Source organism: Lepidochelys olivacea, assembly GCF_965140295.1.
Source record: "Lepidochelys olivacea isolate rLepOli2 genome assembly, contig: Scaffold_42, whole genome shotgun sequence".
Lineage (NCBI taxonomy): Eukaryota > Metazoa > Chordata > Testudines > Cheloniidae > Lepidochelys > Lepidochelys olivacea.
The window spans coordinates 131,116-199,762 of NW_028181934.1; the positions used below are offsets into that span (position 1 = coordinate 131,116).

The following is a 68,647-nucleotide window of genomic DNA, read 5'->3' on the forward strand; positions in this document are numbered from 1 at the left end:
CCTGCCGCCCTCCCCAGCCTGCGGTGGGTCCAGGCAGCCCCACGACGGGGGAAGGAACAAGGCAGCTCCCCTGCTGTGCTCCTGAGCGCAAGGACAAGGAATGCCAGGGCAGCTGCAGCATCACTCCCCGGGACAGACCCAGGAACGTCACAGAGCGACTGGACCGGGAGGGAGGACGGACCCGCTGCCCTGGCGTGTCTGCAAGGCTCTGACTGGGCGCCCGTGGGAGTTTGAGTTAAAAGCTGCTTCTGCTGATAAGCAGAAATTATAAGGTTTTGCTGTTGCTAGAGAAATTGCTTTAGCCCGTGAGGGGTTATGACTGGTGAGACGTCTAGTCATGCTTTGAGTAAAACAATTGGCGAAGAAGGTATTGTAAGAAGAACTCTCATTTTAACTCTATCCGGAGGGTGAGAAAACAAGCTCATTGGAACGTAACTCGGGGATTCGGCTCAAGGCCAGAACGGCTCGGATTTTTATCCCTTGCATGACCAGACTGTGGAGAAGCCAGAGCCCCAGATGACACAACACTGACTGGCCATTAGGAGAGGTCTGTCTGCTTTATTGGGAGTGGTGAGCATTAGATGCTCGGTGAGTGTACTCTGCTGATCAGCTGCTGATTGCTAACAAATACATGTACATGTTTAAGAATATTCACAGTGTGATAAAGGCTCTTTCACTGGAAAAAGGTCCTGTTAACCCGTAGAGGGTCACTGCACCCCGAGGGGGAGGAGAGAGCTGTAAATTGTGAGGGCAAAAGAGAAGGTCTTAAGTGGGGTTCCCCAGGGATCTGTTCTGGCTCCAGCGTTTAACATCGTTATTAATGACCTGGATGTAGGTACAGAGACCAGACTGATCAATGATGCAGATGACACAAAGCTGCGGGATGGGGGGAAGGAGGTTGCCAGCACTTTGGAAGATACAGCTAAAATTCAGAGGGACTTGGATAAACTGGAGAACTGGGCAACAGATGACAAAATGAAATTCAACAAAGACCAATGTGAGGTGCGCCACGTAGGGAAGGAAAACCAGATGCACAAATACAGAATGAGGCAAACTGGCTCGACAACAGAGGTGCTGAGAAGGATCTGGGAGTGGTGGTGGGTGGGAGTTTGTTAGTGGAAAGGCTTGAATCGTAAAAGATGAAGAGTTCAGGTGTACTAAGTGTTTCTTTCAAACTCTGATACTGATGGTAAATAAACCACAAACGGCTGAAAAAGTTTTGAATCTGTTTCTCTCTCTCTATGCAGATACGCCTACAATACCTGTATTTGACAAAACTCACACAAAACTTAAACCTGTTGCCTGAAAGTATTTTTAACGCTAATAGTTGCATCGATTTGACATTTTTCTAAACACTTTCTCAACGTTTCAGATAAATTACATCTTTCTTGGAGACAGGTATCAGGGGGAGCCATGTTAGTCTGTATCCACAAAAACAACGAGGAGTCCGGTGGCACCTTAAAGACTAACCGATTTATTTGGGCATAAGCTTTCGTGGGCCCACCAGACTCCTCGTTATCTTTCTTGGAGGTTATTTTTAGGCTATACCGTGGCTTGATTTTATTTTTCATTTAAGGCACTAAGAATATAAACAATATAGGCCCTGGGCACATTTCACAGCACTGCAGGTGGTCGTTGAACAGGGCACTTGTGGTGTGAAAAATGCTTCTCTTGAGTCTGGACCGTGGCTATATCTTGACCAAGAAATTTGGACCTTGACAAAAAATAATTATCTACCCCGGCATTAAGGGCTGCTCTGAAGAGGACGGTGATCAAGTGTTCTCCAGGTGCACTGATAGTAGGAGACGGGGGGATTTAGGTTAGACATTAGGAAAACTCTCTAGCTCTAAGGACAGTTCACTGTGGGACAGGTTGTCACAGACTCACAGGCCAGTGCCCTCTTTGCTCCGTATGGCCCCTGGGGGGAACCGGCCTTTCAGAGTATTGACCCTACATGAGGTCACACTCTTTGCTCAGGGTTTAAGCTGTCGGCTTCTCCTCTGCCTCCCAGTACCGCCCGTCTGAGCCTCCAGCATGCCTGCCTCTCTCGAGCCTGCAGCGACTCTCAGCCAGCGCAGCACAGAAGGGTTTACTGTACGTCTGGAGCAGATTACAAAACCTTTTCAGGGACGTCCATCTGGGTCTGTCCCCATACAGGTGGGCTCAGGCCACTCTTTGTTCCCAGACCAGAAGTGAATCCTCCTTTCTGTGGCCCACCCCATATCACCTCCAAGGCCCCACTTCCATCTGTCTTCTTTCCCGGGCAAACAGGTCTCCAGGTGACTCTCTCTTCTGCTCTTTGTTCTCTCCGCTGCCCATAACTGGCTGGCTCCAAGTTGGGATGGGCCTTCAGGTTATCAGTCGCTAAGTTACGAAGTGTCCAGGCCATGGTCTGGGGTCCAGGCTGCTAGACTGGGTCACACCTGGTCCTCTACAACAACAGACACCCCCCTCCCACCTGGCTTAGACATGCAGCACACGGGGGAAACTGAGGCCCACAGTATACATACGCAATGTTAGGAAAATACCCCACTTTGTCACACAGGTTGCCTAGAGAGGATGTGGAATCCCCGTTGTTGGAAGTTTTTAAGGGCAGTTTGGACAAACACCTGTCAGGGATGGTCTAGGTTAACTTGGTGCTCCCTGAGATCGGGCTGGACTTGATGACCTCTTGAGGGCCCTTCTAGCCCAGCATTTCTATGGCTCTATGAATGGTGAAAAGGTCATTAGAGGCACTTACAAACTAAACGCAGACACTTATTCCTGTCCAACAGACGTCCTCAGCTGATGATGGCAACAGCGCGACCAGCTGCGAGTAGACCCGGCCATTTACCGTGTTATAACCATGAAATTCGGCAGGAAAAAAAGCCGTCCCCACCACAGACGCACGAGCAGTTACTGCTGACAGACCTAGCGCCCCGTCCAGGATCTGCAGACAGCACCACGCAGCCAGAGCACGGCGCCCACACTGAATGGGGCAAACACTGAACTCTGACTAACAGAATTTTTATCCATTAAAATGTTGGAAATTATTTTGTGCAAATAAAACATTATTACAGAAAACTATCACATCTGAAAAGCAAAATGTGGTTCAGTGAACAGAGAGACGAGGCCGGAAATCCCACACGGGACGCTCCAAGCGCCAGAGGAAAGCTAGGGAGGGGTTGACTGGTTCTTGCAGGGAGACAGAGCAGAGCTCATCCGTCTTCCTCTCGGGGGTCCCCTCAGGCCGTGGCACGGACTCCACCAGGCTCAGTTAAGCTGCAGAAGTTAAACACAGGCAACGTCTGTCAAAGGGAACCTGCCATCATGTTTTGCAACGACAGTGCATGCTGCGGTCGCGGCGGTCGCCCGAGTGGCTGCAGGGTTCAGTGGACAAAATCTCTAACCCCGCTGACAAAGCTTGTAGCTCCAGGGTCAGAGACCCGGGTTCCTGGAGCCCCAAGTGCTGGGCTCTGTCCCTACTGCTTCCTCCCTGCAGTTCACTGGAGACTGTTCTCTGAAGCAGCTGGAGTTATCACTGCAAAAGCTGAGCTCAGCCCACGCTGTATCAGCAGCCACAGAGAAATCCCTCTCACTAGAGTCTTTCACACCTAAAGTCATGGCAGAGAAAACAAGGGGGATTTGGCTGCAAACCTGTTCCTGCACCCCCAGTGTGAATAAAAGGGAAATAAGTGATCCAGAACTCCCCTGTTCTGCTCCTTGGGGCTGGTTTGCTCGAGGGGACGGGCCAGGGAGACTCAGGGTCCAATGACTTGGACTGGGTCTCTCTCTCCAGAGGCCTCAGTGAGAGCAGTGAACCTCTAGGCTAGAGCCCCCCTCACTTACCCTTGGCAGATAGGTCAGAGCCATTAGATCCTTGGTCGTTTGCTGTGCAGAGGAGGAGGAGAAGAGAGAGTATATTAGCGTCTCTCACAGGGCAGGGTTTCAGCGTAGTTAGCAGATACGGGGACTCCTACCCAAAGGGAACAGTCATCACCTCACTCTTCCTGAGCAGTGAGCTGGTTCGTGCACAGACCAGTCTACAGGGCAGCTGCCCATTGTTTACCTGTGAAAAACGTCACCACTGCAGGGGGACAGCACTGCTTTGTGCTCTTCATGCCTCGTCAGAACGGGAGCCCAGACTACTCAACATTCAACGGCTGGCAAAGCAGGAGATGCTGGGCTAAGGATACTCCTGCCAAACAACCTCAACTCCGCCTCCTTTGGTCTGTGCCCAGAGGGGTCCCTCACGCAGACCACAGACGTCACCCTCCCCCCGCCAATGAACAGCAATTCCCGCCTTAATCAATGGCGCTGCTCCGAACAGTGTGGACGGTATGAAGAGGAATGCGGATTTGGGGTTGTGCTGGGCACACAGACAAGGGCAAGTTCGGTTTGGCACGGTGCTGGTCTATTCCCTGTTCCTATTCCCAGACCCACTGGGGCAGAGTTCGAGTTGTGTGGGAAGCATCATTCTACCTCTGCATGTCCTGGTTTGCCAACCTTTGACGTCTGGGAATTAAACACTCTCTAGGAAAGGGGCGTGGCCCCTCAGAGTCTGAGACCTCGGCTGCCACGCAGGAAGCAGAAGGGCGGGACGGGAACTGGACATATAAGAGGCGAGCCCTGCAGCTCAGTTGAGCAGGAGTTGCCGAGGAAGTCACACGCTTCCAGCCCACTGCTGGAGCCCTTGGAAGACTCCTGGTATCTTGGGTGCGTCCCTGGGACAGCAGAACTGCCAGACGCCCGATGCTGAGGAGCTGCTGGGATTGCCCCTGGCAGTGTGCACCGCGGGGAGACGGAGGACGACCCGGGGTTCAGCTACACCTGGGGGAGGGCAGGGAAGGGGAGGAAGTAGCCCAGGGGCGGCTGACTCCTGTCCAGCTACGTTGCTGACTGGCACTAGGTCAGTGCGTTGCGGCTGGATCTCCATTGAGATAGTGACAGACCGCTTTGCCGTTGTTAGAGCCCTGGGCTGGGACACGGTGCAGTCAGGTGGGCTCACGTTCCCCTGTCACCCTAACCCCAGGGTTGGCAGCCTCCCCACCTTAAGCCAGGAGGCCTGAGCAAGTCGATAGCCCCTGCCTGAGCCGTAGGCTGTTCCCTGCTCTACCCTGCCAGAGGGTTGGCGCCTTAGACGGCCAACTGCCCCCTTTCTTCGACTGTTGTTCCAGGAGTGTCAGCAAAGGGACGTGGCCTCCCTCAGAGACGGACACGGAGCGAGAGCCACACCCGCCTACTCGCTTACACACACCCATTCTGACAGGACACAGGGAGCCCACGGCAGGGCTGAGCACCTGCAACCTTAACTCCCCATTAACAAAGTTCTTGCATGTGAATTTCCATGGTTCTGGAGTAACGAGGAGGGAGGGAGGCACGCACGACTGAGGGCCAGCTGTAGGAGGAAGGGTGGTGCTTTGAGGAGGTTTTGTTGGCACTTCTCAAACCCCCTCGGTTACCCACTGAGGCACCCCTGAGAGGGTAAAGAGAAAGCTGGACGGCTACACCTTATCAGGGCCCGGCAGATCTGCGCACTTTATACCAGCTCTTAGTGCCAGGCATTAGATGGCCTCCAAGACAGTCAGTAATTTATGTAAATATTTCCCATAATGTTAGTCTTCGTCCTATTCCTAAAACTAATTACAGGAGACCACTGAGGAGGGGATTTGAACACGTGGTCATCGAGGCGACAGAGTGGTGCTGATTTAAGTCAATGGAAACATTCCCATTGGCTTCAACAGGCTTTGGATCAGGTCCAGATTTCACAAGCACCGAAAACCAACTTTCAGGTAAGTCAAAAGAAGTGTAACATTAAAAGCAGGTCAGACACCTTCAGGGTCACACTCAGCCACACACCGCACAGCTCTAGGGGGATAATAATTCAGCCCCAAACCACTGTATACATTCCTGACTATCACCTCATCTACACGAGCAAAATTGGGACCCATGCCCGCAAGCCATGCAATTCCACCAGTGATAGCAAAGGTAGAGCAATTGAGGAGATGGGGTTCGGGTGGCTTTAATCACCGTATCATCTGGAGTTGCTCTGAGCAACGTTAGACAACGTGTCAACAGCACTCTACACTACTGAAGAAGACACCTGTTGGGAAAATAAGAGAGCAGGGCACAGATTATCCAACAAATTCTGGGAATGTATTGGAGACAATTTTTATTCCAGAAGGTGGAGAAAACTACTAGGGGAGAGGCTGTTCTAGATTTGACTTTGACAAATAGGAAGGAACTGGTTGAGAAGTTGAAAGTGGAAGGCAGCTTGGGTGAAAGTGATCATGAAATCATAGAGTTCATGGTTCCAAGGAACGGTAGGAGGGAGAACAACACAATACAGACAATGGATTTCAAGAAGGCAGACTTTAGCAAACTCAGGAAGTTGGTAGGTAAGGTCCCATGGCAACAGGGCTCTCCCTAGGGGGGTGTGGGTCCTGGGATAACCCCTCCTCCACCCCAGGCCACATCCAACCCCGTCCCTTCCTGCCCTCACCCCCATTCCCCCCCTTCCCCTGCCCCTGCCCTGCCTCTTCCTGTCCCTGCTCTGCCCCGCCCCCATTCTGCCCCTTCCCCCAAGTGCCCACCGCCTCCTCTCCCGAGTGATGCCGAGAGCGTGGTGAGGTCGCACTGCCGCTGGCCCCCATGCTGCCCAGGCCCTGCAATCCCTGAAGGGCGGGGCCCCCAAAGCGCGGGGCCAGGGCACCCACCCTGAACTGTCCAATGGACAGAACGGCTCTGTATGGGAAGCAAGTCTAAAGGGGAAGACAGTTCAAGAGAGTTGGAAATTATTCACCGAGACATCAAGGGCACAAGTGTAAACTATCCCACTGCACAGGAAAGACAGGATGGATGGCAAGAGACCACACTGGCTTAACCAGGAGATCTTCAATGATCTGAAACTCAAGACTCCTACAAAAAGTGGAAACTAGGTCAAATTACAAAGGATAACTATAAACAAATAACACAAGCAGGTAGGGACAAAATTAGAAAGGCCAAGGCACAAAATGAGATTAAATTATCTAGAGACACGAAGGGTAACAAAAGTCATTCTATAAATACATTAAAAGCAAGGACAGGGCAGGCCCGTTACTCAAGGAGAAGGGAAAAACAATAACAGAAAATGTGGAAATGGCAGAACTGCTAAATGATTTTTCTGTTTCGGTTTTCATCAGAAAGTTTCAGAAGTGATTGCCAATGAAAAAGAGGTAGAATCTGGGGCTAAAATAGGGAAAGAACAAGTGAAACGTGATTTAGACAAGTTAGATGTCTTCAAGTTGCCAGGACCGGATGAAATACATCCTAGAATACTCAAGGAGCTGACTGTGGAGATATCTGGGCCATTGGCGATTATCTTCGAAAAGTCATGGAAGACGGGAGATTCCAGAGGACTGTAAGAGGACAAATATAGTGCCAGTCTCTAGAAAAGGGGATAAGGACAACCTGGGGAATTACAGCCCTGTCAGCCGCACTCCCAGTGCTGTTAGCTACGCCCCTCGTGCGGGTGGCTTTTAGAGCGCTGGGAGAGCTCTCTCCTGGCCCTGGTGCCGCCATTCCATGCCGGTGCCATGGCAGCGCTTTAACGTTGCTAACAGCCTAGGTGGAGCTACTATAAGGTGGTTACAGGACTGGTTGGAAAACCGTTCCCAGAGAGTAGTTATTCGTGGTTCACAGTCAGGCTGGGGTCCCACAGAGATCAGTTCTGGGTCCAGTTCTGTTCAATATCTTCATCATCTGGGCATCACATTTCAGAAAGGATAGTGGACAAATTGGAGAAAGTCCAGAGAAGAGCAACAAAAATGATTAACGTCTATAAAACATGAACTATGAGGTAAGATGGAAGTAACTGGGTTTCTTTAGTCTGGAAAAGAGAAGACAGAGGGGTCAGGACAACAGTTTTCAAGTGCATAAAAGGTTGTTACAAGGAAGAGGGAGAAAAATTGTTTTCATCAACCTCTGAGGACAGGACAAGAAGCAATGGGCTTGAATTCCAGTAAGGGCGGTTTAGGTTGGACATTAGGAAAAACTTCCCAACTGTCAGGGTGGTTAAGCACTGGAATAAATTGCCCAGGGAGGTCGTGGAATCTCCAACACTGGAGGTTTTTAAGAGCAGGTTGGACAAACACCTGTCAGGGATGGTCTAGAGATGAAACTTAGTCCTGCCCTGCAGGATTCCCTGCCCTGAAGGGAACCGGACGAGATGTCCTCTCGAGGTCCCTTCCAGTCCTACGATTCTATGGTACTAGAGCAATAGTTGGAGATTTCCCTAAAATCCTCAGTGTAGACAAGGCCTATGAGTGGGAGCGAGGATCTCCTGTCAGTGGCTCCAGGCTAAAATCCACAAGCAAATACTGATGGCCGTTCAGAGATGGCCACTTGAAAAGAGGCGATGGGTCTCTTGTCACTTACCCTGAGCTACAGCATAGCCGTCTCCCTTCTTCCCTGCAGAGAAAAGGCAAATTTCAGTGAATTCAGCTCCCAAGGCAGGAACCGACTCTGATCTGTGTCCACAGCTCCGAAACCGGGCCCCTGGCCCAGCACAGCCCCCTGGCGCTCAGTAATGGACTCAAGGTCCCAGGCGCTCATGATGGGCTGGAGAGAAAGACACAAAGAGACAGAGTTCCAAAGATCTCTGCCCACTGGGTGCTGAGCTCTATGGAAAACCTAGCCCCATCTAAACTGTAACCCGCACCCAGTATCTGGGTCTGGCCCTCCAGCAGCTCCCATTGGGGGTCATTAGCTCAGTCCCGCAATGGGGCAGTTACACCGGACTGACACTGGCTCCTGTACTGCTGTTGGCCTTAGGCAGGTGTGCAGGGCCCGGCAAGTCCAGAGAATCCCCCCATCCCAGGCTCTTTACCTGGGTGTTTCTTTTTCCAGACCACTACTCCGATTATAACGCCAACCAGGACAACTGCAGTGATAACTCCAGCCACAGTGGGAATCAGATTGTTATTTGGTTCTGAAATGGAATGGAGAGAATGATCAATGGGGAAACCCCCCTCCCCGACTAAAACCCCCTTTCATCCCACTGCAGGGATCAGTCAATCAGCTCCCCAGGTTAGGGCTGTGTCCTGCAGCCCTCCATCTCTTCCACTGAGCTCCATGCAGCCACCATGCACTACGCCCCACCGTAGAAAGTCCTGGACACAGCCTTTGCTACTTCAATTCATAACACTTAAAATAGAAGACTTTTGGAACATTCATCAATCCTCATAAACCTCTGTGTGGGGGACGATTGATGTCAGCATCATCCCTAAATTGGAGGGGGGAAAAAGACTTGCTGAAGGTCACACAACGAGTCACTGCAAGAGCCAAGAATTGAACCCAGGAGTCCTGGCTCCCAGCCCCTAACCCCCCTTGACAACGCTGACTTTCATGACTAATGGAACTCCATTGTGTGATTCTGGTGACAAACTGGAAACTGACCTCAAAGCTCTGGATTTCCCTGCCAGGAATGGAGTTACAGACACAAAGCGTGTTTTTTGAGGGGGCAGGAAGTGAAGAGGGGAGGATAGAAATATTTTAATACTGTTCTTGGTTTATATAAACCTGTTCAAACCCGAGTTCTCTATACATATTCAGCTGCACTAATCAGCTTCTCCTGTTGTCTGAAAGATCCACATAATAAAACAGCAAAAAGAAAAATATTTCGAAGAGAATAAGGAAATGTGGGTTTTGACACAAAAATTGGCAGGGGACGTGGTAGCAGGATCGTGATGTGAAACCGTCTGCTGACGAGAGTCCCGGTGCAGGCTGCCCTCTCAGAAATTGTTTGCACTTCCAATTTTTCCACATCCCAATTAACCAAGCAAAAAGATGGTTGGAAGGCAGCTCCATAGGTAAAAAATTCTTCTAAGACTTTCTTGTGCTAGGGGCATAGGAGTCTCTCCCCCGTGATGCAGGGCTCTAATCTGCCTCCTCGCTCCATTCCAAGGCCATACCCTTCCTTCCAGCATCACTGCGCACAGAAACAAGCTGTTTCCAAAATTAAACATCTACCTCTGGCCACATGGGCAAGGATGAAGGGCCCCCAGAGCTGTATTTCTGAGAACCTGCTGAAGTTGAGAACAGGCTGGAAGCTGAAGCAAGACAAATTCTGACTGCAAATAAGGGGCAGATTTGAGCTTCCCCTGGGATGGGGTAAATTCTCCATCCCTTGGAGACTTTACAGCTGGAATGGGCATCTCTTTCTGAAGGATCAGCTCTAGTTTGCCCACAGGCTACCAGGTTGGTCTCTGGTGTGATTCCCTGCACTGGGCTTTGCAGGAGCTCAGACTGCTCTCTTCCAGCCTTAATGTCCGATTACTAATCTTCTCCCTTCAGAGACACTGTATTGCTGAGATGTATCCGACAGCCCCAGAGGCAGCAAACTGGAGAGCAAGACATGAGCCCCAGGCACTGTGGTCCCAACTCTAGCACAAGAACTTGACTGCAGAGGGACAGGGCAAAAGAGGACAGGGCCTCACAGACTCTGAGAAAATTCCAGCTTCAGCCTATAAATCCGAATGAGAATTTTTCAGGGTTTGAGTTTAATGGATTCCCCCTCTCCCACTAGGAAAACAGACAAACAGACAAACGCCTTACCCCAGGAGATAGAGAGTGGCTCTAACAGGCTTTCATGTTCCACGCGACATGAATAATGGGCTTTGATCCTGGGATCAATCTCCATTGTCACCCAGGTCTGGTAGGTCCCATCCCCACTGGGTAGGATGCCTTCAGAGTAGGTCTCCTGCTGTCTGCTCTCCCCATTTCTCAGCCAGGTCACGGTGATGTCCCGGGGGTAGAACCCACTGACCTTACAGGAGAGGGTGATGAGGCCATCATGAAATGACCTGTCACTCACTCTAGCTGTTGGGCGCACTGGAAAAAGGAAGAAATTGAAGTTAGCTGTTTTTAAGCTCTAATCCAAGCAGCCTTTGCTGGAGCTTTGCAACATGAAATTCTGAGACCCCAGCAGGGGCAGAGGATGAGAGTCCATGAGACGGAATCCCTCTGATGAGAGAGAACCACCATGTTAGAGGATTTCTGTGCCGAATTCACAGCATCAGCAACAGTGAACCCCGAATCCAGGTCTCTGACCAGATTCTAGGAGTGTGGAAATGAGAAGCCTCTGCTCCCAGCCACAATGACACAAGTACCTTAAAGGGCTTCACTAAGCTCCAGATACAGGTGTCATAGATGTCAATCCTTAATCACACACTATGTTTGTGCTCATCTCCTATCAGTCCGTGGATTTGAAAGAGAGAAGAGTCTTGCCCTGGCCATGGCTCAAAAAATGAACTAGATAAACTGACCAAAAAGAGATGGAAAGGACCATTAAACAAAAAAAATGACACATGGTTGTAAACTGCCCCTCAAACTAGCTAATATTAATTGGCTAATTTCTTATAGGTTTCAGAGTAGCAGCCGTGTTAGTCTGTATCCACAAAAAGGAGTACTTGTGGCACCTTAGAGACTAAATTTGTTAGTTTCTAAGGTGCCACAAGTACTCCTTTTCTTATAGGTTGTTACCAAAACTATTTACCCCAATATTATGGATTTCAAAAGGATTTACACACGTTGAAAAATCAGTTTCCCAGCCCCTTGGCACTGAAATACACATTACATTACTGCTGGGTTTGGCTTTTTCTTCCTGGCATTTGTAAAAATGACAAAGGACAAGATAATGTTCCCCTGAGGTTTGTGAGAGAAATAAGCAACTCATATAATTGTTGCAAAAAACTGGGTACAAATTTCAAGCAACCTTGAAGAGCAAGCGCAAACTGTTCGGGAACGGAAAGATTAGGGTGTGTAATGGTGCTAACAAATTTGGGGAATTTGTGTCCATGGTAACAGACAAGGTACGTACGTGGGTAATAGCGAGTTAACATTTTGAAGCAGACTACGCTGCAACTGTCCCCCTGAGTCGGAGTGTTACAGCATTTATCCTCTTCCCTTCTATGTTTGTTCTGATTAATCTTTAACTAAAAAGCTTTGGTAATAAATGTGACTGAGTGAGATTATCTGCTGTCTTATTGATAAAAGAATCAAGGAATAAGTAAGCAGGTGTTGCAGCAAAGGTAGGTCTTGAGGGCGAAAAACTTTAAGGACAAGGGGAGCCTTCTTCCAGATTAGTATGGGGAGGGCAATTCCACATGGAGGGGATGGCATGGAAGAAAGCACTTAGACGACTGTGGGAGAAGTCTGGACAAAGAGGCAACAAGGACAAAGCTACCGTCATTGGTGGAACACAGGGGCTGGGGGTCACACAACGAATATGATGGTGCAGACAGCGAATGAGGAAGAATTACATGGTGAATGAAGCTGGTGTCCATAGAACTGGTGGCACTTCCATAATTAAGCTTGAGTGGCACTTTCTCTGCAGAGTCTGTTTTTCAGACTGCTCTAACACGCACACGCCCAGGCAGATTGCCTTGATAATGCTGCGTCACACCAGGAGAAGAGGCAGAATTTGTGCTGCAAATTTGGGCTCATTTGGTCAGCTTCTCTACAGTGAGCTGCTTTAAACATTTTCAATTTCTTATCTTTTTTTTCCAGCAGAGCTGGGGGTAGGGGAAGAGAGGGGTTGTTTCCCCACCCATCCCTGGAGCAAGGTTAGCTGAACTGCCCCCTACCCCCCTGCTCCATTTTGGAACTGGGGCTGGGGAATGGAGATGTAACTTGTAGTGACCTCCTGGGTGGGGCTTGTCCCCCTGCCTTACCTTTCCTCTGCAGAGTCTCCTTCCCGTACTCTATTTCCTGGCTAAGACGTTCTCTACAGTACTTTTGCAGGTAGTATTTCCATCCCTGGTTGTCATCTACTTCAATATCCCATCGCCTCTTGGTGATCTGAGCCCCAATATCTGCTGCTACCCAAGTCATGGTCTCCTTATCCAAGGTAAGAAAGTCTCGTCCATCATACGAATCCTGGTAAAACACCTGAATGACGCCGTCGTCCCGGAGATCACAGCCGCATATCGTCTGGATAACATGAAACCCTGAAACACAGCTGAGGGTCAGCAGCAGCCTCTCTCTGAAAATCTCACCATGACCCCACTGCAGGTAGCCCAGTGGGTCCTCCCCTTGCTACTGGGCCCTCCCTCCCCTGAGAAATGGGGTTTCCACTTATGCTGTTGGGTCCCTCCCAGCTCCTTTCAGGAGGGAACCCAAACCCGCAGGGGGCCCACATTCCATCTGTTGGGTCTTTGTACACTAAAGACCCCCCACCGCAGACAGCTCACAACTTTCAAGGAGTACCTCACCGCTGCTTGTTCTTGTATGTTCCCTGCAGGGGGTGCAGGATAGCATGACCTCAAAGGGAGTACTCCAGATATTGCAGAGTCTATCCCCTCCAGCTCTCTGAGGATCCCCCCCAGCAATTCTGGTAGTCAGGGTCATTTTAGGGAAAAGAGAGAGTGCAGGAGGCTCTGTATCCCCCTCCCCCCGCTCTGGTTGTATTAATTTTGCAGAGTCCTCAGGGCATTTGGTCCCCCACCTCCTCCATTCACAGTACCCCCCATGTCCCTGTGGGGAGGGGGTACAGGAGGTCTGTCCCCCACACCAACCTCTGCTCTGGTTTAAGGCCCTCACAGAATCCCCAGGGTCCCTCTGTTTCCCTGCCCCATCTTCCCCATGCCCCCAACTCAATCTAGGAACGGCAAAGCACCAACTTCGGATGCTTGGCCTCTTTTTCACACGGCCACTGTCTCCAGGTGATTCCCTGTAAGGATCAGGCCACTGACGGCCCTTAGTTCATCTGGCCACCATTTTCCTACAGCCAGGCTAATCTTCACAACAACGGCCCCCGTCTTGCACACAGCCAAGAGCAGACTCAGTTAATACAGCCACCTCTGGGCGACAGGAGGCAGGGGGGAGACTGGGCGGGGGGGCAGGGGGATATGGGGATGGGGATAGGAAGGAGAGTTTACGGGAGGGGGAGGTAGGCTGTGGTGAACAGAGAAGACTGTTGGGATCACAAGAAAGACTGAAACGAGTGGGGAATGGATCAGACCCCTCGCTTGGCAAACAGGGCAGAATGTGGGTGGCACAAAAATAACCCACACAGGGTCCCAAATATTTTCACTCCTCCCCCACCCTGCATTAGATACATCGAGATAAACGTCTAGATTTTCAGCAATGACTAGTGATTTTGGGTGCCCAACTGAGACTTTTTAAAGGGGCCTCATCAGAACGTGGGAGCACCCAGCCTCTGAATCTCAGACACCCAAAAATCACTAATCACTTCTGGAAAAATGTAGGTCAAGGGATTAAAATACAATTTGGGGTCACAGCCACAGGTGAGAGCCGAGCCCACTGAGCTGTGTCCCTGAACTATGCCCCAGGTTTAGACAAAAAGCAGTTACTAACATTCCTGTGACGGCTGTTCTCAGAGCTGTGTTGCACACGTCCATTCCACACTAGGCGTGCGGGCCCCGCACACAGTCGCCGGAAACTTTCCCCTCGGTGATACCCCTCAGGCCGGCTCTCGCGCCCTCTGGTGCGGCGTGCTCATGTCGCAGTGCGAGGGGACCGGTTGACCCCGCACCTTCTCAGTTCCCTCTTGCCGGCAACTCCAACAGAGGGGTAGGAGCGTGGCTGGTGGAATGGACGTGTGCCACGTGTCTCAAAGAACAAGCGTTACAGAAAGGTTAGTAACCATTTCTTCTTCTTCAACTGCTTGCACACGTCCCTTCCACCTTCGGTGACTCCCAAGCAGACCTATAAGAGGTGGGTTAGGAGTTCATGGACACGTGGATTACAACACTGCTCAACCAAACCCAGTGTCATCTCTAGCTTGCTGGGTGATGGCGCCGTTGGAAGAAAAAGTGTCTCCTGACGCCCAGGTCGCTGCTCTGCAAATGTCCTGGATCGGGCCTGGGCCACGAACACCACTGAGGAAGCTCGTGCTCTCATAGAACGGGCCGCCAGGAAGGCGGGTGGTGGGACACCTGCCTGCTCGTACCACATGTGAATGCAGAATGAGCTCCAGGATGAAATTCTCTGAGCCTTTCATCCTGTCAGCTACTGCCACAAAGAGCGGTGTGGATTTACAGATCGACTTTCTGTATAGTCCTTTCTATACAGAACACTGGGGCGCGCCTAACAGCCAGAGTGCGGAGATGTCATTCCCCTCTATTCTCGTGCGGCTTCGGGAAGAAAATAGGTAGGAACGATGATTACTATGAAACTCCAAGACTACCTTTGGGAGGAACACGGGGTGGGGTGACATTGTAACTTGTTGTTAAAGAACAGCACACACGGAGGTTTTGACATAAGAGCTCTGATCTCCGAGACCCTCCTGACTGAGGTAATTGCTTCCAGAAAGGCGACCTTCCAGGAACGGTACAACAGAGGGCACAATGCCAGTGCTCAAAGGGAGGCCCCGTGAGCTCGGACAGGACCAGGTTTAAGTCCCCCAGGGGGATGGGTTCCCAGATTTGCCGGTATGGCCTTTCAAAGCCCTTGAGCAAGTGAATGGACATTTCATGTGAAAAAACTGACGGACCACGCAGCAGGGGTAGAATGCGGAGATGGCGGCTAGGTGCACCTCAGCAGATGGAATCGCTAGACCTGGCTGCTCCCAGATTGTTCTGGAGAATCTGCTTCATCTGAGAGATGACTCAGCCAGTGAGAGGCAGGGGTGCCGGAACGGGGGGACCGAGGGGCCATGGCCCTGCCCCTTCAGCAGGAGGTGAGAGCAGGGGGAAGGGGGTGGAGCCTCAGGGGAAGAGGCGGAGTCACAGTTTCAGCCCCGGGCCCCCCCCCCCCCACTCATAGGGAGGTTCTGGCACCCCGGTGAGAGGCCTTGCTGGGTCGACCAAATGGAGAAACGCTTCCACTCGGGGAGGTAAGTAGCTCTGGTAGATGGTTTCCTACTGCCTAGCAAGACCTAGCAGACCTGCTCCGCACAGGCCAGTTCTGCAGGCTTCACCATGGAGCTGTCAGGCAGATGGAGCATTTGGCCACGATCTTGCGAGATCAGGTCCAGAAGGGGAGGGAGCGGCATTGGAGTAGCTACTGGCAGGTCTAGAAATAAGCCAGACTAGTGCTGACGTGGCCAGGCTGAGGCTATGAGAATAACCTTCGCCCTTGACCTCAGCAAGACCTTGTGCACAAAAGGAATGGGGGGAAGGCGCAGAACAGGTGCTTTCTCCAAGGGAGTAAGAAGGCATCTGGGAGCAAGCCCGGGTTGCAGTCACACAGACAGCAGAACTGACATTTCCCCTTCCTGTCTGGTTGTGAACAGTTCTACGAGGGGAGCACCCCACCACTGGAAAATGGCCCTTGCTATGTCGGGGCATAGGGACCATTCGCAGTGAGAAGAGGAGCTGATATGCCAGCTTGTTCTGGGCTCCCGAAAGGTGAGAAGCTTCAAGGTGGATCGAGTGCTTTATGCAGAACTCCCACAAGCAAATGGCTCCTGACATGGGGGGAGAAGAGCGGGTCACTCTCTGCCTCGCAACCACGTTTTACATCAACATACTGTCTGTGAGAACTCGCACCACCTTGCTTGCGATGGGTGGGAAGAACACCTGACGCGCTAGGCGGACCTGAGCTCTCTTATGTTCATCCGTAGCAAGACTTCCTGCTGGGACCACTGACCTTGTGTCCTGAGGTGCCCGAGATGGGCAGGCACCATGAACACCGAGTCCAAATGATGGCTGTTTGGCCAGTACACTGAGGCCAGCCAAGCCTGAAGGGGTCTGAGGTGCAACCTCGCATACCACATCACGTACGTGCACATGGCCACGTGACCCAACAGCCTGAGTGGGCCTTGACCTGTGACAACACTGACTGGAAGTGGGCTTCTGGGAGGAAGGCCCTGGCCTGGGTAGAATTGAGCACTGCTCCGATAAACTCTATCCTCTGAACCGGGAGGAGTGTTGACTTCTACTCGTTTATCAGCAGGCCCAGTGGGTCAGAGACGCCCTTTGGCCTTCGGGATTAGGCAGTAACGGGAGTAAAACCCTTTCCCTCTTAAGTTCCGAGGCACCTCCTCCATGGCTCCTACCCGGAGAAGGGCTTGCACCTCCTGGGCTAAAAGTTGCTCATGAGAAGGGTCCCTGAAGAGGGTCGGGGATGGAGGGTAGGACGGAGGCATGGAAACGAACTGAAGCGTATAACCCTCCTCCACCGTACTCAGCACCCAATGGTCTGAGGTGATAAGGGACCTGGCTGAGCTGAAGCAGGAGATGGTCCAAAAACAATAGGGGACAGGATCTAGTATGGGGACTGGTGTAACGTCCTCAGGCGCCTCATCAAAAATTCTGCTTGGAGCCCGCTGAGTACCCGAGAGGGCCAGGCAGTGAGGCTGAGGCAGATGGGGGCGGCTGTCTGCACCTATAACTTCTGTTCTGCTTTTTGAACAGGTCCTGACAAAGCGGAGAGCCTGGGAAGCGGACAGGCTGTTGGGGCTTGAAATGTTTCCTTGAAGGCACCGAGGCACGGAGATTCAAGGACGTGAGGATGGCTCTGGAGGCCTTCAGGCTGTGGAGTTTGGCATCTGTTTGCTCTGAGAAGAGCAAAGTCCCTTCAAATGGAAGGTCTTGAAGAGACTGCTGGACCTTTGTCTGTAGGCCAGAGGAGTGAAGCCAGGAGCCCCTTTGCATGGGCACTGCTGATGCCATAGTCCCAGATGCCACATCCACTGTGTCAAGGGTGGCTTGTGGGGAAGCCCTGGTCACTGCCTTCCCTTCCACCAGAGCAACAATCTCCTGCCTGGACTCTTGGGGAAGCGAGTTTTTAAATTTCAACATGGAGTGAAAGTCATATCTGCCCAGCAGTGCCTGTTGACTGGAGACGTATAGCTATAGACCACTGGTAGAATACATTTTCCTACCACAAGGGGCTGAGGACACTCTTGGGTGAGGACCAATGTGACAGGCCAGTACACAGGGGAATCAGGGGACTGGCGAGTGAAAATCCCAGGCAGGAAGGGCAGAGCAAATACGTCAGAGAGACCCTCACCCGTCAGGGACAGTTCAGAAGTGCCAGGCACTGAACGCTTATGGATCATCCCCGTGCTAAGTGAGACGGCCCAATCTGGGGGCCTGGCCAGGTGGCTACAGCCCCCCACATCAGGGACTGAGCAGGAAGAAAGGCTCTTTACACAACTACCGATAGTGTGCAGGGGAACCTGCCTGACCCTGGGGGCTCCAACAGGGGGACATGGGCAGGGGTTTCTGCTGCCAGGAGTAAGGAACCCGGGAGTCTCTGCACGTTACAGGGGCTGATTCTCTCACTAACTCTCCAGCCCAAGTCAATGTCAGACCCTCACTCTGCGGTGTGAAGAGGAATCTGACCTTAGATAAACTCACCTGAGAAATAAGACAAAGCGAATAATGAAGGAGGCTCACTGGTGAGCAGCTTCTCCCCGGGGCTGGGGTGAATGAAGCACTGTCTGCTCTTGTGACCTTACTGTGTGTCTCATGATAGTGGACGGTTTTATTAAATCCCCAGTTCCTGGACTCATGGGATTAGGGGAGAGTCTCAGCTCTCTTTTCCTAAAGCAGTAACTTCTAGCCCTTCTAGCAGCAGAGAAAACCCCAGAAATTGTTCTCTAAAGGCTCAAACCAGAGGGCAAATAAAAATAAGCTCCAATATTATCCCCAAAATACTCACGACATTTAAGCCAAACTCAGAATTTTTGGAGCCTGACTCATGATGTCTGAACACTCAGGCTGTCGATATTGTGATTCTCCATCACTCGGTGTCTGGGAATTGAGACAAGACGTCTCAGAGCCCTGTTCTGGTTCTAGGGTCTGTTGTAGTTGGGAGGAACAAACCCCTCCATGCAGGAATCTCCAGCTGTGATTCTCTGGCCTGGGTGCCCAGGAGGCCAGACTAGCCGGGTCCAATGGGACCTTCTGGCCTTTGCACCTCTACTGTTCTGCCTGGGAATGACGACACACGAGGGGGGTAGAGGTTCCCCTGAACGGCAGCAGAGGCAGCTGCAAGTGGGACTGGTAGCAGAAATCTGGGGTGTTTGGGGAGGAAACAGTATGAAAGTCCCATTTTGGAGGGTGTCAAAAATGTCTTTTGCATGGACCCTCCATCCGGCAGCCCCCACCCCCATGTGTCCCTCTGGCCCGCACGTTCACACTGACTCCTGTGAGAAAATGCCCCTGCGGGCCCCTCCGTCCCCTCCCCCCGCTCACACTGACACCACCATCCCCCGTTCTGTCCCTGTGTCCCCGTGGCCCTAGGTCGGGCCGTGTCCGCACTCACCCTCGGTCCGGTTGTAGAGCTCACGCAGGGCGTTCAGACTCGTGTTGAACCAGGCCTCCCAGCGCCGTGACCACAAGAGCCGAAGGTCCCACAACTCTGGGCCCTCGTTCTGCGCCATCCACGCTGTGCCAGGCTCCACTCTCTGCATCTCGCTGGTGTAGACGTAGATGACTTGATCGTCCACATAGCCGACACGGCTGTACCAGGGCAGCCCTGGGCCAGGCTCGGACACCACCGTGTGGAATATGCGCCTGGAGTGCAGGCCTGGGGGTGCAGATTGGGGGCAGGGAGGTCAAACTTGCCCCAACCCTGCCAGGGAGCCCCTGGCAATACACGAGAGGCGACAGTGGCCCTCAGGAGTGCTCCTGTGGGGGGGGCGGGGAGGGAGACCTGCAGAATGGCCCACACAACGGCCTGACTGGGGAGAAAGAAGGATTGGGGTAGGAGGAAAAGGGGGGCAAAGATGGAGGGGGGGAATGAGGGGGAGATGGGAGAGGGCCTGGAGCAGGGGAGCAGACAGGGAGAGTGTATTAGGGGTACGGGGGCAGAAGGGGAGTGTGAAGAACGAAAGGGGGCCCAGGAGGAAGGGCAGAGCTGGAGGGGGATGTGAGGAGCAGGAGGGGGATGTTATGGGGGAGGGTGGGGAAGGAGAAGGGCTAGGGCTGTAGAAGATGCAGAAGCTGAAGCTGGGGGTACAAGGGGGGGGTGGCAGGGGGAATGTGTCCAAGCTGCAGGTGGGAGCCAGGGCCCCAGCTGTGCACACAATTTACCATAATTTATTAAGAACATAAAAATGGCCATACTGGGTAGGACCAAAGGTCCATCTAGTCTAGTCTCCTGTTTTCCGACATTGGCCTATGCCCGGTGCCCCAAAGGGAATGAACAGAACAGGTGACCATCAAGTGATCCACCACCTGTCGCCCACTCCCAACTTCTGGCAAACAGAGGCTAGGGACACCATCCCTGCCCATCCTGGCTAATAGCCATTGATGGACCTATCCTCCATGAATTTATCTAGTTCTTTTTTGAACTCTGTTATAGTCTTGGCCTTCACAACATCCTCTGGCAAGGAGTTCCACAGGTTGACTGTGCATTGTGTGAAGAAATACTTCCTTTTGTTTGTTTTCAACCTGCTGCCTAGTAATTTCATCTGGTGATCCCTATTTCTTCTGCTATGTGAACGGGGTAAATAGCACTTCCTTATTCACTTTCTCCTCACCAGTCATAAATTTATAGACCTCAGTCAGAGCCCCCTTAGTCAACTCTTTTCCAAGCTGAAAAGTTCCAGTCTTATTTATCTCTCCTCCTGTGGAAGCTATTCTATACCTCATATCACGTTTGTCGCCTTTTTCTCATGGGGTGACCACATCTGCACACTGTATCCACGATGTGGGGATCCCATGGATTTACATAGAGGCAATAAGATATTTTCTTATTATCTATCCCTTTCCTAATGATTCCCAACATTCTGTTTGCTTTTTTGACAGCCGCTGTACATTGAGTGGATGTTTTCAGAGAACTATCCACAATGACTCCAAGATCTCTTTCTTGAGTGGTAACAGCTAATTTAAACCCCATCATTTCATATTGGGATTATATTTTCCAATGTGCATTACTTTGCATTTATCCACACTGAATTTCACCTGCCATTTTGTTGCTCAGTCACACAGTTTTGTGAGATCCCTTTGTAACGCTTCGCAGTCTGCTTCGGACTTAACTTATTCACGCTTGGCTGCACATAGGTCCCTTGTAGGGACCAGGCCCCCTGTTGTGTCAGTCACTGCACGGGCCCTGCCCCATGGAGCTCACAGGCTGACCACCCGCCCCTACAGTCGGGTTCACCTCACACATCCACAGGCAGGATCAGGATGAAAGCATGGGTTGGGGAAGGGCGACAGCTCCCAGACAAAGGGCCTGGTGCTGCAGACACTGAACCCCTGATCCCTTCACTCCAGTGAGCGTCCCACTGATGTCAGACACTGCTCAAGGGAGTTATACACACCCTTTCTGATCCCCACAACTGGCTCTCCCTTCCAGCCTCCGACACTCATCCTTGGTAACTTCGGCTTCCAAGGCGATGGCCTATCCGACCCTCTGCTCCCCATCTCCTCACCCTCCCCTCTGCATTCACCCAGCAGCCCTGGGTCAGCTCCCCCACCCTTCAAAAGGGCCATGCACTGAAGTTGTGTTCACCAAGCCCTGCTCTCTGAGCTCTCCAGTGCTGATTCCCCTTCTCTGACCATCACCGGGTCTCTCTCAGCATCACCCACCTCTCCCCATGTGTTATAATGAATATTGTGTGTGCCTCAGTTTCCCCCGTGAGCTGCATGGTTAACAAGGTGGGGGAAAGGATTAATTGCTCTGCAGAGATCCAGGTGTGACTGATGACTCACTATCTGGGGTCTGGGCCCCACGCTGATGGGAGGTCCCAGAAGACGACTGCCCGGACATTTGGCACCTAGCAACTAATGACCATGGAGGACCCATCCTCTGCAGGAAGCCAGGCAGCTGTGACCAGCTGGAAAACAAAGAGCTGAGGACGAGGCCAGGTGACAATGTTTGGCAGGAACAAGAACAAAAGACAAAGGAGGGGCCTCTGGGGGCTAAGTATGGGCTGTTGGAGGGAGGAGAAGCTTCTGGACTGGGACAAAAGAGAAAGTTCTGGACAGACCCAGATGGTCTTGGCTGTAACTTTCCATTCTCTAGTCTTTAGGTTAAGTTTAGAGATGAGAGCAACAAGGTTGAGGTCGTGGTGGGTGTCTGCTATAGACCACCAGACCAGGAGGATGAGGTAGATGAAGCTTTCTTCGGACATCTAACAAGTTTCCAGATCACAGGCCCTGGCTCTAATGGGGGAATCCAATCACCCTGACATCTGCTGGGAGAGCAATACAGCAGTGCACAGACAATCCAGGAAGTTTTTGGAAAGTGTTGAGGACAACTTCCTGGTGCAAGTGCTGGAGGAACCGACTAGGGGCTGTGCTCCTCTTGACCTGCTCACCAACAAGGAAGAATGGGTAGGGGAAGTAGAAGTGGATGGCAACCTGGGCAGCAGTGACCATGAGATGGTCGAGTTCAGGATCCTGACAAAAGGAAGAAAAGAGAGCAGCAGAATACGGACCCTGGACTTGAGAAAAGCAGACTTTGACTGATGGGGAGGATCCCCTGAGAGGCTAATATGAGGGGGAAAGGAGTCCAGGAGAGCTGGCTCTATTTGAAGAAGACTTATTTAGGGCACAAAAACAAACCATCCCGATGTGTAGAAAGAATAGCAAATATGGCAGGTGACCAGCTTGGCTTAACAGTGAAATCTTCAGTGAGCTTAAACTCAAAAAGGAAGCGTACAAGAAGTGGAAACGTGGACAGATGATTAGGAAGGCGTATAACAATACTTCTTGAGCATGAAGGGATGTAATCAGGAAGGCCAAAGCACAGTTGGAGTTGCAGCTAGCAAGGGATGTGAAGGGTAACAAGATGGGCTTCTACAGGTATATGAGCAACGAGAAGGTGGTCAGGGAAAGTGTGGGCCCCTTACTGAATGGGAAAGGCAACCTAGTGACAAATGATGAAGTACTCACAATGCTTTTTCTGCCTCGGTCTTCACAGACAAGGTCAGCTCCCAGACTGCTGCACTGGGCAGCACAGTGTGGGGAGGAGGTGAGCAGCCCTCAGTGGTGAAAGAACAGGTTAAGGCAGCGGTTCTCAAACTGGGGTTCAGGACTCCTCAGGGGTTGCAAGGTTATTACAGGGGGGTCGCAAGCTCTCAATCTCCACCCCAAACCCCACTTTGATCCAGCATTTATAATGGTGTTAAATCTATTAAAAAGTGTTTTTAATTTATAAGGTGGGGGGGTCGCACTCAGAGGATTGCGATGTGAAACGGGTTACCAGTAAAAAAGTTTAAGAGCCACTTGCTTAAGGACTATTTAGAAAAGCTGACATTCACAAATCCACGGAGCCGGATCTAATGCATCCAAGGGTGCTGAGCGAGTTGGCTGATGTGATTGCAGAGTCATTGGCCATTATCTTTGAAAACTCGTGGCCATCGGGGGAGGTGCCAGAAGACTGGAGAAAGGCAAATATAGTGCCCATCTTTAAAAAAGGGGAGAAGGAGAATACGGGGAACTACTGTACAGACTGGTCAGCCTCACCTCAGTCCCTGGATAAATCATGGAGCAGATCCTCAAGGAATTCATTTTGAAGCACTTGGAGGAGAGGAAGCTGATCGGGACCAGTCAACATGGATCCACCAAGGGCAAGTCATGCCTGACCAACCTGATTGCCTTCTATGATGAGAGAACTGGCTCTCTGGATATGGGGAAAGTGGTGCATGTGATATATCTTGAGTTTAGCAAAGCTTTTGACACAGTCTCCCACAGTATTCTTGCCAGCAAATAAAAGAAGTATGGGCTGGATGAATGGACTATAAGGTGGATAGAAAGCTGGCTAGATCATCGGGCTCAACGGGTAGGGATCAATGGCTCCATGTCTAGTTGGCAGCTGGTATCAAGCGGAGTGCCCCAGGGGTCGGTCCTGGGGCTGGTTTTGTTCAACATCTTTAATAATAATCTGGATGATGGGATCGATTGCACCCTCAGAAAGTTCATGGATGACACTAAGCTAGGTGGAGAGATAGATATACTGGAGGGTAGGCTCCAGAGTGACCTAGTCAAACTGGAGGATTGGGCCAAAAGAAATCTGATGAGGTTCAACAAGGACAAGTGCAGAGTCCTGCACTTAGGATGGAAGAATCCCATACACCGCTGCAGGCTGGGGGCTGACTGGCTAAGCGGCAGTTCTGCAGAAAGGACCTGGGATTACAGTGGACAAGAAGCTGGGGATGAGTCAGCCGTGTGCCCTTCTTGCCAAGAAGGCTAACAGCATATTGGGCTGCATTAGTAGGAGCACTGCCAGCAGATGGAGGGAAATTATTATTCTCCTCTATTTAGCACTGGTGAGGCCACATCTGGAGTATTGCATACAGTTTTGGTCCCCCCACTCCAGAAAGGATGTAGACAAATTGGAAAGAGTCCAGCGGAGGGCAACAAAAATGACTAGGGGGCTGGGGCACATGACTTATGAGGACTTATGAGGACATATTCTCTGTGTATAAATAAAGTCTGCTGCAGTTTCCACGGCATGCATCCGATGAAGTGAGCTGTAGCTCACGAAAGCTCATGCTCAAATAAATTGGTTAGTCTCTAAGGTGCCACAAGTACTCCTTTTCTTTTTGCGACTTATGAGGAGAGGCTGAGGGAACTGGGGTTATTTAGTCTGCAGAAGAGAAGAGTGAGGGGGGATTTGACAGCAGCCTTCAACTACTGGAACAGGGGTTCCAAAGATGATGGATCTAGGCTGTTCTCAGTGATGGCAGATGACAGAACAAGGAGCAATGGTCTCAAGTTGAAGTGGGGGAAGTCTACGTTGGATATTAGGAAGAACTATTTCACTAGGAGGTTGATGAGGCACTGGAATGGGTTACCTAGGGAGATGGTAGAATCTCTATCCTTCAAGGTCAGCTTGACAAAGCCCTGGCTGGGATGATTTAGTTGATGTTGGTCCTGCTTTGAGCAGCGGGTTGGACTAGATGCCCTCCTGAGAATCATCATAGAATCATAGAATATCAGGGTTGGAAGGGACCTCAGGAGGTCATCTAGTCCAACTCCCTGCTCAAAGCAGGACCAATCCCCAATTAAATCACCCCAGCCAGGGCTTTGTCAAGCCTGGCCTTAAAATCTTCTAAGGAAGGAGATTCCACCACCTCTCTCGGTAACGCATTCCAGTGTTTCACCATCCTCCTCGTGAAAAAGTTTTTCATAATATCCAAACTAAACCTCCCCCACTACAACTTGAGACCATTACTCCTTGTCCTGTCATCTTCGACCACTGAGAATAGTCTAGAACCATCCTCTTTGCAACCCCCTCTCAGATAGTTGAAAGCAGCTATCAAATCCCCCCTCATTCTTCTCTTCTGCAGACTAAACAATCCCAGCTCCCTCAGCCTCTCCTCATAACTCATGTGTTCCAGACCCCTAATCATTTTTGTTGCCCTTCGCTGGACTCTCTCCAATTTTTCCACATCCTTCTTCTAGTGTGGGGCCCAAAACTGGACACAGTACTCCAGATGAGGCCTCACCAATGTCGAATAGAGGGGAACGATCACGTTCCTCCATCTGCTGGCTACGCCCCTACTTATACATCCCAAAATGCCATTGGCCTTCTTGGCAACAAGGGCACACTGTTGACTAAGATCCAGCTTCTCGTCCACTGTCACCCCTAGATCCTTTTCCGCAGAACTGCTGCCTAGCCATTCGGTTCCTAGTCTGTAGCCGTGCATTGGATTTTTCCGTCCTAAGTGCAGGACCCTGCACTTATCCTTGTTGAACCTCATCAGATTTCTTTTGGCCCAATCCTCCAATTGGTCTAGGTCCCTCTGTATCCTATCCCTACCTGCCACCGTATCTACCACTCCTCCTAGTTTAGTATCATCCACAAATTTGCTGAGAGTGCAATCCACACCATCCTCCAGATCATTTATGAAGATATTGAACAAAACCGGCCCCAGGACCGACCCCTGGGGTACTCCACTTGATACCGGCTGCCATCTAGACATGGAGCCATTGATCACTACCCGTTGAGCCCGACAATCTAGCCAACTTTCTATCCACATTATAGTCCATTCATCCAGCCCATACTTCTTTAACTTGCTGGCAAGAATACTGTGGGAGACCGTGTCAAAAGCTTTGCTAAAGTCAAGAAAGAATACATCCACTCTTTCCCTTCATCCACAGAACCAGTAATCTTATCATAGAAGGTGATTAGATTAGTCAGGCATGACCTTCCCTTGGTGAATCCATGCTGACAGTTCCTGATCACTTTCCTCTCATGTAAGTGCTTCAGGATTGATTCCTTGAGGACCTGCTTCATGATTTTTCTGGGGATTGAAGTGAGGCTGACTGGCCAGTAGTTCCCAGGATCCTCCTTCTTCCCTTTTTTAAAGATGGGCACTACATTAGCCTTCTTCCAGTTGTCTGGGACTTCCCCCGATCGCCATGAGCTTTCAAAGATAATGGCCAATGGCTCTGCAATCACAGCCACCAACTCCTTTAGCACTCTCGGATGCAGCGCATCCGGCCCCATGGACTTGTGCACGTCCAGTTTTTCTAAATAGTCCCTAACCACCTCTTTCTCCACAGAGGGCTGGCCACCTACTCCGCATGCTGTGTTGCGCAACGCAGCAGTCTGGGAGCTGACCTTGTTTGTGAAGACAGAGGCAAAAAAAAGCATTGAGTACATTAGCTTTTTCCACATCCTCTGTCACTAGGTTGCCTCCCTCATTCAGCAAGGGGCCCACACTTTCCTTGGCTTTCTTCTTGTTGCCAACATACCTGAAGAAACCCTTCTTGTTACTCTTAACATCTCTTGCTCGCTGCAGCTCCAGGTGCAATTTGGCCCTCCTGATTTCATTTCTACACACCTGAGCAACGTTTTTATACTCTTCTCTGGTCATTTGTCCAATCTTCCACTTCTTGTAAGCTTCTTTTTTATGTTTAAGATCCTCAAGGATTTCACTGTTAAGCCAAGCTGGTCACCTGCCATATTTACTATTCTTTCGACACATCGGGATGGTTTGTCCCTGTAACCTCAATAGGGATTCCTTGAAATATAGCCAGCTCTCCTGGACTCCTTTCCCCCTCATGTTATTCCCCCAGGGAATCCTACCCATCAGTTCCCTGAGGGAGTCGAAGTCTGCTTTCCTGAAGTCCAGGGTCCGTATTCTGCTGCTTACCTTTCTTCCCTGTGTCAGGATCCTGAACTCGACCAACTCATGGTCACTGCCTCCCAGAGTCCCATTCACTTTTGCTTCCCCTACTAATTCTTCCCTGTTTGTGAGCAGCAGGTCAAGAAAGCTCTCCTCCTAGTTGGCTCCTCCAGCACTTGCACCAGGAAATTGTCCCCTACATTTTCCAAAAACTTCCTGGATTGTCTATGCACTGCTGTATTGCTCTCTCAGCAGATACCAGGATGATTAAAGTCGCCCATGAGAACCAGGGCGTGCGATCTAGTAGCTTCCGCGAGTTGCTGAAAGAAAGCCTCATCCACCTCATCCCCCTGGTCCGGTGGTCCATAGCAGACTCCCACCACTACATCAGTCTTGTTGCTCACACTTCTAAACTTAATCCAGAGACACTCAGGTTTTTTCTGCAGTTTCGTACCGGAGCTCTGAGCAGTCATACTGCTCCCTTACATACAATGCTACTCCCCCACCTTTTCTGCCCTGCCTGTCCTTCCTGAACAGTTTATAACCATCCATGACAGTACTCCAGTCATGTGAGTTATCCCACCAAGTCTCTATTATTCCAATCATGTCATAATTCCTTGCCTTCACCAGGACCTCCAGTTCTCCCTGCTTGTTTCCAAGGTTTTGTGCATTTGTATATAGGCACTTGAGATAATGATCGCCCCTCATTCTGTCAGCACCAGTCTAGTCGCACCCACAGTCCCCAATGGGTCATATGTGTCCTGGAAGCAGGTCGTTCAAGGTGTCATCCTAGGAAGGAGATGTTACCCTGCTCTGTCTCTGGCTGCGTGTTTGCTCCCCTGAGGTCTCTTCCAGCCCTGATATTCTATGATTCTGTGCTCTGTGGCCTAACCCTGTTTAGGTCAAACCAAGCCTGTTACTGAGGTGACACAAGGGCACCAATGTGCGTTAAACCACTTTAAGGAAACCCCAAACCCACCCCGCAGCCTCACCCAGCTCAATACGGGCTGCTGAGCTCCCCAGGGCCTGAGCTGCTGCCTCCTGGGGAACAAGGAAGATTCAAGTCCACGCCTGGAAAAGCAGGATGGGCCTTCCCCTCTCCTCACCCCACCCTGCAGGGATCCGGAAGCTCTTTCTCCGGCAGGTTCAGGAGACCCCAACCGCACAAACGCAGCAGCTGTTCTGGGCTCTGCCGCGGGAGCTCACCTCGCCCAAACGAAGACCCGACTAACGCACAGATCCAGGGGCCCCAAACTCTCCCCCGCCCCGGGGCGCCAACACGCGGCCAGAGAGAGAGCGGGGCTGACATCTCCTCCCTGGGATGACGCCTCGAAGGACCTGCTTCCAGGACAGACAGGACCCATTGGGGACGGTGGGTGCGAGGAGACTGGTGCTGACGGGGCCCGGCTGGACGGAGCCGAGGACAAGCCGCACGCGGGAGTCCCGGGCCCTGGGGTGACGCCCGGCGTGAGGAACCGTCCGGGAGCCATTAAAGGTCCGAGAGACCCGAGAAGCCTTTTCCCGTCACTGACCCCTGGTCTGTCTGGGGGGTCAATTTCCTCCCCCCGCGAACCCTCAGCCCGGCTCTGCCCACGAGACGCGGGTCTGAGCGCCCCGCCCGGCCCGGAGACGCGGGCAGGGACCCGGCCTGGGCAGCGCCTGGCCCCGGGGATGCCCCGCAGCCCGGGAGCCGCACGGGGCCGCGAGGGGCTGGTCGGCGGGTGCAGCACCCATGGGTGCCGGTCCGAGCAGGGCCGCACCCCCCGGCTGGGGGCGGTGGGCGGGAGACGCCGGGGTCACCGCTCGGGTCAGGGGCGCTCCGCCCCCCCCGGCACATTGTCCCCGCAGCCCCCGGCAGCGCCGGGCACAAGGGGGCCAGGACCCCCCCCCGGTCACTAGAGCAACGTCACTGATCCCTGTCAGCGACCGCTCAGTGCCGGGGGGGGGCGCGGGGGGGTCTCCCGACACCTCTGAACGCAGAGCCCAGAACCGCCCCCCCCGGCACCCAGCTCCCCCCACCCCCCCGGCACCCCCCGGCCCGGCTGCCCCCCCCGGCACCCAGCTCCCCCCCCGCACCCCCCGGCCCGGGGTCTCCCCCCGATACTCACGGGATCGGGCCCCCGGCAGGGCTGCAGCCCCCAGCAGCGGCAGCAGGAGGCGCAGCGCCAGCGCCATGCCCGGACCCCCCGCAGCGCGGCCGGACGCGGCCCCGGGAGCCTCCGGCCTGCAGGGATTGGCTGGGGAGGGGGCATCCCGCCAATCGCGACGTGGAGACCTGTTTCGTCATCAGTCGCTGGGCAGATCCCGGCGGGGCCGGCAGGCGGAGGGAAAGCGAATGTCCGAGCGGGAGAGGAGGGGCGGGTTCGGCGCGGGACCCGAGAACGCCGCGGGGGGCGGAGCCAGCTCCTGCCCCCGAGCCTCCCGCCAATCGCGACGCGGAGCCCCGGCGCCGTCACCGGTCGCTGGGCAGAGCCCGGCGGGGCCGGCAGGCGGAGGGGGGGGCAGTCCGAGCGGGAGGGGACGGGCGGAGGGCTCGGCGCGGCGGGGACCGTGGCCTCGGGGCTGCCCGGCCCGGAGCCGCGACTCGCTCCCCGGCCGAGGTCGCTGCTCCATGGATGCCGGGGCTGGAGCCCGGGGGGGGCCGCACCCCCCGGCTGGGGGCGGCCGGCGGGAGAGGGGGGGTCACAGCTCGGGCCGGGCCCCGCCCCCCCTTGTCCCCCCGCCCCCGGCCGGGGACCCCCCCGAGCCTCCAGGGGCCCCGCAGCCCGCGGGGGACGGGCCGCGGCAGCTCGGGCTCCGGTCGGTCCGGGGGCCCCGGGGCCGGGGCTCTCGCCGCTCTCCCGGAGCTCGGCCGCTGCTCCGGCCGGCGAGGGGCTCGAACCGCTCCGCGGGGCCGGTGAAGGAAGCGCTCGCCCCGCTCTCCCCTGGGGGGAGTGAGACACGGTCATCCCGGCACCTCCCTGGGCATGGGGAGAGGAGTCCGGGCCCCAGCCCCCTGCTCTAACCCCTAGACCCCACTTCCCTCCCGGAGCAAGGGAGAGAACCCAGGAGTCCGGGCCCCAGCCCCCTGCTCTAACCCCTAGACCCCACTTCCCTCCCGCAGCAAGGGAGAGAACCCAGGAGTCCGGGCTGCAGCCCCCTGCTCTACCCCCTAGACCCCACCTCCCTCCCGGAGCAAGGGAGAGAACCCAGGAGTCCAGGCCCCAGCCCCCTGCTCTACCCCCTAGACCCCACTTCCCTCCCGCAGCAAGGGAGAGAACCCAGGAGTCCGGGCTGCAGCCCCCTGCTCTACCCCCTAGACCCCCCTCCCTCCCGGAGCAAGGGAGAGAACCCAGGAGTCCGGGCTGCAACCCCCTGCTCTAACCCCTAGACCCCCCTCCCTCCCGGAGCAAGGGAGAGAACCCAGGAGTCCGGGCTGCAGCCCCCTGCTCTACCCCCTAGACCCCACCTCCCTCCCGGAGCAAGGGAGAGAACCCAGGAGTCCGGGCTCCAGCCCCCTGCTCTACCCCCTAGACCCCACCTCCCTCCCGGAGCAAGGGATAGAACCCAGGAGTCCGGGCTGCAGCCCCCTGCTCTACCCCCCTAGACCCCACCTCCCTCCCGGAGCAAGGGAGAGAACCCAGGAGTCCGGGCTGCAGCCCCCTGCTCTACCCCCTCGACCCCTCTCCCTCCCGGAGCAAGGGAGAGAACCCAGGAGTCCGGGCTGCAGCCCCCTGCTCTACCCCCTGGACCCCACTTCCCTCCCGGAGCAAGGGAGAGAACCCAGGAGTCCGGGCCCCAGCCCCCTGCTCTAACCCCTAGACCCCACTTCCCTCCCGCAGCAAGGGAGAGAACCCAGGAGTCCGGGCTGCAGCCCCCTGCTCTACCCCCTAGACCCCACCTCCCTCCCGGAGCAAGGGAGAGAACCCAGGAGTCCAGGCCCCAGCCCCCTGCTCTACCCCCTAGACCCCACTTCCCTCCCGCAGCAAGGGAGAGAACCCAGGAGTCCGGGCTGCAGCCCCCTGCTCTACCCCCTAGACCCCACCTCCCTCCCGGAGCAAGGGAGAGAACCCAGGAGTCCAGGCCCCAGCCCCCTGCTCTACCCCCTAGACCCCACTTCCCTCCCGCAGCAAGGGAGAGAACCCAGGAGTCCGGGCTGCAGCCCCCTGCTCTACCCCCTAGACCCCACCTCCCTCCCGGAGCAAGGGAGAGAACCCAGGAGTCCAGGCCCCAGCCCCCTGCTCTACCCCCTAGACACCACTTCCCTCCCGCAGCAAGGGAGAGAACCCAGGAGTCCGGGCTGCAGCCCCCTGCTCTACCCCCTAGACCCCACCTCCCTCCCGGAGCAAGGGAGAGAACCCAGGAGTCCGGGCTCCAGCCCCCTGCTCTACCCCCTAGACCCCACCTCCCTCCCGGAGCAAGGGATAGAACCCAGGAGTCCGGGCTGCAGCCCCCTGCTCTACCCCCCTAGACCCCACCTCCCTCCCGGAGCAAGGGAGAGAACCCAGGAGTCCGGGCTGCAGCCCCCTGCTCTAACCCCTAGACCCCCCTCCCTCCCGGAGCAAGGGAGAGAACCCAGGAGTCCGGGCTGCAACCCCCTGCTCTAACCCCTAGACCCCCCTCCCTCCCGGAGCAAGGGAGAGAACCCAGGAGTCCGGGCTGCAGCCCCCTGCTCTACCCCCTCGACCCCACTTCCCTCCCGCAGCAAGGGAGAGAACCCAGGAGTCCGGGCTGCAGCCCCCTGCTCTACCCCCTAGACCCCACCTCCCTCCCGGAGCAAGGGAGAGAACCCAGGAGTCCGGGCTCCAGCCCCCTGCTCTACCCCCTAGACCCCACCTCCCTCCCGGAGCAAGGGATAGAACCTAGGAGTCCGGGCTGCAGCCCCCTGCTCTACCCCCCTAGACCCAACCTCCCTCCCGGAGCAAGGGAGAGAACCCAGGAGTCCGGGCTGCAGCCCCCTGCTCTAACCCCTAGACCCCCCTCCCTCCCGGAGCAAGGGAGAGAACCCAGGAGTCCGGGCTGCAGCCCCCTGCTCTACCCCCTCGACCCCACTTCCCTCCCGGAGCAAGGGAGAGAACCCAGGAGTCCGGGCTGCAGCCCCCTGCTCTAACCCCTAGACCCCACTTCCCTCCCGGAGCAAGGGAGAGAACCCAGGAGTCCGGGCTGCAGCCCCCTGCTCTAAGCCCTAGACCCCACTTCCCTCCCAGAGCAAGGGAGAGAACCCAGGAGTCCGGGCTGCAGCCCCCTGCTCTACCCCCTCGACCCCACTTCCTTCCCGGAGCAAGGGAGAGAACCCAGGAGTCCGGGCTCCAGCCCCCTGATCTAACCCCTAGACCCCACTTCCCTCCCGGAGCAAGGGAGAGAACCCAGGAGTCCGGGCTGCAGCCCCCTGCTCTACCCCCTAGACCCCACTTCCCTCCCGGAGCAAGGGAGAGAACCCAGGAGTCCGGGCTCCAGCCCCCTGCTCTAAACCCTAGACCCCACCTCCCTCCCGGAGCAAGGGAGAGAACCCAGGAGTCCGGGCTCCAGCCCCCTGCTCTAACCCCTAGACCCCACTTCCCTCCCGGAGCAAGGGAGAGAACCCAGGAGTCCGGGCTGCAGCCCCCTGCTCTAACCCCTAGACCCCACTTCCCTCCCGAAGCAAGGGAGAGAACCCAGGAGTCCGGGCTGCAGCCCCCTGCTCTAACCCCTAGACCCCACTTCCCTCCCGGAGCAAGGGATAGAACCCAGGAGTCCGGGCTCCATCCCCCTGCTCTAACCCCTAGACCCCACCTCCCTCCCAGAGCAAGGGAGAGAACCGAGGAGTCCTGGCTCCAGCCCCCTGCTCTAACCCCTAGACCCCACTTCCCTCCCGGAGCAAGGGAGAGAACCCAGGAGTCCGGGCTCCAGCCCCCTGATCTAACCCCTAGACCCCACTTCCCTCCCGGAGCAAGGGAGAGAACCCAGGAGTCCGGGCTGCAGCCCCCTGCTCTACCCCCTCGACCCCACTTCCCTCCCGGAGCAAGGGAGAGAACCCAGGAGTCCGGGCTCCAGCCCCCTGCTCTAAACCCTAGACCCCACCTCCCTCCCGGAGCAAGGGAGAGAACCCAGGAGTCCGGGCTCCAGCCCCCTGCTCTAAACCCTAGACCCCACCTCCCTCCGGGAGCAAGGGAGAGAACCCAGGAGTCCGGGCCCCAGCCCCCTGCTCTAACCCCTAGACCCCACCTCCCTCCCGGAGCAAGGGAGAGAACCCAGGAGTCCGGGCTCCAGCCCCCTGCTCTACCCCCTAGACCCCACTTCCCTCCCAGAGCAAGGGAGAGAACCCAGGAGTCCGGGCCCCAGCCCCCTGCTCTAACCCCTAGACCCCACTTCCCTCCCGGAGCAAGGGAGAGAACCCAGGAGTCCGGGCCCCAGCCCCCTGCTCTAACCCCTAGACCCCACTTCCCTCCCGGAGCAAGGGAGAGAACCCAGGAGTCCGGGCTCCAGCCCCCTGATCTAACCCCTAGACCCCACCTCCCTCCCGGAGCAAGGGAGAGAACCCAGGAGTCCGGGCTGCAGCCCCCTGCTCTACCCCCTCGACCCCACTTCCCTCCCGGAGCAAGGGAGAGAACCCAGGAGTCCGGGCTGCAGCCCCCTGCTCTAAACCCTAGACCCCACCTCCCTCCCGGAGCAAGGGAGAGAACCCAGGAGTCCGGGCTCCAGCCCCCTGCTCTACCCCCTAGACCCCACCTCCCTCCCGGAGCAAGGGATAGAACCCAGGAGTCCGGGCTGCAGCCCCCTGCTCTACCCCCCTAGACCCCACCTCCCTCCCGGAGCAAGGGAGAGAACCCAGGAGTCCGGGCTGCAGCCCCCTGCTCTAACCCCTAGACCCCCCTCCCTCCCGGAGCAAGGGAGAGAACCCAGGAGTCCGGGCTGCAGCCCCCTGCTCTAACCCCTAGACCCCCCTCCCTCCCGGAGCAAGGGAGAGAACCCAGGAGTCCGGGCTGCAGCCCCCTGCTCTACCCCCTCGAACCCACTTCCCTCCCGCAGCAAGGGAGAGAACCCAGGAGTCCGGGCTGCAGCCCCCTGCTCTACCCCCTAGACCCCACCTCCCTCCCGGAGCAAGGGAGAGAACCCAGGAGTCCGGGCTCCAGCCCCCTGCTCTACCCCCTAGACCCCACCTCCCTCCCGGAGCAAGGGATAGAACCCAGGAGTCCGGGCTGCAGCCCCCTGCTCTACCCCCCTAGACCCCACCTCCCTCCCGGAGCAAGGGAGAGAACCCAGGAGTCCGGGCTGCAGCCCCCTGCTCTAACTCCTAGACCCCCCTCCCTCCCGGAGCAAGGGAGAGAACCCAGGAGTCCGGGCTGCAGCCCCCTGCTCTAACCCCTAGACCCCCCTCCCTCCCGGAGCAAGGGAGAGAACCCAGGAGTCCGGGCTCCAGCCCCCTGCTCTACCCCCTAGACCCCACTTCCCTCCCAGAGCAAGGGAGAGAACCCAGGAGTCCGGGCTCCAGCCCCCTGCTCTAACCCCTAGACCCCACTTCCCTCCCGGAGCAAGGGAGAGAACCCAGGAGTCCGGGCCCCAGCCCCCTGCTCTACCCCCTAGACCCCACTTCCCTCCCGGAGCAAGGGAGAGAACCCAGGAGTCCGGGCCCCAGCCCCCTGCTCTAACCCCTAGACCCCACTTCCCTCCCGGAGGAAGGGAGAGAACCCAGGAGTCCGGGCCCCAGCCCCCTGCTCTAACCCCTAGACCCCACTTCCCTCCCGGAGCAAGGGAGAGAACCCAGGAGTCCGGGCCCCAGCCCACTGCTCTAGCCCCTAGACCCCACTTCCCTCCCGGAGCAAGGGAGAGAACCCAGGAGTCCGGGCCCCAGCCCCCTGCTCTACCCCCCTAGACCCCACCTCCCTCCCGGAGCAAGGGAGAGAACCCAGGAGTCCGGGCTGCAGCCCCCTGCTCTAACCCCTAGACCCCCCTGCCTCCCGGAGCAAGGGAGAGAACCCAGGAGTCCGGGCTGCAGCCCCCTGCTCTAACCCCTAGACCCCCCTCCCTCCCGGAGCAAGGGAGAGAACCCAGGAGTCCGGGCTGCAGCACCCTGCTCTACCCCCTCGAACCCACTTCCCTCCCGCAGCAAGGGAGAGAACCCAGGAGTCCGGGCTGCAGCCCCCTGCTCTACCCCCTAGACCCCACCTCCCTCCCGGAGCAAGGCAGAGAACCCAGGAGTCCGGGCTCCAGCCCCCTGCTCTACCCCCTAGACCCCACCTCCCTCCCGGAGCAAGGCAGAGAACCCAGGAGTCCGGGCTGCAGCCCCCTGCTCTACCCCCTCGAACCCACTTCCCTCCCGGAGCAAGGGAGAGAACCCAGGAGTCCGGGCTGCAGCCCCCTGCTCTAACCCCTAGACCCCACTTCCCTCCCGGAGCAAGGGAGAGAACCCAGGAGTCCGGGCTGCAGCCCCCTGCTCTAACCCCTAGACCCCACTTCCCTCCCAGAGCAAGGGAGAGAACCCAGGAGTCCGTGCTGCAGCCCCCTGCTCTACCCCCTCGACCCCACTTCCCTCCCGGAGCAAGGGAGAGAACCCAGGAGTCCGGGCCCCAGCCCCCTGCTCTAACCCCTAGACCCCCCTCCCTCCCGGAGCAAGGGAGAGAACCCAGGAGTCTGGGCTCCAGCCCCCTGCTCTACCCCCTAGACCCCACTTCCCTCCCGGAGCAAGGGAGAGAACCCAGGAGTCCGGGCTCCATCCCCCTGCTCTAACCCCTAGACCCCACCTCCCTCCCAGAGCAAGGGAGAGAACCCAGGAGTCCTGGCTCCAGCCCCCTGCTCTAACCCCTAGACCCCACTTCCCTCCCGGAGCAAGGGAGAGAACCCAGGAGTCCGGGCTCCAGCCCCCTGATCTAACCCCTAGACCCCACTTCCCTCCCGGAGCAAGGGAGAGAACCCAGGAGTCCGGGCTGCAGCCCCCTGCTCTACCCCCTAGACCCCACTTCCCTCCCGGAGCAAGGGAGAGAACCCAGGAGTCCGGGCTCCAGCCCCCTGCTCTAAACCCTAGACCCCACCTCCCTCCCGGAGCAAGGGAGAGAACCCAGGAGTCCGGGCTCCAGCCCCCTGCTCTAAACCCTAGACCCCACCTCCCTCCGGGAGCAAGGGAGAGAACCCAGGAGTCCGGGCCCCAGCCCCCTGCTCTAACCCCTAGACCCCACCTCCCTCCCGGAGCAAGGGAGAGAACCCAGGAGTCCGGGCTCCAGCCCCCTGCTCTACCCCCTAGACCCCACTTCCCTCCCGGAGCAAGGGAGAGAACCCAGGAGTCCGGGCCCCAGCCCCCTGCTCTAACCCCTAGACCCCACTTCCCTCCCGGAGCAAGGGAGAGAACCCAGGAGTCCGGGCCCCAGCCCCCTGCTCTACCCCCTCGACCCCACTTCCCTCCCGGAGCAAGGGAGAGAACCCAGGAGTCCGGGCTCCAGCCCCCTGATCTAACCCCTAGACCCCACCTCCCTCCCGGAGCAAGGGAGAGAACCCAGGAGTCCGGGCTCCAGCCCCCTGATCTAACCCCTAGACCCCACTTCCCTCCCGGAGCAAGGGAGAGAACCCAGGAGTCCGGGCCCCAGCCCCCTGCTCTACCCCCTCGACCCCACTTCCCTCCCGGAGCAAGGGAGAGAACCCAGGAGTCCGGGCTCCAGCCCCCTGATCTAACCCCTAGACCCCACCTCCCTCCCGGAGCAAGGGAGAGAACCCAGGAGTCCGGGCTCCAGCCCCCTGATCTAACCCCTAGACCCCACTTCCCTCCCGCAGCAAGGGAGAGAACCCAGGAGTCCGGGCTGCAGCCCCCTGCTCTACCCCCTCGACCCCACTTCCCTCCCGGAGCAAGGGAGAGAACCCAGGAGTCCGGGCTGCAGCCCCCTGCTCTACCCCCTCGACCCCACTTCCCTCCCGGAGCAAGGGAGAGAACCCAGGAGTCCGGGCTCCAGCCCCCTGCTCTAAACCCTAGACCCCACCTCCCTCCCGGAGCAAGGGAGAGAACCCAGGAGTCCGGGCTCCAGCCCCCTGATCTAACCCCTAGACCCCACCTCCCTCCCGGAGCAAGGGAGAGAACCCAGGAGTCCGGGCTCCAGCCCCCTGATCTAACCCCTAGACCCCACTTCCCTCCCGGAGCAAGGGAGAGAACCCAGGAGTCCGGGCTGCAGCCCCCTGCTCTACCCCCTCGACCCCACTTCCCTCCCGGAGCAAGGGAGAGAACCCAGGAGTCCGGGCTGCAGCCCCCTGCTCTACCCCCTCGACCCCACTTCCCTCCCGGAGCAAGGGAGAGAACCCAGGAGTCCGGGCTCCAGCCCCCTGCTCTAAACCCTAGACCCCACCTCCCTCCCGGAGCAAGGGAGAGAACCCAGGAGTCCGGGCTCCAGCCCCCTGCTCTAAATCCTAGACCCCACCTCCCTCCGGGAGCAAGGGAGAGAACCCAGGAGTCCGGGCCCCAGCCACCTGCTCTAACCCCTAGACCCCACCTCCCTCCCGGAGCAAGGGAGAGAACCCAGGAGTCCGGGCTCCAGCCCCCTGCTCTACCCCCTAGACCCCACTTCCCTCCCAGAGCAAGGGAGAGAACCCAGGAGTCCGGGCTCCAGCCCCCTGCTCTAACCCCTAGACCCCACTTCCCTCCCGGAGCAAGGGAGAGAACCCAGGAGTCCGGGCCCCAGCCCCCTGCTCTACCCCCTAGACCCCACTTCCCTCCCGGAGCAAAGGAGAGAACCCAGGAGTCCGGGCCCCAGCCCCCTGCTCTACCCCCTAGACCCCACTTCCCTCCCGGAGCAAGGGAGAGAACCCAGGAGTCCGGGCCCCAGCCCCCTGCTCTAACCCCTAGACCCCACTTCCCTCACGGAGCAAGGGAGAGAACCCAGGAGTCCGGGCCCCAGCCCCCTGCTCTAACCCCTAGACCCCACTTCCCTCCCAGAGCAAGTGAGAGAACCCAGGAGTCCGGGCTGCAGCCCCCTGCTCTACCCCCTCGACCCCACTTCCCTCCCGGAGCAAGGGAGAGAACCCAGGAGTCCGGGCTCCAGCCCCCTGCTCTAACCCCTAGACCCCACGTCCCTCCCGGAGCAAGGGATAGAACCCAGGAGTCCGGGCTCCATCCCCCTGCTCTAACCCCTAGACCCCACCTCCTTCCCAGAGCAAGGGAGAGAACCCAGGAGACCTGGCTCCAGCCCCCTGCTCTAACCCCTAGACCCCACTTCCCTCCCGGAGCAAGGGAGAGAACCCAGGAGTCCGGGCTCCAGCCCCCTGCTCTAACCCCTAGACCCCACCTCCCTCCCGGAGCAAGGGAGAGAACCCAGGAGTCCTGGCTCCAGCCCCCTGCTCTAACCCCTAGACCCCACTTCCCTCCCGGAGCAAGGGAGAGAACCCAGGAGTCCGGGCCCCAGCCCCCTGCTCTACCCCCTAGACCCCACTTCCCTCCCGCAGCAAGGGAGAGAACCCAGGAGTCCGGGCTGCAGCCCCCTGCTCTACCCCCTAGACCCCACCTCCCTCCCGGAGCAAGGGAGAGAACCCAGGAGTCCGGGCTCCAGCCCCCTGATCTAACCCCTAGACCCCACCTCCCTCCCGGAGCAAGGGAGAGAACCCAGGAGTCCGGGCTCCAGCCCCCTGCTCTACCCCCTAGACCCCACTTCCCTCCCGGAGCAAGGGAGAGAACCCAGGAGTCCGGGCCCCAGCCCCCTGCTCTAACCCCTAGACCCCACCTCCCTCCCGGAGCAAGGGAGAGAACCCAGGAGTCCGGGCCCCAGCCCCCTGCTCTAACCCCTAGACCCCACCTCCCTCCCGGAGCAAGGGAGAGAACCCAGGAGTCCGGGCTCCAGCCCCCTGCTCTACCCCCTAGACCCCACTTCCCTCCCGGAGCAAGGGAGAGAACCCAGTAGTCCGGGCCCCAGCCCCCTGCTCTAACCCCTAGACCCCACTTCCCTCCCGGAGCAAGGGAGAGAACCCAGGAGTCCGGGCCCCAGCCCCCTGCTCTACCCCCTCGACCCCACTTCCCTCCCGGAGCAAGGGAGAGAACCCAGGAGTCCGGGCTCCAGCCCCCTGCTCTAAACCCTAGACCCCACCTCCCTCCCGGAGCAAGGGAGAGAACCCAGGAGTCCGGGCTCCATCCCCCTGCTCTAACCCCTAGACCCCACCTCCCTCCCAGAGCAAGGGAGAGAACCCAGGAGTCCTGGCTCCAGCCCCCTGCTCTAACCCCTAGACCCCACTTCCCTCCCGGAGCAAGGGAGAGAACCCAGGAGTCCGGGCTCCAGCCCCCTGATCTAACCCCTAGACCCCACTTCCCTCCCGGAGCAAGGGAGAGAACCCAGGAGTCCGGGCTGCAGCCCCCTGCTCTACCCCCTAGACCCCACTTCCCTCCCGGAGCAAGGGAGAGAACCCAGGAGTCCGGGCTCCAGCCCCCTGCTCTAAACCCTAGACCCCACCTCCCTCCCGGAGCAAGGGAGAGAACCCAGGAGTCCGGGCTCCAGCCCCCTGCTCTAAACCCTAGACCCCACCTCCCTCCGGGAGCAAGGGAGAGAACCCAGGAGTCCGGGCCCCAGCCCCCTGCTCTAACCCCTAGACCCCACCTCCCTCCCGGAGCAAGGGAGAGAACCCAGGAGTCCGGGCTCCAGCCCCCTGCTCTACCCCCTAGACCCCACTTCCCTCCCGGAGCAAGGGAGAGAACCCAGGAGTCCGGGCCCCAGCCCCCTGCTCTAACCCCTAGACCCCACTTCCCTCCCGGAGCAAGGGAGAGAACCCAGGAGTCCGGGCCCCAGCCCCCTGCTCTACCCCCTCGACCCCACTTCCCTCCCGGAGCAAGGGAGAGAACCCAGGAGTCCGGGCTCCAGCCCCGTGATCTAACCCCTAGACCCCACCTCCCTCCCGGAGCAAGGGAGAGAACCCAGGAGTCCGGGCTGCAGCCCCCTGCTCTACCCCCTCGACCCCACTTCCCTCCCGGAGCAAGGGAGAGAACCCAGGAGTCCGGGCTCCAGCCCCCTGCTCTAAACCCTAGACCCCACCTCCCTCCCGGAGCAAGGGAGAGAACCCAGGAGTCCGGGCTCCAGCCCCCTGCTCTAACCCCTAGACCCCACCTCCCTCCCGGAGCAAGGGAGAGAACCCAGGAGTCCGGGCTCCAGCCCCCTGCTCTACCCCCTAGACCCCACTTCCCTCCCGGAGCAAGGGAGAGAACCCAGGAGTCCGGGCCCCAGCCCCCTGCTCTAACCCCTAGACCCCACTTCCCTCCCGGAGCAAGGGAGAGAACCCAGGAGTCCGGGCCCCAGCCCCCTGCTCTACCCCCTCGACCCCACTTCCCTCCCGGAGCAAGGGAGAGAACCCAGGAGTCCGGGCTCCAGCCCCCTGATCTAACCCCTAGACCCCACCTCCCTCCCGGAGCAAGGGAGAGAACCCAGGAGTCCGGGCTCCAGCCCCCTGATCTAACCCCTAGACCCCACTTCCCTCCCGGAGCAAGGGAGAGAACCCAGGAGTCCGGGCCCCAGCCCCCTGCTCTACCCCCTCGACCCCACTTCCCTCCCGGAGCAAGGGAGAGAACCCAGGAGTCCGGGCTCCAGCCCCCTGATCTAACCCCTAGACCCCACCTCCCTCCCGGAGCAAGGGAGAGAACCCAGGAGTCCGGGCTCCAGCCCCCTGATCTAACCCCTAGACCCCACTTCCCTCCCGGAGCAAGGGAGAGAACCCAGGAGTCCGGGCTGCAGCCCCCTGCTCTACCCCCTCGACCCCACTTCCCTCCCGGAGCAAGGGAGAGAACCCAGGAGTCCGGGCTGCAGCCCCCTGCTCTACCCCCTCGACCCCACTTCCCTCCCGGAGCAAGGGAGAGAACCCAGGAGTCCGGGCTCCAGCCCCCTGCTCTAAACCCTAGACCCCACCTCCCTCCCGGAGCAAGGGAGAGAACCCAGGAGTCCGGGCTCCAGCCCCCTGATCTAACCCCTAGACCCCACCTCCCTCCCGGAGCAAGGGAGAGAACCCAGGAGTCCGGGCTCCAGCCCCCTGATCTAACCCCTAGACCCCACTTCCCTCCCGGAGCAAGGGAGAGAACCCAGGAGTCCGGGCTGCAGCCCCCTGCTCTACCCCCTCGACCCCACTTCCCTCCCGGAGCAAGGGAGAGAACCCAGGAGTCCGGGCTGCAGCCCCCTGCTCTACCCCCTCGACCCCACTTCCCTCCCGGAGCAAGGGAGAGAACCCAGGAGTCCGGGCTCCAGCCCCCTGCTCTAAACCCTAGACCCCACCTCCCTCCCGGAGCAAGGGAGAGAACCCAGGAGTCCGGGCTCCAGCCCCCTGCTCTAAATCCTAGACCCCACCTCCCTCCGGGAGCAAGGGAGAGAACCCAGGAGTCCGGGCCCCAGACACCTGCTCTAACCCCTAGACCCCACCTCCCTCCCGGAGCAAGGGAGAGAACCCAGGAGTCCGGGCTCCAGCCCCCTGCTCTACCCCCTAGACCCCACTTCCCTCCCAGAGCAAGGGAGAGAACCCAGGAGTCCGGGCTCCAGCCCCCTGCTCTAACCCCTAGACCCCACTTCCCTCCCGGAGCAAGGGAGAGAACCCAGGAGTCCGGGCCCCAGCCCCCTGCTCTACCCCCTAGACCCCACTTCCCTCCCGGAGCAAAGGAGAGAACCCAGGAGTCCGGGCCCCAGCCCCCTGCTCTACCCCCTAGACCCCACTTCCCTCCCGGAGCAAGGGAGAGAACCCAGGAGTCCGGGCCCCAGCCCCCTGCTCTAACCCCTAGACCCCACTTCCCTCACGGAGCAAGGGAGAGAACCCAGGAGTCCGGGCCCCAGCCCCCTGCTCTAACCCCTAGACCCCACTTCCCTCCCAGAGCAAGTGAGAGAACCCAGGAGTCCGGGCTGCAGCCCCCTGCTCTACCCCCTCGACCCCACTTCCCTCCCGGAGCAAGGGAGAGAACCCAGGAGTCCGGGCTCCAGCCCCCTGCTCTAACCCCTAGACCCCACGTCCCTCCCGGAGCAAGGGATAGAACCCAGGAGTCCGGGCTCCATCCCCCTGCTCTAACCCCTAGACCCCACCTCCTTCCCAGAGCAAGGGAGAGAACCCAGGAGACCTGGCTCCAGCCCCCTGCTCTAACCCCTAGACCCCACTTCCCTCCCGGAGCAAGGGAGAGAACCCAGGAGTCCGGGCTCCAGCCCCCTGCTCTAACCCCTAGACCCCACCTCCCTCCCGGAGCAAGGGAGAGAACCCAGGAGTCCTGGCTCCAGCCCCCTGCTCTAACCCCTAGACCCCACTTCCCTCCCGGAGCAAGGGAGAGAACCCAGGAGTCCGGGCCCCAGCCCCCTGCTCTACCCCCTAGACCCCACTTCCCTCCCGCAGCAAGGGAGAGAACCCAGGAGTCCGGGCTGCAGCCCCCTGCTCTACCCCCTAGACCCCACCTCCCTCCCGGAGCAAGGGAGAGAACCCAGGAGTCCGGGCTCCAGCCCCCTGATCTAACCCCTAGACCCCACCTCCCACCCGGAGCAAGGGAGAGAACCCAGGAGTCCGGGCTCCAGCCCCCTGCTCTACCCCCTAGACCCCACTTCCCTCCCGGAGCAAGGGAGAGAACCCAGGAGTCCGGGCCCCAGCCCCCTGCTCTAACCCCTAGACCCCACCTCCCTCCCGGAGCAAGGGAGAGAACCCAGGAGTCCGGGCCCCAGCCCCCTGCTCTAACCCCTAGACCCCACCTCCCTCCCGGAGCAAGGGAGAGAACCCAGGAGTCCGGGCTCCAGCCCCCTGCTCTACCCCCTAGACCCCACTTCCCTCCCGGAGCAAGGGAGAGAACCCAGTAGTCCGGGCCCCAGCCCCCTGCTCTAACCCCTAGACCCCACTTCCCTCCCGGAGCAAGGGAGAGAACCCAGGAGTCCGGGCCCCAGCCCCCTGCTCTACCCCCTCGACCCCACTTCCCTCCCGGAGCAAGGGAGAGAACCCAGGAGTCCGGGCTCCAGCCCCCTGCTCTAAACCCTAGACCCCACCTCCCTCCCGGAGCAAGGGAGAGAACCCAGGAGTCCGGGCTCCATCCCCCTGCTCTAACCCCTAGACCCCACCTCCCTCCCAGAGCAAGGGAGAGAACCCAGGAGTCCTGGCTCCAGCCCCCTGCTCTAACCCCTAGACCCCACTTCCCTCCCGGAGCAAGGGAGAGAACCCAGGAGTCCGGGCTCCAGCCCCCTGATCTAACCCCTAGACCCCACTTCCCTCCCGGAGCAAGGGAGAGAACCCAGGAGTCCGGGCTGCAGCCCCCTGCTCTACCCCCTAGACCCCACTTCCCTCCCGGAGCAAGGGAGAGAACCCAGGAGTCCGGGCTCCAGCCCCCTGCTCTAAACCCTAGACCCCACCTCCCTCCCGGAGCAAGGGAGAGAACCCAGGAGTCCGGGCTCCAGCCCCCTGCTCTAAACCCTAGACCCCACCTCCCTCCGGGAGCAAGGGAGAGAACCCAGGAGTCCGGGCCCCAGCCCCCTGCTCTAACCCCTAGACCCCACCTCCCTCCCGGAGCAAGGGAGAGAACCCAGGAGTCCGGGCTCCAGCCCCCTGCTCTACCCCCTAGACCCCACTTCCCTCCCGGAGCAAGGGAGAGAACCCAGGAGTCCGGGCCCCAGCCCCCTGCTCTAACCCCTAGACCCCACTTCCCTCCCGGAGCAAGGGAGAGAACCCAGGAGTCCGGGCCCCAGCCCCCTGCTCTACCCCCTCGACCCCACTTCCCTCCCGGAGCAAGGGAGAGAACCCAGGAGTCCGGGCTCCAGCCCCGTGATCTAACCCCTAGACCCCACCTCCCTCCCGGAGCAAGGGAGAGAACCCAGGAGTCCGGGCTGCAGCCCCCTGCTCTACCCCCTCGACCCCACTTCCCTCCCGGAGCAAGGGAGAGAACCCAGGAGTCCGGGCTCCAGCCCCCTGCTCTAAACCCTAGACCCCACCTCCCTCCCGGAGCAAGGGAGAGAACCCAGGAGTCCGGGCTCCAGCCCCCTGATCTAACCCCTAGACCCCACCTCCCTCCCGGAGCAAGGGAGAGAACCCAGGAGTCCGGGCTCCAGCCCCCTGATCTAACCCCTAGACCCCACTTCCCTCCCGGAGCAAGGGAGAGAACCCAGGAGTCCGGGCTGCAGCCCCCTGCTCTACCCCCTCGACCCCACTTCCCTCCCGGAGCAAGGGAGAGAACCCAGGAGTCCGGGCTGCAGCCCCCTGCTCTACCCCCTCGACCCCACTTCCCTCCCGGAGCAAGGGAGAGAACCCAGGAGTCCGGGCTGCAGCCCCCTGCTCTACCCCCTCGACCCGACTTCCCTCCCGGAGCAAGGGAGAGAACCCAGGAGTCCGGGCTCCAGCCCCCTGCTCTAAACCCTAGACCCCACCTCCCTCCCGGAGCAAGGGAGAGAACCCAGGAGTCCGGGCTCCAGCCCCCTGATCTAACCCCTAGACCCCACCTCCCTCCCGGAGCAAGGGAGAGAACCCAGGAGTCCGGGCTCCAGCCCCCTGATCTAACCCCTAGACCCCACCTCCCTCCCGGAGCAAGGGAGAGAACCCAGGAGTCCGGGCTGCAGCCCCCTGCTCTACCCCCTCGACCCCTCCTCCCTCCCGGAGCAAGGGAGAGAACCCAGGAGTCCGGGCTCCAGCCCCCTGATCTAACCCCTAGACCCCACCTCCCTCCCGGAGCAAGGGAGAGAACCCAGGAGTCCGGGCTCCAGCCCCCTGATCTAACCCCTAGACCCCACTTCCCTCCCGGAGCAAGGGAGAGAACCCAGGAGTCCGGGCTGCAGCCCCCTGCTCTACCCCCTCGACCCCACTTCCCTCCCGGAGCAAGGGAGAGAACCCAGGAGTCCGGGCTGCAGCCCCCTGCTCTACCCCCTCGACCCCACTTCCCTCCCGGAGCAAGGGAGAGAACCCAGGAGTCCGGGCTCCAGCCCCCTGCTCTAAACCCTAGACCCCACCTCCCTCCCGGAGCAAGGGAGAGAACCCAGGAGTCCGGGCTCCAGCCCCCTGATCTAACCCCTAGACCCCACCTCCCTCCCGGAGCAAGGGAGAGAACCCAGGAGACCGGGCTCCAGCCCCCTGATCTAACCCCTAGACCCCACTTCCCTCCCGGAGCAAGGGAGAGAACCCAGGAGTCCGGGCTGCAGCCCCCTGCTCTACCCCCTCGACCCCACTTCCCTCCCGGAGCAAGGGAGAGAACCCAGGAGTCCGGGCTGCAGCCCCCTGCTCTACCCCCTCGACCCCACTTCCCTCCCGGAGCAAGGGAGAGAACCCAGGAGTCCGGGCTCCAGCCCCCTGCTCTAAACCCTAGACCCCACCTCCCTCCCGGATCAAGGGAGAGAACCCAGGAGTCCGGGCTCCAGCCCCCTGCTCTAAATCCTAGACCCCACCTCCCTCCGGGAGCAAGGGAGAGAACCCAGGAGTCCGGGCCCCAGCCACCTGCTCTAACCCCTAGACCCCACCTCCCTCCCGGAGCAAGGGAGAGAACCCAGGAGTCCGGGCTCCAGCCCCCTGCTCTACCCCCTAGACCCCACTTCCCTCCCAGAGCAAGGGAGAGAACCCAGGAGTCCGGGCTCCAGCCCCCTGCTCTAACCCCTAGACCCCACTTCCCTCCCGGAGCAAGGGAGAGAACCCAGGAGTCCGGGCCCCAGCCCCCTGCTCTACCCCCTAGACCCCACTTCCCTCCCGGAGCAAAGGAGAGAACCCAGGAGTCCGGGCCCCAGCCCCCTGCTCTACCCCCTAGACCCCACTTCTCTCCCGGAGCAAGGGAGAGAACCCAGGAGTCCGGGCCCCAGCCCCCTGCTCTAACCCCTAGACCCCACTTCCCTCACGGAGCAAGGGAGAGAACCCAGGAGTCCGGGCCCCAGCCCCCTGCTCTAACCCCTAGACCCCACTTCCCTCCCAGAGCAAGTGAGAGAACCCAGGAGTCCGGGCTGCAGCCCCCTGCTCTACCCCCTCGACCCCACTTCCCTCCCGGAGCAAGGGAGAGAACCCAGGAGTCCGGGCTCCAGCCCCCTGCTCTAACCCCTAGACCCCACGTCCCTCCCGGAGCAAGGGATAGAACCCAGGAGTCCGGGCTCCATCCCCCTGCTCTAACCCCTAGACCCCACTTCCCTCCCGGAGCAAGGGAGAGAACCCAGGAGTCCGGGCTCCAGCCCCCTGCTCTAACCCCTAGACCCCACTTCCCTCCCGGAGCAAGGGAGAGAACCCAGGAGTCCGGGCTCCAGCCCCCTGCTCTAACCCCTAGACCCCACCTCCCTCCCGGAGCAAGGGAGAGAACCCAGGAGTCCTGGCTCCAGCCCCCTGCTCTAACCCCTAGACCCCACTTCCCTCCCGGAGCAAGGGAGAGAACCCAGGAGTCCGGGCCCCAGCCCCCTGCTCTACCCCCTAGACCCCACTTCCCTCCCGCAGCAAGGGAGAGAACCCAGGAGTCCGGGCTGCAGCACCCTGCTCTACCCCCTAGACCCCACCTCCCTCCCGGAGCAAGGGAGAGAACCCAGGAGTCCGGGCTCCAGCCCCCTGCTCTACCCCCTAGACCCCACCTCCCTCCCGGAGCAAGGGATAGAACCCAGGAGTCCGGGCTGCAGCCCCCTGCTTACCCCCCTAGACCCCACCTCCCTCCCGGAGCAAGGGAGAGAACCCAGGAGTCCGGGCTGCAGCCCCCTGCTCTAACCCCTAGACCCCCCTCCCTCCCGGAGCAAGGGAGAGAACCCAGGAGTCCGGGCTGCAGCCCCCTGCTCTAACCCCTAGACCCCCCTCCCTCCCGGAGCAAGGGAGAGAACCCAGGAGTCCGGGCTGCAGCCCCCTGCTCTACCCCCTCGAACCCACTTCCCTCCCGCAGCAAGGGAGAGAACCCAGGAGTCCGGGCTGCAGCCCCCTGCTCTACCCCCTAGACCCCACCTCCCTCCCGGAGCAAGGGAGAGAACCCAGGAGTCCGGGCTCCAGCCCCCTGCTCTACCCCCTAGACCCCACCTCCCTCCCGGAGCAAGGGATAGAACCCAGGAGTCCGGGCTGCAGCCCCCTGCTCTATCCCCCTAGACCCCACCTCCCTCCCGGAGCAAGGGAGAGAACCCAGGAGTCCGGGCTGCAGCCCCCTGCTCTAACTCCTAGACCCCCCTCCCTCCCGGAGCAAGGGAGAGAACCCAGGAGTCCGGGCTGCAGCCCCCTGCTCTAACCCCTAGACCCCCCTCCCTCCCGGAGCAAGGGAGAGAACCCAGGAGTCCGGGCTCCAGCCCCCTGCTCTACCCCCTAGACCCCACTTCCCTCCCAGAGCAAGGGAGAGAACCCAGGAGTCCGGGCTCCAGCCCCCTGCTCTAACCCTAGACCCCACTTCCCTCCCGGAGCAAGGGAGAGAACCCAGGAGTCCGGGCCCCAGCCCCCTGCTCTACCCCCTAGACCCCACTTCCCTCCCGGAGCAAGGGAGAGAACCCAGGAGTCCGGGCCCCAGCCCCCTGCCCTCTACCCCCTAGACCCCACTTCCCTCCCGGAGCAAGGGAGAGAACCCAGGAGTCCGGGCCCCAGCCCCCTGCTCTAACCCCTAGACCCCACTTCCCTCCCGGAGCAAGGGAGAGAACCCAGGAGTCCGCGCCCCAGCCCCCTGCTCTACCCCCTAGACCCCACTTCCCTCCCGGAGCAAGGGAGAGAACCCCAGGAGTCAGGGCCCCAGCCCCCTGCTCTACCCCCCTAGACCCCACCTCCCTCCCGGAGCAAGGGAGAGAACCCAGGAGTCCGGGCTGCAGCCCCCTGCTCTAACCCCTAGACCCCCCTGCCTCTCGGAGCAAGGGAGAGAACCCAGGAGTCCGGGCTGCAGCCCCCTGCTCTAACCCCTAGACCCCCTCCCTCCCGGAGCAAGGGAGAGAACCCAGGAGTCCGGGCTGCAGCCCCCTGCTCTACCCCCTCGAACCCACAAACCTCCCGCAGCAAGGGAGAGAACCCAGGAGTCCGGGCTGCAGCCCCTGCTCTACCCCCTAGACCCCACCTCCCTCCCGGAGCAAGGCAGAGAACCCAGGAGTCCGGGCTCCAGCCCCCTGCTCTACCCCCTAGACCCCACCTCCCTCCCGGAGCAAGGCAGAGAACCCAGGAGTCCGGGCTGCAGCCCCCTGCTCTACCCCCTCGACCCCACTTCCCTCCCGGAGCAAGGGAGAGAACCCAGGAGTCCGGGCTGCAGCCCCCTGCTCTAACCCCTAGACCCCACTTCCCTCCCGGAGCAAGGGAGAGAACCCAGGAGTCCGGGCTGCAGCCCCCTGCTCTAACCCCTAGACCCCACTTCCCTCCCAGAGCAAGGGAGAGAACCCAGGAGTCCGTGCTGCAGCCCCCTGCTCTACCCCCTCGACCCCACTTCCCTCCCGGAGCAAGGGAGAGAACCCAGGAGTCTGGGCTCCAGCCCCCTGCTCTACCCCCTAGACCCCCACTTCCCTCCCGGAGCAAGGGAGAGAACCCAGGAGTCCGGGCTCCATCCCCCTGCTCTAACCCCTAGACCCCACCTCCCTCCCAGAGCAAGGGAGAGAACCCAGGAGTCCTGGCTCCAGCCCCCTGCTCTAACCCCTAGACCCCACTTCCCTCCCGGAGCAAGGGAGAGAACCCAGGAGTCCGGGCTCCAGCCCCCTGATCTAACCCCTAGACCCCACTTCCCTCCCGGAGCAAGGGAGAGAACCCAGGAGTCCGGGCTGCAGCCCCCTGCTCTACCCCCTAGACCCCACTTCCCTCCCGGAGCAAGGGAGAGAACCCAGGAGTCCGGGCTCCAGCCCCCTGCTCTAAACCCTAGACCCCACCTCCCTCCCGGAGCAAGGGAGAGAACCCAGGAGTCCGGGCTCCAGCCCCCTGCTCTAAACCCTAGACCCCACCTCCCTCCGGGAGCAAGGGAGAGAACCCAGGAGTCCGGGCCCCAGCCCCCTGCTCTAACCCCTAGACCCCACCTCCCTCCCGGAGCAAGGGAGAGAACCCAGGAGTCCGGGCTCCAGCCCCCTGCTCTACCCCCTAGACCCCACTTCCCTCCCAGAGCAAGGGAGAGAACCCAGGAGTCCGGGCCCCAGCCCCCTGCTCTAACCCCTAGACCCCACTTCCCTCCCGGAGCAAGGGAGAGAACCCAGTAGTCCGGGCCCCAGCCCCCTGCTCTACCCCCTCGACCCCACTTCCCTCCTGGAGCAAGGGAGAGAACCCAGGAGTCCGGGCTCCAGCCCCCTGCTCTACCCCCTAGACCCCACTTCCCTCCCAGAGCAAGGGAGAGAACCCAGGAGTCCGGGCTCCAGCCCCCTGATCTAACCCCTAGACCCCACCTCCCTCCCGGAGCAAGGGAGAGAACCCAGGAGTCCGGGCTGCAGCCCCCTGCTCTACCCCCTCGACCCCACTTCCCTCCCGGAGCAAGGGAGAGAACCCAGGAGTCCGGGCTGCAGCCCCCTGCTCTACCCCCTCGAACCCACTTCCCTCCCGGAGCAAGGGAGAGAACCCAGGAGTCCGGGCTCCAGCCCCCTGCTCTAAACCCTAGACCCCACCTCCCTCCCGGAGCAAGGGAGAGAACCCAGGAGTTCGGGCTCCAGCCCCCTGCTCTAAATCCTAGACCCCACCTCCCTCCGGGAGCAAGGGAGAGAACCCAGGAGTCCGGGCCCCAGCCCCCTGCTCTAACCCCTAGACCCCACCTCCCTCCCGGAGCAAGGGAGAGAACCCAGGAGTCCGGGCTCCAGCCCCCTGCTCTACCCCCTAGACCCCACTTCCCTCCCAGAGCAAGGGAGAGAACCCAGGAGTCCGGGCTCCAGCCCCCTGCTCTAACCCCTAGACCCCACCTCCCTCCCGGAGCAAGGGAGAGAACCCAGGAGTCCGGGCTCCAGCCCCCTGATCTAACCCCTAGACCCCACCTCCCTCCCGGAGCAAGGGAGAGAACCCAGGAGTCCGGGCTCCAGCCCCCTGATCTAACCCCTAGACCCCACCTCCCTCCCGGAGCAAGGGAGAGAACCCAGGAGTCCGGGCTGCAGCCCCCTGCTCTACCCCCTCGACCCCTCCTCCCTCCCGGAGCAAGGGAGAGAACCCAGGAGTCCGGGCTCCAGCCCCCTGATCTAACCCCTAGACCCCACCTCCCTCCCGGAGCAAGGGAGAGAACCCAGGAGTCCGGGCTCCAGCCCCCTGATCTAACCCCTAGACCCCACTTCCCTCCCGGAGCAAGGGAGAGAACCCAGGAGTCCGGGCTGCAGCCCCCTGCTCTACCCCCTCGACCCCACTTCCCTCCCGGAGCAAGGGAGAGAACCCAGGAGTCCGGGCTGCAGCCCCCTGCTCTACCCCCTCGACGCCACTTCCCTCCCGGAGCAAGGGAGAGAACCCAGGAGTCCGGGCTCCAGCCCCCTGCTCTAAACCCTAGACCCCACCTCCCTCCCGGAGCAAGGGAGAGAACCCAGGAGTCCGGGCTCCAGCCCCCTGATCTAACCCCTAGACCCCACCTCCCTCCCGGAGCAAGGGAGAGAACCCAGGAGACCGGGCTCCAGCCCCCTGATCTAACCCCTAGACCCCACTTCCCTCCCGGAGCAAGGGAGAGAACCCAGGAGTCCGGGCTGCAGCCCCCTGCTCTACCCCCTCGACCCCACTTCCCTCCCGGAGCAAGGGAGAGAACCCAGGAGTCCGGGCTGCAGCCCCCTGCTCTACCCCCTCGACCCCACTTCCCTCCCGGAGCAAGGGAGAGAACCCAGGAGTCCGGGCTCCAGCCCCCTGCTCTAAATCCTAGACCCCACCTCCCTCCGGGAGCAAGGGAGAGAACCCAGGAGTCCGGGCCCCAGCCACCTGCTCTAACCCCTAGACCCCACCTCCCTCCCGGAGCAAGGGAGAGAACCCAGGAGTCCGGGCTCCAGCCCCCTGCTCTACCCCCTAGACCCCACTTCCCTCCCAGAGCAAGGGAGAGAACCCAGGAGTCCGGGCTCCAGCCCCCTGCTCTAACCCCTAGACCCCACTTCCCTCCCGGAGCAAGGGAGAGAACCCAGGAGTCCGGGCCCCAGCCCCCTGCTCTACCCCCTAGACCCCACTTCCCTCCCGGAGCAAAGGAGAGAACCCAGGAGTCCGGGCCCCAGCCCCCTGCTCTACCCCCTAGACCCCACTTCTCTCCCGGAGCAAGGGAGAGAACCCAGGAGTCCGGGCCCCAGCCCCCTGCTCTAACCCCTAGACCCCACTTCCCTCACGGAGCAAGGGAGAGAACCCAGGAGTCCGGGCCCCAGCCCCCTGCTCTAACCCCTAGACCCCACTTCCCTCCCAGAGCAAGTGAGAGAACCCAGGAGTCCGGGCTGCAGCCCCCTGCTCTACTCCCTCGACCCCACTTCCCTCCCGGAGCAAGGGAGAGAACCCAGGAGTCCGGGCTCCAGCCCCCTGCTCTAACCCCTAGACCCCACGTCCCTCCCGGAGCAAGGGATAGAACCCAGGAGTCCGGGCTCCATCCCCCTGCTCTAACCCCTAGACCCCACTTCCCTCCCGGAGCAAGGGAGAGAACCCAGGAGTCCGGGCTCCAGCCCCCTGCTCTAACCCCTAGACCCCACTTCCCTCCCGGAGCAAGGGAGAGAACCCAGGAGTCCGGGCTCCAGCCCCCTGCTCTAACCCCTAGACCCCACCTCCCTCCCGGAGCAAGGGAGAGAACCCAGGAGTCCTGGCTCCAGCCCCCTGCTCTAACCCCTAGACCCCACTTCCCTCCCGGAGCAAGGGAGAGAACCCAGGAGTCCGGGCCCCAGCCCCCTGCTCTACCCCCTAGACCCCACTTCCCTCCCGCAGCAAGGGAGAGAACCCAGGAGTCCGGGCTGCAGCACCCTGCTCTACCCCCTAGACCCCACCTCCCTCCCGGAGCAAGGGAGAGAACCCAGGAGTCCGGGCTCCAGCCCCCTGCTCTACCCCCTAGACCCCACCTCCCTCCCGGAGCAAGGGATAGAACCCAGGAGTCCGGGCTGCAGCCCCCTGCTCTACCCCCCTAGACCCCACCTCCCTCCCGGAGCAAGGGAGAGAACCCAGGAGTCCGGGCTGCAGCCCCCTGCTCTAACCCCTAGACCCCCCTCCCTCCCGGAGCAAGGGAGAGAACCCAGGAGTCCGGGCTGCAGCCCCCTGCTCTAACCCCTAGACCCCCCTCCCTCCCGGAGCAAGGGAGAGAACCCAGGAGTCCGGGCTGCAGCCCCCTGCTCTACCCCCTCGAACCCACTTCCCTCCCGCAGCAAGGGAGAGAACCTAGGAGTCCGGGCTGCAGCCCCCTGCTCTACCCCCTAGACCCCACCTCCCTCCCGGAGCAAGGGAGAGAACCCAGGAGTCCGGGCTCCAGCCCCCTGCTCTACCCCCTAGACCCCACCTCCCTCCCGGAGCAAGGGATAGAACCCAGGAGTCCGGGCTGCAGCCCCCTGCTCTACCCCCCTAGACCCCACCTCCCTCCCGGAGCAAGGGAGAGAACCCAGGAGTCCGGGCTGCAGCCCCCTGCTCTAACTCCTAGACCCCCCTCCCTCCCGGAGCAAGGGAGAGAACCCAGGAGTCCGGGCTGCAGCCCCCTGCTCTAACCCCTAGACCCCCCTCCCTCCCGGAGCAAGGGAGAGAACCCAGGAGTCCGGGCTCCAGCCCCCTGCTCTACCCCCTAGACCCCACTTCCCTCCCAGAGCAAGGGAGAGAACCCAGGAGTCCGGGCTCCAGCCCCCTGCTCTAACCCCTAGACCCCACTTCCCTCCCGGAGCAAGGGAGAGAACCCAGGAGTCCGGGCCCCAGCCCCCTGCTCTACCCCCTAGACCCCACTTCCCTCCCGGAGCAAGGGAGAGAACCCAGGAGTCCGGGCCCCAGCCCCCTGCTCTACCCCCTAGACCCCACTTCCCTCCCGGAGCAAGGGAGAGAACCCAGGAGTCCGGGCCCCAGCCCCCTGCTCTAACCCCTAGACCCCACTTCCCTCCCGGAGCAAGGGAGAGAACCCAGGAGTCCGCGCCCCAGCCCCCTGCTCTACCCCCTAGACCCCACTTCCCTCCCGGAGCAAGGGACAGAACCCAGGAGTCCGGGCCCCAGCCCCCTGCTCTACCCCCCTAGACCCCACCTCCCTCCCGGAGCAAGGGAGAGAACCCAGGAGTCCGGGCTGCAGCCCCCTGCTCTAACCCCTAGACCCCCCTGCCTCTCGGAGCAAGGGAGAGAACCCAGGAGTCCGGGCTGCAGCCCCCTGCTCTAACCCCTAGACCCCCCTCCCTCCCGGAGCAAGGGAGAGAACCCAGGAGTCCGGGCTGCAGCCCCCTGCTCTACCCCCTCGAACCCACAAACCTCCCGCAGCAAGGGAGAGAACCCAGGAGTCCGGGCTGCAGCCCCCTGCTCTACCCCCTAGACCCCACCTCCCTCCCGGAGCAAGGCAGAGAACCCAGGAGTCCGGGCTCCAGCCCCCTGCTCTACCCCCTAGACCCCACCTCCCTCCCGGAGCAAGGCAGAGAACCCAGGAGTCCGGGCTGCAGCCCCCTGCTCTACCCCCTCGACCCCACTTCCCTCCCGGAGCAAGGGAGAGAACCCAGGAGTCCGGGCTGCAGCCCCCTGCTCTAACCCCTAGACCCCACTTCCCTCCCGGAGCAAGGGAGAGAACCCAGGAGTCCGGGCTGCAGCCCCCTGCTCTAACCCCTAGACCCCACTTCCCTCCCAGAGCAAGGGAGAGAACCCAGGAGTCCGTGCTGCAGCCCCCTGCTCTACCCCCTCGACCCCACTTCCCTCCCGGAGCAAGGGAGAGAACCCAGGAGTCTGGGCTCCAGCCCCCTGCTCTACCCCCTAGACCCCACTTCCCTCCCGGAGCAAGGGAGAGAACCCAGGAGTCCGGGCTCCATCCCCCTCCTCTAACCCCTAGACCCCACCTCCCTCCCAGAGCAAGGGAGAGAACCCAGGAGTCCTGGCTCCAGCCCCCTGCTCTAACCCCTAGACCCCACTTCCCTCCCGGAGCAAGGGAGAGAACCCAGGAGTCCGGGCTCCAGCCCCCTGATCTAACCCCTAGACCCCACTTCCCTCCCGGAGCAAGGGAGAGAACCCAGGAGTCCGGGCTGCAGCCCCCTGCTCTACCCCCTAGACCCCACTTCCCTCCCGGAGCAAGGGAGAGAACCCAGGAGTCCGGGCTCCAGCCCCCTGCTCTAAACCCTAGACCCCACCTCCCTCCCGGAGCAAGGGAGAGAACCCAGGAGTCCGGGCTCCAGCCCCCTGCTCTAAACCCTAGACCCCACCTCCCTCCGGGAGCAAGGGAGAGAACCCAGGAGTCCGGGCCCCAGCCCCCTGCTCTAACCCCTAGACCCCACCTCCCTCCCGGAGCAAGGGAGAGAACCCAGGAGTCCGGGCTCCAGCCCCCTGCTCTACCCCCTAGACACCACTTCCCTCCCAGAGCAAGGGAGAGAACCCAGGAGTCCGGGCCCCAGCCCCCTGCTCTAACCCCTAGACCCCACTTCCCTCCCGGAGCAAGGGAGAGAACCCAGGAGTCCGGGCTGCAGCCCCCTGCTCTACCCCCTCGACCCCACTTCCCTCCCGGAGCAAGGGAGAGAACCCAGGAGTCCGGGCCCCAGCCCCCTGCTCTAACCCCTAGACCCCACCTCCCTCCCGGAGCAAGGGAGAGAACCCAGGAGTCCGGGCTCCAGCCCCCTGCTCTACCCCCTAGACCCCACTTCCCTCCCAGAGCAAGGGAGAGAACCCAGGAGTCCGGGCTCCAGCCCCCTGCTCTAACCCCTAGACCCCACTTCCCTCCCGGAGCAAGGGAGAGAACCCAGGAGTCCGGGCCCCAGCCCCCTGCTCTACCCCCTAGACCCCACTTCCCTCCCGGAGCAAGGGAGAGAACCCAGGAGTCCGGGCCCCAGCCCCCTGCTCTACCCCCTAGACCCCACTTCCCTCCCGGAGCAAGGGAGAGAACCCAGGAGTCCGGGCCCCAGCCCCCTGCTCTAACCCCTAGACCCCACTTCCCTCACGGAGCAAGGGAGAGAACCCAGGAGTCCGGGCCCCAGCCCCCTGCTCTAACCCCTAGACCCCACTTCCCTCCCAGAGCAAGTGAGAGAACCCAGGAGTCCGGGCTGCAGCCCCCTGCTCTACCCCCTCGACCCCACTTCCCTCCCGGAGCAAGGGAGAGAACCCAGGAGTCCGGGCTCCAGCCCCCTGCTCTAACCCCTAGACCCCACTTCCCTCCCGGAGCAAGGGAGAGAACCCAGGAGTCCGGGCTCCAGCCCCCTGCTCTAAACCCTAGACCCCACCTCCCTCCCGGAGCAAGGGAGAGAACCCAGGAGTCCGGGCCCCAGCCCCCTGCTCTAACCCCTAGACCCCACCTCCCTCCCGGAGCAAGGGAGAGAACCCAGGAGTCCGGGCTCCAGCCCCCTGCTCTAAACCCTAGACCCCACCTCCCTCCGGGAGCAAGGGAGAGAACCCAGGAGTCCGGGCCCCAGCCCCCTGCTCTAACCCCTAGACCCCACCTCCCTCCCGGAGCAAGGGAGAGAACCCAGGAGTCCGGGCTCCAGCCCCCTGCTCTAAACCCTAGACCCCACCTCCCTCCGGGAGCAAGGGAGAGAACCCAGGAGTCCGGGCCCCAGCCCCCTCCTCTACCCCCTAGACCCCACTTCCCTCCCGGAGCAAGGGAGAGAACCCAGGAGTCCGGGCCCCAGCCCCCTGCTCTAACCCCTAGACCCCAATTCCCTCCCGGAGCAAGGGAGAGAACCCAGGAGTCCGGGCTGCAGCCCCCTGCTCTACCCCCTCGACCCCACTTCCCTCCCGGAGCAAGGGAGAGAACCCAGGAGTCCGGGCTCCAGCCCCCTGCTCTAACCCCTAGACCCCACTTCCCTCCCGGAGCAAGGGAGAGAACCCAGGAGTCCGGGCTCCAGCCCCCTGATCTAACCCCTAGACCCCACCTCCCTCCCGGAGCAAGGGAGAGAACCCAGGAGTCCTGGCTCCAGCCCCCTGCTCTAACCCCTAGACCCCACTTCCCTCCCGGAAGAAGGGAGAGAACCCAGGAGTCCGGGCTGCAGCCCCCTGCTCTACCCCCTAGACCCCACTTCCCTCCCGGAGCAAGGGAGAGAACCCAGGAGTCAGGGCTGCAGCCCCCTGCTCTAACCCCTAGACCCCACTTCCCTCCCGGAGCAAGGGATAGAACCCAGGAGTCCGGGCTGCAGCCCCCTGATCTAACCCCTAGACCCCACCTCCCTCCCGGAGCAAGGGAGAGAACCCAGGAGTCCGGGCCCCAGCCCCTGCTCTAACCCCTAGACCCCACCTCCCTCCCGGAGCAAGGGAGAGAACCCAGGAGTCCGGGCTCCAGCCTCCTGCTCTACCCCCTAGACACCACTTCCCTCCCAGAGCAAGGGAGAGAACCCAGGAGTCCGGGCTCCAGCCCCCTGCTCTAACCCCTAGACCCCACTTCCCTCCCGGAGCAAGGGAGAGAACCCAGGAGTCCGGGCTCCAGCCCCCTGATCTAACCTCTAGACCCCACCTCCCTCCCAGAGCAAGGGAGAGAACCCAGGAGTCCTGACTCCAGCCCCCTGCTCTAACCCCTAGACCCCACTTCCCTCCCGGAGCAAGGGAGAGAACCCAGGAGTCCGAGCTGCAGCCCCCTGCTCTAACCCCTAGACCCCACTTCCCTCCCGGAGCAAGGGAGAGAACCCAGGAGTGCGGGCTGCAGCCCCCTGATCTAACCCCTAGACCCCACCTCCCTCCCAGAGCAAGGGAGAGAACCCAGGAGTCCTGGTTCCAGCCCCCTGCTCTAACCCCTAGACCCCACTTCCCTCCCGGAGCAAGGGAGAGAACCCAGGAGTCCGGGCTGCAGCCCCCTGCTCTACCCCCTAGACCCCACTTCCCTCCCGGAGCAAGGGAGAGAACCCAGGAGTCCGGGCTCCAGCCGCCTGCTCTAAACCCTAGACCCCACCTCCCTCCCGGAGCAAGGGAGAGAACCCAGGAGTCCGGGCTCCAGCCCCCTGCTCTAAACCCTAGACCCCACCTCCCTCCGGGAGCAAGGGAGAGAACCCAGGAGTCCGGGCCCCAGCCCCCTGCTCTAACCCCTAGACCCCACCTCCCTCCCGGAGCAAGGGAGAGAACCCAGGAGTCCGGGCTCCAGCCCCCTGCTCTACCCCCTAGACCCCACCTCCCTCCCAGAGCAAGGGAGAGAACCCAGGAGTCCGGGCCCCAGCCCCCTGCTCTACCCCCTAGACCCCACTTCCCTCCCGGAGCAAGGGAGAGAACCCAGGAGTCCGGGCCCCAGCCCCCTGCTCTAACCCCTAGACGCCACTTCCCTCCCGGAGCAAGGGAGAGAACCCAGGAGTCCGGGCTCCAGCCCCCTGATCTAACCCCTAGACCCCACCTCCCTCCCGGAGCAAGGGAGAGAACCCAGGAGTCCGGGCTGCAGCCCCCTGCTCTACCCCCTCGACCCCACTTCCCTCCCGGAGCAAGGGAGAGAACCCAGGAGTCCGGGCCCCAGCCCCCTGCTCTACCCCCTAGACCCCACTTCCCTCCCGGAGCAAGGGAGAGAACCCAGGAGTCCGGGCTCCAGCCCCCTGCTCTAAACCCTAGACCCCACCTCCCTCCCGGAGCAAGGGAGAGAACCCAGGAGTCCGGGCCCCAGCCCCCTGCTCTACCCCCTAGACCCCACTTCCCTCCCGGAGCAAGGGAGAGAACCCAGGAGTCCGGGCCCCAGCCCCCTGCTCTACCCCCTAGACCCCAATTCCCTCCCGGAGCAAGGGAGAGAACCCAGGAGTCCGGGCCCCAGCCCCCTGCTCTAACCCCTAGACCCCACTTCCCTCCCGGAGCAAGGGAGAGAACCCAGGAGTCCGGGCCCCAGCCCCCTGCTCTACCCCCTAGACCCCACTTCCCTCCCGGAGCAAGGGAGAGAACCCAGGAGTCCGGGCCCCAGCCCCCTGCTCTACCCCCTAGACCCCACTTCCCTCCCGCAGCAAGGGAGAGAACCCAGGAGTCCGGGCTGCAGCCCCCTGCTCTACCCCCTAGACCCCACCTCCCTCCCGGAGCAAGGGAGAGAACCCAGGAGTCCGGGCTCCAGCCCCCTGCTCTACCCCCTAGACCCCCCTCCCTCCCGGAGCAAGGGAGAGAACCCAGGAGTCCGGGCTGCAGCCCCCTGCTCTAACCCCTAGACCCCCCTCCCTCCCGGAGCAAGGGAGAGAACCCAGGACTCCGGGCTGCAGCCCCCTGCTCTACCCCCTCGAACCCACTTCCCTCCCGCAGCAAGGGAGAGAACCCAGGAGTCCGGGCTGCAGCCCCCTGCTCTACCCCCTAGACCCCACCTCCCTCCCGGAGCAAGGGAGAGAACCCAGGAGTCCGGGCTGCAGCCCCCTGCTCTACCCCCCTAGACCCCACCTCCCTCCCGGAGCAAGGGAGAGAACCCAGGAGTCCGGGCTGCAGCCCCCTGCTCTAACCCCTAGACCCCACTTCCCTCCCGGAGCAAGGCAGAGAACCCAGGAGTCCGGGCCCCAGCCCCCTGCTCTACCCCCTAGACCCCACTTCCCTCCCGGAGCAAGGAAGAGAACCCAGGAGTCCGGGCCCCAGCCCCCTGCTCTACCCCCTAGACCCCACTTCCCTCCCGGAGCAAGGGAGAGAACCCAGGAGTCCGGGCCCCAGCCCCCTGCTCTAACCCCTAGACCCCACTTCCCTCCCGGAGCAAGGGAGAGAACCCAGGGGTCCGGGCCCCAGCCCCCTGCTCTACCCCCTAGACCCCACTTCCCTCCCGGAGCAAGGAAGAGAACCCAGGAGTCCGGGCCCCAGCCCCCTGCTCTACCCCCTAGACCCCACTTCCCTCCCGGAGCAAGGGAGAGAACCCAGGAGTCCGGGCCCCAGCCCCCTGCTCTAACCCCTAGACCCCACTTCCCTCCCGGAGCAAGGGAGAGAACCCAGGGGTCCGGGCCCCAGCCCCCTGCTCTACCCCCTAGACCCCACCTCCCTCCCGGAGCAAGGGAGAGAACCCAGGAGTCCGGGCTCCAGCCCCCTGCTCTACCCCCTAGACCCCACCTCCCTCCAGGAGCAAGGGAGAGAACCCAGGAGTCCGGGCCCCAGCCCCCTGCTCTAACCCCTAGACCCCCCTCCCTCCCGGAGCAAGGGAGAGAACCCAGGGGTCCGGGCCCCAGCCCCCTGCTCTAACCCCTAGACCCCACTTCCCTCCCGGAGCAAGGGAGAGAACCCAGGAGTCCGGGCCCCAGCCCCCTGCTCTACCCCCTAGACCCCACTTCCCTCCCGCAGCAAGGGAGAGAACCCAGGAGTCCGGGCTGCAGCCCCCTGCTCTACCCCCTAGACCCCACCTCCCTCCCGGAGCAAGGGAGAGAACCCAGGAGTCCGGGCTCCAGCCCCCTGCTCTACCCCCTAGACCCCACCTCCCTCCAGGAGCAAGGGAGAGAACCCAGGAGTCCGGGCCCCAGCAACCTGCTCTAACCCCTAGACCCCACCTCCCTCCCGGAGCAAGGGAGAGAACCCAGGAGTCCGGGCTCCAGCCCCCTGCTCTACCCCCTAGACCCCACTTCCCTCCCGGAGCAAGGGAGAGAACCCAGGAGTCCGGGCTCCAGCCCCCTGCTCTACCCCCTCGACCCCACTTCCCTCCCGGAGCAAGGGAGAGAACCCAGGAGTCCGGGCCCCAGCCCCCTGCTCTAACCCCTAGACCCCACCTCCCTCCCGGAGCAAGGGAGAGAACCCAGGAGTCCGGGCTCCAGCCCCCTGCTCTACCCACTAGACCCCACTTCCCTCCCAGAGCAAGGGAGAGAACCCAGGAGTCCGGGCTCCAGCCCCCTGCTCTAACCCCTAGACCCCACTTCCCTCCCGGAGCAAGGGAGAGAACCCAGGAGTCCGGGCTCCAGCCCCCTGATCTAACCTCTAGACCCCACCTCCCTCCCAGAGCAAGGCAGAGAACCCAGGAGTCCTGACTCCAGCCCCCTGCTCTAACCCCAAGACCCCACTTCCCTCCCGGAGCAAGGGAGAGAACCCAGGAGTCCTGGTTCCAGCCCCCTGCTCTAAACCCTAGACCCCACCTCCCTCCGGGAGCAAGGGAGAGAACCCAGGAGTCCGGGCCCCAGCCCCCTGCTCTAACCCCTAGACCCCACCTCCCTCCCGGAGCAAGGGAGAGAACCCAGGAGTCCGGGCTCCAGCCCCCTGCTCTAAACCCTAGACCCCACCTCCCTCCCGGAGCAAGGGAGAGAACCCAGGAGTCCGGGCTCCAGCCCCCTGCTCTAAACCCTAGACCCCACCTCCCTCCGGGAGCAAGGGAGAGAACCCAGGAGTCCGGGCCCCAGCCCCCTGCTCTAACCGCTAGACCCCACCTCCCTCCCGGAGCAAGGGAGAGAACCCAGGAGTCCGGGCTCCAGCCCCCTGCTCTACCCCCTAGACCCCACTTCCCTCCCAGAGCAAGGGAGAGAACCCAGGAGTCCGGGCTCCAGCCCCCTGCTCTAACCCCTAGACCCCACTTCCCTCCCGGAGCAAGGGAGAGAACCCAGGAGTCCGGGCCCCAGCCCCCTGCTCTACCCCCTAGACCCCACTTCCCTCCCGGAGCAAGGGAGAGAACCCAGGAGTCCGGGCCCCAGCCCCCTGCTCTAACCCCTAGACCCCCCTCCCTCCCGGAGCAAGGGAGAGAACCCAGGAGTCCGGGCTGCAGCCCCCTGCTCTACCCCCTCGAACCCACTTCCCTCCCGCAGCAAGGGAGAGAACCCAGGAGTCCGGGCTGCAGCCCCCTGCTCTACCCCCTAGACCCCACCTCCCTCCCGGAGCAAGGGAGAGAACCCAGGAGTCCGGGCTCCAGCCCCCTGCTCTACCCCCTAGACCCCACCTCCCTCCCGGAGCAAGGGATAGAACCCAGGAGTCCGGGCTGCAGCCCCCTGCTCTACCCCCCTAGACCCCACCTCCCTCCCGGAGCAAGGGAGAGAACCCAGGAGTCCGGGCTGCAGCCCCCTGCTCTAACCCCTCGACCCCCCTCCCTCCCGGAGCAAGGGAGAGAACCCAGGAGTCCGGGCTCCAGCCCCCTGCTCTAACCCCTAGACCCCACTTCCCTCCCGGAGCAAGGGAGAGAACCCAGGAGTCCGGGCCCCAGCCCCCTGCTCTAACCCCTAGACCCCACTTCCCTCCCGGAGCAAGGGAGAGAACCCAGGAGTCCGGGCCCCAGCCACCTGCTCTACCCCCTAGACCCCACTTCCCTCCCGCAGCAAGGGAGAGAACCCAGGAGTCCGGGCTGCAGCCCCCTGCTCTACCCCCTAGACCCCACCTCCCTCCCGGAGCAAGGGAGAGAACCCAGGAGTCCGGGCTCCAGCCCCCTGCTCTACCCCCTAGACCCCACCTCCCTCCAGGAGCAAGGGAGAGAACCCAGGAGTCCGGGCCCCAGCCCCCTGCTCTAACCCCTAGACCCCACCTCCCTCCCGGAGCAAGGGAGAGAACCCAGGAGTCCGGGCTCCAGCCCCCTGCTCTACCCCCTAGACCCCACTTCCCTCCCGGAGCAAGGGAGAGAACCCAGGAGTCCGGGCTCCAGCCCCCTGCTCTACCCCCTCGACCCCACTTCCCTCCCGGAGCAAGGGAGAGAACCGAGGAGTCCGGGCCCCAGCCCCCTGCTCTAACCCCTAGACCCCACCTCCCTCCCGGAGCAAGGGAGAGAACCCAGGAGTCCGGGCTCCAGCCCCCTGCTCTACCCCCTAGACCCCACTTCCCTCCCAGAGCAAGGGAGAGAACCCAGGAGTCCGGGCCCCAGCAACCTGCTCTAACCCCTAGACCCCACTTCCCTCCCGGAGCAAGGGAGAGAACCCAGGAGTCCGGGCTCCAGCCCCCTGATCTAACCTCTAGACCCCACCTCCCTCCCAGAGCAAGGGAGAGAACCCAGGAGTCCGGGCTGCAGCCCCCTGATCTAACCCCTAGACCCCACTTCCCTCCCGGAGCAAGGGAGAGAACCCAGGAGTCCGGGCTCCAGCCCCCTGCTCTAACCCCTAGACCCCACTTCCCTCCCGGAGCAAGGGAGAGAACCCAGGAGTCCGGGCAGCAGCCCCCTGATCTAACCCCTAGACCCCACTTCCCTCCCGGAGCAAGGGAGAGAACCCAGGAGTCCGGGCTCCAGCCCCCTGCTCTAAACCCTAGACCCCACCTCCCTCCCAGAGCAAGGGAGAGAACCCAGGAGTCCGGGCTGCAGCCCCCTGCTCTACCCCCTAGACCCCACTTCCCTCCCGGAGCAAGGGAGAGAACCCAGGAGTCCGGGCTCCAGCCCCCTGCTCTAACCCCTAGACCCCACTTCCCTCCCGGAGCAAGGGAGAGAACCCAGGAGTCCGGGCCCCAGCCCCCTGCTCTACCCCCTAGACCCCACTTCCCTCCCGGAGCAAGGGAGAGAACCCAGGAGTCCGGGCCCCAGCCCCCTGCTCTACCCCCTAGACCCCACTTCCCTCCCGCAGCAAGGGAGAGAACCCAGGAGTCCGGGCTGCAGCCCCCTGCTCTACCCCCTAGACCCCACCTCCCTCCCGGAGCAAGGGAGAGAACCCAGGAGTCCGGGCTCCAGCCCCCTGCTCTACGCCCTAGACCCCCCTCCCTCCCGGAGCAAGGGAGAGAACCCAGGAGTCCGGGCTGCAGCCCCCTGCTCTAACCCCTAGACCCCCCTCCCTCCCGGAGCAAGGGAGAGAACCCAGGACTCCGGGCTGCAGCCCCCTGCTCTACCCCCTCGAACCCACTTCCCTCCCGCAGCAAGGGAGAGAACCCAGGAGTCCGGGCTGCAGCCCCCTGCTCTACCCCCTAGACCCCACCTCCCTCCCGGAGCAAGGGAGAGAACCCAGGAGTCCGGGCTCCAGCCCCCTGCTCTAACCCCTAGACCCCCCTCCCTCCCGGAGCAAGGGAGAGAACCCAGGAGTCCGGGCTCCAGCCCCCTGCTCTAACCCCTAGACCCCACTTCCCTCCCGGAGCAAGGGAGAGAACCCAGGAGTCCGGGCCCCAGCCCCCTGCTCTACCCCCTAGACCCCACTTCCCTCCCGGAGCAAGGAAGAGAACCCAGGAGTCCGGGCCCCAGCCCCCTGCTCTACCCCCTAGACCCCACTTCCCTCCCGGAGCAAGGGAGAGAACCCAGGAGTCCGGGCCCCAGCCCCCTGCTCTAACCCCTAGACCCCACTTCCCTCCCGGAGCAAGGGAGAGAACCCAGGGGTCCGGGCCCCAGCCCCCTGCTCTAACCCCTAGACCCCACTTCCCTCCCGGAGCAAGGGAGAGAACCCAGGAGTCCGGGCCCCAGCCCCCTGCTCTACCCCCTAGACCCCACTTCCCTCCCGCAGCAAGGGAGAGAACCCAGGAGTCCGGGCTGCAGCCCCCTGCTCTACCCCCTAGACCCCACCTCCCTCCCGGAGCAAGGGAGAGAACCCAGGAGTCCGGGCTCCAGCCCCCTGCTCTACCCCCTAGACCCCACCTCCCTCCAGGAGCAAGGGAGAGAACCCAGGAGTCCGGGCCCCAGCCCCCTGCTCTAACCCCTAGACCCCACCTCCCTCCCGGAGCAAGGGAGAGAACCCAGGAGTCCGGGCTCCAGCCCCCTGCTCTACCCCCTAGACCCCACTTCCCTCCCGGAGCAAGGGAGAGAACCCAGGAGTCCGGGCTCCAGCCCCCTGCTCTACCCCCCCGACCCCACTTCCCTCCCGGAGCAAGGGAGAGAACCCAGGAGTCCGGGCCCCAGCCCCCTGCTCTAACCCCTAGACCCCACCTCCCTCCCGGAGCAAGGGAGAGAACCCAGGAGTCCGGGCTCCAGCCCCCTGCTCTACCCCCTAGACCCCACTTCCCTCCCAGAGCAAGGGAGAGAACCCAGGAGTCCGGGCTCCAGCCCCCTGCTCTAACCCCTAGACCCCACTTCCCTCCCGGAGCAAGGGAGAGAACCCAGGAGTCCGGGCTCCAGCCCCCTGATCTAACCTCTAGACCCCACCTCCCTCCCAGAGCAAGGGAGAGAACCCAGGAGTCCTGACTCCAGCCCCCTGCTCTAACCCCTAGACCCCACTTCCCTCCCGGAGCAAGGGAGAGAACCCAGGAGTCCGAGCTGCAGCCCCCTGCTCTAACCCCTAGACCCCACTTCCCTCCCGGAGCAAGGGAGAGAACCCAGGAGTCCGGGCTGCAGCCCCTGATCTAACCCCTAGACCCCACTTCCCTCCCGGAGCAAGGGAGAGAACCCAGGAGTCCGGGCTCCAGCCCCCAGCTCTAAACCCTAGACCCCACCTCCCTCCCAGAGCAAGGGAGAGAACCCAGGAGTCCTGGTTCCAGCCCCCTGCTCTAACCCCTAGACCCCACTTCCCTCCCGGAGCAAGGGAGAGAACCCAGGAGTCCGGGCTGCAGCCCCCTGCTCTACCCCCTAGGCCCCACTTCCCTCCCGGAGCAAGGGAGAGAACCCAGGAGTCCTGGTTCCAGCCCCCTGCTCTAACCCCTAGACCCCACTTCCCTCCCGGAGCAAGGGAGAGAACCCAGGAGTCCGGGCTCCAGCCCCCTGCTCTACCCCCTAGACCCCACTTCCCTCCCGGAGCAAGGGAGAGAACCCAGGAGTCCGGGCTCCAGCCCCCTGCTCTAAACCCTAGACCCCACCTCCCTCCCGGAGCAAGGGAGAGAACCCAGGAGTCCGGGCTCCAGCCCCCTGCTCTAAACCCTAGACCCCACCTCCCTCCGGGAGCAAGGGAGAGAACCCAGGAGTCCGGGCCCCAGCCCCCTGCTCTAACCCCTAGACCCCACCTCCCTCCCGGAGCAAGGGAGAGAACCCAGGAGTCCGGGCTCCAGCCCCCTGCTCTACCCCCTAGACCCCACTTCCCTCCCAGAGCAAGGGAGAGAACCCAGGAGTCCGGGCCCCAGCCCCCTGTTCTAACCCCTAGACCCCACTTCCCTCCCGGAGCAAGGGAGAGAACCCAGGAGTCCGGGCCCCAGCCCCCTGCTCTACCCCCTAGACCCCACTTCCCTCCCGGAGCAAGGGAGAGAACCCAGGAGTCCGGGCCCCAGCCCCCTGCTCTAACCCCTAGACACCACTTCCCTCCCGGAGCAAGGGAGAGAACCCAGGAGTCCGGGCTCCAGCCCCCTGATCTAACCCCTAGACCCCACCTCCCTCCCGGAGCAAGGGAGAGAACCCAGGAGTCCGGGCTGCAGCCCCCTGCTCTACCCCCTCGACCCCACTTCCCTCCCGGAGCAAGGGAGAGAACCCAGGAGTCCGGGCTGCAGCCCCCTGCTCTACCCCCTAGACCCCACTTCCCTCCCAGAGCAAGGGAGAGAACCCAGGAGTCCGGGCTCCAGCCCCCTGCTCTAAACCCTAGACCCCACCTCCCTCCCGGAGCAAGGGAGAGAACCCAGGAGTCCGGGCTCCAGCCCCCTGCTCTAAACCCTAGACCCCACCTCCCTCCGGGAGCAAGGGAGAGAACCCAGGAGTCCGGGCCCCAGCCCCCTGCTCTAACCGCTAGACCCCACCTCCCTCCCGGAGCAAGGGAGAGAACCCAGGAGTCCGGGCTCCAGCCCCCTGCTCTACCCCCTAGAACCCACTTCCCTCCCAGAGCAAGGGAGAGAACCCAGGAGTCCGGGCTCCAGCCCCCTGCTCTAACCCCTAGACCCCACTTCCCTCCCGGAGCAAGGGAGAGAACCCAGGAGTCCGGGCCCCAGCCCCCTGCTCTACCCCCTAGACCCACTTCCCTCCCGGAGCAAGGGAGAGAACCCAGGAGTCCGGGCCCCAGCCCCCTGCTCTACCCCCTCGACCCCACTTCCCTCCCGGAGCAAGGGAGAGAACCCAGGAGTCCGGGCTGCAGCCCCCTGCTCTACCCCCTAGACCCCACTTCCCTCCCGGAGCAAGGGAGAGAACCCAGGAGTCCGGGCTCCAGCCCCCTGCTCTAAACCCTAGACCCCACCTCCCTCCCGGAGCAAGGGAGAGAACCCAGGAGTCCGGGCTCCAGCCCCCTGCTCTAAACCCTAGACCCCACCTCCCTCCGGGAGCAAGGGAGAGAACCCAGGAGTCCGGGCCCCAGCCCCCTGCTCTAACCGCTAGACCCCACCTCCCTCCCGGAGCAAGGGAGAGAACCCAGGAGTCCGGGCTCCAGCCCCCTGCTCTACCCCCTAGACCCCACTTCCCTCCCAGAGCAAGGGAGAGAACCCAGGAGTCCGGGCTCCAGCCCCCTGCTCTAACCCCTAGACCCCACTTCCCTCCCGGAGCAAGGGAGAGAACCCAGGAGTCCGGGCCCCAGCCCCCTGCTCTACCCCCTAGACCCCACTTCCCTCCCGGAGCAAGGGAGAGAACCCAGGAGTCCGGGCCCCAGCCCCCTGCTCTAACCCCTAGACCCCCCTCCCTCCCGGAGCAAGGGAGAGAACCCAGGAGTCCGGGCTGCAGCCCCCTGCTCTACCCCCTCGAACCCACTTCCCTCCCGCAGCAAGGGAGAGAACCCAGGAGTCCGGGCTGCAGCCCCCTGCTCTACCCCCTAGACCCCACCTCCCTCCCGGAGCAAGGGAGAGAACCCAGGAGTCCGGGCTCCAGCCCCCTGCTCTACCCCCTAGACCCCACCTCCCTCCCGGAGCAAGGGATAGAACCCAGGAGTCCGGGCTGCAGCCCCCTGCTCTACCCCCCTAGACCCCACCTCCCTCCCGGAGCAAGGGAGAGAACCCAGGAGTCCGGGCTGCAGCCCCCTGCTCTAACCCCTCGACCCCCCTCCCTCCCGGAGCAAGGGAGAGAACCCAGGAGTCCGGGCTCCAGCCCCCTGCTCTAACCCCTAGACCCCACTTCCCTCCCGGAGCAAGGGAGAGAACCCAGGAGTCCGGGCCCCAGCCCCCTGCTCTAACCCCTAGACCCCACTTCCCTCCCGGAGCAAGGGAGAGAACCCAGGAGTCCGGGCCCCAGCCACCTGCTCTACCCCCTAGACCCCACTTCCCTCCCGCAGCAAGGGAGAGAACCCAGGAGTCCGGGCTGCAGCCCCCTGCTCTACCCCCTAGACCCCACCTCCCTCCCGGAGCAAGGGAGAGAACCCAGGAGTCCGGGCTCCAGCCCCCTGCTCTACCCCCTAGACCCCACCTCCCTCCAGGAGCAAGGGAGAGAACCCAGGAGTCCGGGCCCCAGCCCCCTGCTCTAACCCCTAGACCCCACCTCCCTCCCGGAGCAAGGGAGAGAACCCAGGAGTCCGGGCTCCAGCCCCCTGCTCTACCCCCTAGACCCCACTTCCCTCCCGGAGCAAGGGAGAGAACCCAGGAGTCCGGGCTCCAGCCCCCTGCTCTACCCCCTCGACCCCACTTCCCTCCCGGAGCAAGGGAGAGAACCCAGGAGTCCGGGCCCCAGCCCCCTGCTCTAACCCCTAGACCCCACCTCCCTCCCGGAGCAAGGGAGAGAACCCAGGAGTCCGGGCTCCAGCCCCCTGCTCTACCCCCTAGACCCCACTTCCCTCCCAGAGCAAGGGAGAGAACCCAGGAGTCCGGGTTCCAGCCCCCTGCTCTAACCCCTAGACCCCACTTCCCTCCCGGAGCAAGGGAGAGAACCCAGGAGTCCGGGCTCCAGCCCCCTGATCTAACCTCTAGACCCCACCTCCCTCCCAGAGCAAGGGAGAGAACCCAGGAGTCCGGGCTGCAGCCCCCTGATCTAACCCCTAGACCCCACTTCCCTCCCGGAGCAAGGGAGAGAACCCAGGAGTCCGGGCTCCAGCCCCCTGCTCTAACCCCTAGACCCCACTTCCCTCCCGGAGCAAGGGAGAGAACCCAGGAGTCCGGGCAGCAGCCCCCTGATCTAACCCCTAGACCCCACTTCCCTCCCGGAGCAAGGGAGAGAACCCAGGAGTCCGGGCTCCAGCCCCCTGCTCTAAACCCTAGACCCCACCTCCCTCCCAGAGCAAGGGAGAGAACCCAGGAGTCCTGGTTCCAGCCCCCTGCTCTAACCCCTAGACCCCACTTCCCTCCCGGAGCAAGGGAGAGAACCCAGGAGTCCGGGCTGCAGCCCCCTGCTCTACCCCCTAGACCCCACTTCCCTCCCGGAGCAAGGGAGAGAACCCAGGAGTCCGGGCTCCAGCCCCCTGCTCTAAACCCTAGACCCCACCTCCCTCCCGGAGCAAGGGAGAGAACCCAGGAGTCCGGGCTCCAGCCCCCTGCTCTAAACCCTAGACCCCACCTCCCTCCCGGAGCAAGGGAGAGAACCCAGGAGTCCGGGCTGCAGCCCCCTGCTCTACCCCCTCGACCCCACTTCCCTCCCGGAGCAAGGGAGAGAACCCAGGAGTCCGGGCTGCAGCCCCCTGCTCTACCCCCTAGACCCCACTTCCCTCCCGGAGCAAGGGAGAGAACCCAGGAGTCCGGGCTCCAGCCCCCTGCTCTAAACCCTAGACCCCACCTCCCTCCCGGAGCAAGGGAGAGAACCCAGGAGTCCGGGCCCCAGCCCCCTGCTCTACCCCCTAGACCCCACTTCCCTCCCGGAGCAAGGGAGAGAACCCAGGAGTCCGGGCCCCAGCCCCCTGCTCTACCCCCTAGACCCCAATTCCCTCCCGGAGCAAGGGAGAGAACCCAGGAGTCCGGGCCCCAGCCCCCTGCTCTAACCCCTAGACCCCACTTCCCTCCCGGAGCAAGGGAGAGAACCCAGTAGTCCGGGCCCCAGCCCCCTGCTCTACCCCCTAGACCCCACTTCCCTCCCGGAGCAAGGGAGAGAACCCAGGAGTCCGGGCCCCAGCCCCCTGCTCTACCCCCTAGACCCCACTTCCCTCCCGCAGCAAGGGAGAGAACCCAGGAGTCCGGGCTGCAGCCCCCTGCTCTACCCCCTAGACCCCACCTCCCTCCCGGAGCAAGGGAGAGAACCCAGGAGTCCGGGCTCCAGCCCCCTGCTCTACCCCCTAGACCCCCCTCCCTCCCGGAGCAAGGGAGAGAACCCAGGAGTCCGGGCTGCAGCCCCCTGCTCTAACCCCTAGACCCCCCTCCCTCCCGGAGCAAGGGAGAGAACCCAGGACT

General features: G+C 61.2%; 1 protein-coding gene across 3 annotated transcripts; it reads right to left on the minus strand.

Moving 5' to 3' along the window:
* Window positions 1–2,990: 2,990 nt before the first annotated feature.
* LOC311514247 (class I histocompatibility antigen, F10 alpha chain-like) lies at window positions 2,991–29,168 on the minus strand. Of its 3 annotated transcripts, XR_014709850.1 has the most exons (9): window positions 29,065–29,168; window positions 19,195–19,458; window positions 12,690–12,965; window positions 10,573–10,848; window positions 8,846–8,947; window positions 8,395–8,427; window positions 6,010–6,082; window positions 3,829–3,870; window positions 2,991–3,261 (listed from the first exon to the last, which is right to left on the minus strand). XR_014709850.1 is itself a non-coding variant. In XM_084652672.1 (8 exons), exons 1-8 carry the CDS (start codon window positions 29,129–29,131, stop codon window positions 3,257–3,259), a joined length of 1,065 nt encoding a protein of 354 aa, XP_084508798.1. In that variant the 5' UTR covers window positions 29,132–29,168; the 3' UTR covers window positions 2,991–3,256. The 3 variants fall into 3 exon arrangements, 2 of the variants coding, with proteins under 2 accessions (XP_084508798.1, XP_084508799.1); XM_084652672.1 differs by lacking the exon at window positions 6,010–6,082; XM_084652673.1 differs by lacking the exons at window positions 2,991–3,261; window positions 3,829–3,870; window positions 6,010–6,082 and adding an exon at window positions 6,591–7,846.
* Window positions 29,169–68,647: the final 39,479 nt, after the last annotated feature.

Bases quoted from the DNA above. Each gene is read 5' to 3' on its own strand.
- LOC311514247 (XM_084652672.1), bottom strand. From the start codon at position 29,131: ATGGCGCTGGCGCTGCGCCTCCTGCTGCCGCTGCTGGGGGCTGCAGCC. The intron at 19,459-29,064 runs GTGAGTATCGGG...CTGCACCCCCAG, and splicing joins CCTGCCGGGGGCCCGATCCC to GCCTGCACTCCAGGCGCATA. The intron at 8,948-10,572 runs GTAAGGCGTTTG...ATTCCATTTCAG, and splicing joins GCCACTCTCTATCTCCTGGG to AACCAAATAACAATCTGATT.